At 34.5% G+C, this 72,089-nt stretch overlaps 1 protein-coding gene across 13 annotated transcripts; it reads left to right on the top strand.

The window, feature by feature from the left end:
- Nucleotides 1-14,959: 14,959 nt before the first annotated feature.
- Nucleotides 14,960-43,684, top strand: LOC105033092 (ATP-dependent Clp protease ATP-binding subunit CLPT1, chloroplastic). 13 transcript variants are annotated; one of them, XR_012135328.1, is made up of 8 exons: nt 14,960-15,395; nt 15,481-15,516; nt 15,594-15,703; nt 18,837-19,016; nt 19,192-19,321; nt 39,725-39,769; nt 39,984-40,072; nt 40,404-40,816. XR_012135328.1 is itself a non-coding variant. In XM_019846530.3 (6 exons), exons 1-6 carry the CDS (start codon nt 15,133-15,135, stop codon nt 42,239-42,241), a joined length of 726 nt encoding a protein of 241 aa, XP_019702089.3. In that variant the 5' UTR covers nt 14,967-15,132; the 3' UTR covers nt 42,242-42,632. The 13 variants fall into 13 exon arrangements, 2 of the variants coding, with proteins under 2 accessions (XP_073101701.1, XP_019702089.3); XR_012135326.1 differs by lacking the exons at nt 39,725-39,769; nt 39,984-40,072; nt 40,404-40,816 and adding exons at nt 42,025-42,153; nt 42,234-42,632; XR_012135331.1 differs by lacking the exon at nt 19,192-19,321.
- Nucleotides 43,685-72,089: the final 28,405 nt, after the last annotated feature.

Raw genomic sequence — 72,089 nt, 5'->3', positions numbered from 1 at the left:
CTAATACTTTTTTATTTTTTTAATTAAAATTTTACAAAAATTATTAGCGATAGTAATGCCATCGCTAATAGTTTTTATTTTTTTAAAAAAATATAATTAAATATTTTAAAATTATTTTATAATTATTTTTTGAAATCTATTATAAATAAAATAATAATTATTTAACATAATTATAAATAAAAAATTAATTATATTATATTAAAAATATAAATTTTATAATTTTATAAATCTACTTTACAGGTTTAAAAATTGCATACATATAAAAAAAATAAGTAGCATATGGATGTAGCATCTCCATAAGTGAGCATCTTAACAAATTGAAATCTAAAAATAGGTACAAAAGAAAATATACTAAAAAATTATGTATAGGCATGTAATCAAAATAATAAAATGGTACTGAGTGAATAAACTAATTAGGATAATTATAAAAACTATAACATAGTTTCAACATGTAAAAGAGAAACAAGCAAATCATTAGATGCTAGCATTAACAAAGATGGAGATTTTAATGACTTGCAAGCTTATGCATGTTATTGATGCAATAAATAAAAAATAAAAAATAATATATATATAAATGATACTGAACACATCATCACTAATTATTCCACATCATCCAATGTTAATACCTAAAATTAATGAAACATGAAGTTAACATGAACATACGAGGAGTAAAGTTTATCCTTTTTGAGATCATCAGGATCAGCATGGACAATAACAGCCCTTCCAATAATAAAATTTGATCCACTGAGAGGAATCTGCTAAAGAGAATAAACATGGAAGGTGCCGAGCAGCATTGCAAACATGGAGCAAGGAATGCATTGCGTGCCTGAGCCTTGAGTCACAGCTGATGTCCAAGGCATCTAGCCCTCGCACGCCCTATGCACTCAAGCTGATAGAAGATACCGACAACATTAATTATATGTTAATTTTAATAAAATTTGCATTACATGGAGTGATAGACCTGTCAGTTGATTGATGTACATATTTTAATGTATCCATATATTTATTTATTTTATGTGAAAAGAAAAATTATATACTTTGGTCAATTGATTGTCTATTATGGACAATTTTAGAAATACAAGTAATTCTATAAATCATTATAGTAATCAAATGATATGCTGAGGGTTTGAAAGAAATTTTGGATAGTATTTTCTTTTTGTTCTCTCTACATGAGAAAAATAAAAAAAATACTGTCAAAATTTTTTTCAGCCCATATTGCATATCGTTTAATTATTATAATGGACCTATAGAATTAATACATTTTCTGAATGGGATAGGACCTATCTTTAACTATTAGTTGATGATAGGATGCATTTACTATGTAAACCATTTTGAATGATAAAATAGTATTTAGCAATTACCTTATATTTATGTATATGTAGAAGTCTTAAATAGTCTGCCATGGATCGTAGTTGGATGGACCATCGAGTAGTCGATGGAGAGATTTCTGCTGAATATAGGGAAGGTGTAGAGTACTTCTGTAATTTTATTTTTGAAAATGCAGCACTCTTACATCAAGGACAGACTCATTGTCCTTGTAACAGATGTAGCAATAAAGAAATATTTGATAAGGATACAATTACTGTCCATTTATATAAGAGTGGATTTATGTCCAGCTATAAGTATTGGTACCTGCATAAGAGATGTGGGAGAGAGTTGCAAGGGTTAGAACCGAGTAGGATATCGACACAAATAGAATGGTGAACATGGTTATGGATGTGGCTGGTCTTGAATTTAACTGAAATGTAGAGAATGATCCAGAAAATGGCAGCAGTGATTTATACTGTACGTTGAAAGATGCTGATGAACCACTATGGCCGAGATATGAAACATATATTGTACTATCAACTGTGTCAGAGTTGTTGAACTTGAAGATCGAGTTTAATATGACGGTCAATTATTATGATAGGATGGTAGGAATAATAAAAAAAATACTATCGAAGGATGAGAAGCTTGTTGGGAGCTTCTACGCTTCGAAAAAATGGTGAAAGGATTGGACACGGGATATAAGAAGATAAATGCATGTCGTAATGGTTGCATGCTTTTCTATAAGGAGGACTAATAGAAGAGCTCATGCGGCGTATGCAGTGCATGCTGATTTAAGCCGAGACAAAAGGTAGAAATCAGAAGGACATACCATACAAGATTTTTTGATACCTTCTCCTCACTCCTAGACTTCAAAGCTCTACTTATCTAAGAGTACTATTGGACAAGTGAGATGGCATAAAGAAGGACCACGCAAGCACCCCGATATGATGTATCATCCGTCGGACAATGCGGCATAAAATTTGACACTTGCCATCCTTTATTTGCTCAAAAATCATGCAATGTCTGGTTGGGTCTATCTATGATGGATGTCGACCCATATGTCCTGTGAGTGTTCATCATAATTTCAACTTTTAATCAATTATTTCAATATACTTATCTTATGCATATTTAAACAATATGATGAGATGCTGAAAGGAGAAAATTGGAGCATAATTGATAAAGAAATATCAACATAATGCTCAAAAAACTTTGCATGTTGGTTTATTAATTAGTAAGCATCCATTATCATTTTATATATTTTAATTTTTTCTAATTTATTCTTTTTGTAATATACAGGTCATTCAAAGGAGCGACTCCATACTAACGAAGCTGAGACCATTAGGTTACGGGCCTGAAAAATATGTAACATGTTATAATGGCTGTAACGTAAATGATTTCAAATTTCACATCTAGCAATATGAAAATTATAAAAGCACAATGAACAGTGGTGTGTGTGTGTGGGAAGATAAGGCGGAGAGTGACTACTATGAAATTCTCGAAGAAGTGATTAAGATGAGCTACATTGGAGGTAATAGTGTCATTCAATTTAAGTACCAATGATTCAATACCGGCAATGGTATGAAGATTGATCCATGGCACAGGCTTATTGAAATCAAACATGGATGAAAAGCTTATGTCAACGATCCATTTGTACTACTGCACAACCTGCTCAAGTATATTATACATTTTTTCATCAAGAAAAAAAAGAAGGAAAGATTGGTGGACTGTATGTAAAATTAAGTCTCGAGCTATTTATTACGCACTCGAAGAAGAAGAAGAGTCCCAATTATCAGAATGCTTTCAAGAGGATGAGACAGTAAGAGTTCATCAATTCTTCGATGATGTAGAATTAGATGCTCCAAAATTTTTCTACGTGAAGATGGCCAACATGAGGAGTAGATCCAACTGAGATTATTTTAAAGGACAATCCTCTCTAAGAAGGAGAAGAAGAGGAAGAAAAAGAGGAAGAGATGGAAGAAGAGGAAGAATCAGAAGAAGATTCTGAAGGATCCTAAATATCTGAAGAGGCCGATGGGTAGTGCTAAGTATATAATTTTTGGATCATTTTAATTGCTTATCTTGCATCATTTTAAATCTTGTATTGCCATCCATAATTGTATAGTTAGTTTGGTGAATCTATTTATATTTATTTTTAGAGAGCATACATCATGTCTTCCAAAGGTCAAAGCCGTGCCAGTCAAGGATAGAGCTCTCGAGGAGAGAGCGATCACGCAGCCAGCTTGCATGGTTCTACACCTCTCACATCAAATAGTAAATTCTAACACTTTATATATTCTCATTTATATTATTTTATCATTTGTTAACTAATATAATATTCTTTGTATTAGATGTTTTGCGCTTAGGTTCAAAGAACAGGAGGTCACCAGTGACCCACATCGCATGCAGCAGTGATCGTCGGCTCTCAGACACAGCACATGGTCGAGGACCCATCCAGCTCGTAGTACCTCTGACTCGATCGGAGGATAGAGAGATCATCCATATCCAGAGCTGCTCGTAAGTACGACATGCTCAACTAATATATTTAGAATTTAGTAATTTTAGAGTTAACATTTATTCTTTGAAATCAATTTTGCAGTACATTCAGAGAGCCTTCTACATCTCGTGTCATTATCAGGATCATATGTCGATTGATGCCAGGACCAATGAATGAGTTCTCGAGTTGACCATCGAGAGCTCGTGATGCAGCCAAGAAGATGTTTCTGGTAAGTCAAAACTAGTTTAATTTTTAAATTTTTGATATGTTGGTATTTTAATTATATATTAATACATGCTTGCTTCTATCTTGTAGGAGTGCTACCGGTTCGAAACTCCTCAAAATGAGGAGGCTGGCCGTCAGACCATCGAGGAAATGGCCACATAGAAGCTCCGAGATGGCCTCTACAGCCTCAAATAGTCTACCATCCAATACTCCGATTCTCAGTCACCATCGGACTGGAGATCCTTCACAGATCACTGGATGCAGGTGGACATATGGTAGGCCCTCTATAATCAGTGGGCAATGAGGAGTTATCCAATAGACGACAGAGGGCCCGATAGAATCAAGCCATCCAGTAGGATCCAATCAGACACACTGGTCGCTCAATCGGTACACATGTTATAGCCGACAGACTGGTAGAAAATCTATACCAAAATTCTTCACTAAAATTATAAAAATTATTATATGCATGCTTTAATTAATTTAATTTTATTATTTACTTATTGTAGATACAGTGATGGGTCATCCACCAGACCAACTGTAGTTGTGGTAGACCATGCACCAGTCTAAGAGGATTGGTGATTATTTAGATTCTACGTCACGACAGATCATGATAAGAACTTCAAATTTTATTTACTAATTAAGTTATTACATGATCTAATTTTTATATTAAAATTAATATATTTTTGAACTATGCAGATGTATTACACGGCATATGTTGTTGAGAGGTACGACGATGACCCATCTTTTCAACCCCCTTAACCTTGAGGGATGACTTAGTGCCATCAAAGGGGTGAGTAGGAGCTGGGTCATAGAATTCGGCCACATCTTCGATGCTCTACCAGCTCGATCCCCTTCGGCATCCTCACAGGCCTCGACATCCCAGATCTGGAGTGATGTGTACATAAAGGAGGTTGTATAGAGACTTCTGAGCCAGTGACCTCAGAGTCTCCTGGATGCCATCCGCGATACGATCATAGAGCTTCTCCGAGATCATAGCTGCATGATCGACTGGGCTTGTCGTCCCAGCGATCACATCAGGTAATTATATTACTAAATTCTTTTACTTGTTTTAAGTTTTTTATTTAGAAACTTCATATATTTAGGTTTAAATCCGAAAAAGAGATTTAGAGGCTAAAATTCAATCTAACCATTTAATCGATGGGCCAGGGGTGTCTATAACTCCATTTTATCGAATGGAATGTGTAGATAATCTGTTCGAAAATCGAAGGAGTGTATCGAAAGATACACCTTCGTATCGAAACTTACTAATATTATTTTATTTTTTTCGTTACAGGATGCTGGGACATCTGGCTCTCATCCATCAGTTGCTGGAGAGAAGCAGGAGGAGGAGGCAGACAACAATGAGAATCAGATCTAATTTTTTTTGATATATTGTACTTTTTTTATACTATTTGTAAAAAAAATTATATAATTTATATTTTTAATATAATATAATTAGTTTTTAATTTTTGATTGCCATATTATCTTTGGACTTTAATTATAACAGGTATTAGGAACCATAATTTATTATGATTAATTAAAATAAATTTTAAAAATATTATTATTATTTTTTTAAAAAAATAAAATTTATTATTAACGATGACATTAGCGATGATAATGCCATCGTTAATATCTTTTTAAATTTTTTTATTTAATTTAAAAATTAAAAAAATTAGAGATGGTATTAGCAATGATATTTTTGATCGTTAATAATTATTAGCGATGGCATTAGCCATGAAAATGCCATCGCTAATAGTTTTTAAATTTTTTTTAAAAATTTAATTTAAAAATTAAAAACTAATTTGTAATAGAATTTTTTTGTCATTAAAACCATCGCTAATAGTCTTATTAGCGACGATTAGGTTATTAGCAACGGCTAGATTATTAGCGACGGTAACTAACCATCGCTAATAGTCTGGATTCTTATAATTTTTAATCGTACGATGATGATCATAAAATCCAAACCATGTATATATAAATCATTCATGTTAAGCAGATCTTACAAAAGTATAAATATAATTACTTAAAAACTTTAAGAATGAGTATCAAGAGACATAGTTGTGGATCGTTCATATATGCACAGTTTGAATTTTACGATCACTACCATACAAATAATCAAAGTAGTAGTAAAGATCATTTATCTAAAAAATCATCTTATAATCAGACGTCATTTGGCTTTTTGAATATTCATTTTTTATTTAACGATTCAAATTATTTCATGTTAAATTGATCATGATAATGATGTCCGATTGAAATAAAATTTTGATAATGTGCTGTAAATATCACCAAGATCATCATTGTAAGTTTTTGGATCCATCGGTGATCTCTATCTATGAGATCATTATGTGATCTTTCGTGACCGTCGAAATTAAATTTTATTAATTGATATAATTAGGACTATCGGATCGAGACGATCTTTTGTGACAATACTCTAACAATAATTATTTAGATAATGAATGATGAAGATAGACTTTAAATTTCAAAATTATACCATATTCATAGAAAAATAGAAAAAAAATATAGATTATTAGCGGTAGCAAATGCCGTCGCTAATACGCTTTCTGCCATTGCTAATAAGTTTAATAAATAAAAAAATTTATTAGAGATGATGATAACAGTCACTAATACTTTTTTTGCGATCGTTAATAAATTTAATAATTTTTTTTTTTTTACGATGGCTAAATCCATCGCTAATAATGCTGTCACTAATTATTATTAGCGATGGTAATAACAGTCGTAATAATCTTTTTACTATCATTAATAAATTTAATAAATAATTTAATAAATTTAATAAATTATTATCGATGGAGATATTGTCATCGGTAATATCGTCGTTAATATCTCCTATTAACGACGGCAAAGATGACATCACTAATAATCGTTGTTAATATTTTATTTTTTTTAATATTCGAGATCTTCGGATATCATTGTCCGTAATCATCGGATTAGATCCGATCATGATGTCAAAAGTTACGCGACGTAGGCCTCGCTTGATGGCCGAAGATATGAGTGGAGTCCGATCACAAGGTCAATGGTCAAATGACGTTGTCCTTGGAATGCAGCTTATGAGGACATCTTCAAGCAGAGTGTGGTGTGATCGTTCACTTCTTCTGGTTATCAGGGGGCCCGAGCCGGTGCTACAGCGATAAGAGTCCTCTCGTAAAAAAAGTAGGACATCCAAATGGCACAAAATATCGAGGTAATAGATAGGCCTCGATCTGCGGCCGAAAGTCAAGTCTGACCAGAATTTTTTGGAAATGTAACGTTGAGTAGCAATGTCCAAGAATGCGTATCACCCCATAATAGGAGTGATGGAACCTTTTCTAATTATTTTATTCATTAAATTTTCTCCCAGGTAACAAATAGAATTGCCATAAGATTCATAGATTAATGCTTGACCAATATCCTGCTTAGAATGGATCCAAACCCAAACACATGAAGAAACTTTTTGGGTCCAAGTTGGGTTTCATAAAAATTTGCCTAACCTAAGATTGAACATTTGTATAGATAAATATAGTTTTTTTTTTATTTTTTTATTTTTTTACCTGGGTCCCTATCCACACTGAACCTGGACCCAATACATAACAAATATATTATACAATATATAATATAAATTTACACTTAATATCTCCAATATCACTCCTAAGACGTTTTTTATTATGTAACAAGTCTGAGGCATTGGTAAATCATTTGAGAAGATAAAGAAAATTGAGCTTTAAAATAATGTTAGCATCTAAAGCAGTCTTGATCCATATCCAATCCAACTCAAATCTAAACCCAATTCAAGTTGGGCCAATCTACCTCACCTCTATTCTATTTAAACTTCAGTCAATCTTTTCTTTAATGGCTAGGTACGCCATGCAAACATAGATCCAAACCTCCAATTGGTTGGGTTTGGTTTAGGTGATCCCAAGATCTAATCTAGCTGATAGCACTCCAGTAAGAAAATATTTTCTCATCGAAGCCCTTGGTCTGGCACACATATGCACAATTGTATCTCCTAAAGTACATCCCTTTGAACCTCTTACCTGAGAATCGCAGGTCCTTGCCTCCACCACCCTCATCCCCATCTCTTTTAAGAAAAAATAAATCAAATAGAGTGAAAAAACAATATTGTTAAGCATTTTAACATCTTTAATAAACATACTTAAGGCTGAGGAAATCCCCAATATGTAGTTGTTAAAATGTGAGAAAGAAGATAAGAAGAAAGAGAAGAAGAGAAGGGAAGAGAAAAACTAGAGGCTAGAAGAACCAAGAGTAGGATAGAGAGCAAAAGAAAGTATCGTGAGATGCGGAGAAAGCATCGGGAGCTAGGCTTATGTAGAAGGATGAATGGCTCATGTGGAAGGATTAGATGGCTTCTCTGACCTTTCATTCGGAAAGAGTCAGCCTTCATCTCAAAAGGTCATTTCCAGTACTTTAGATCCTTATTTTATTTATTTATTTATTCAAATATTTTTTGTTTGAAGTTTCTAATGCTTTTATCAAAAATTAATGACAATATTTAGATTGATAAAAACTATTATTGATTGATATCATAATGTCATTTGCTTCAACAAAAAAAAAGTACCATCACAAATTTTATATTCAAATAATCATTATTTAATTAGTTATTACAATAGTACTATATTAATGGAAGATCGGTGTTATCTTTCTATTCACTTGCATTGAATAGAAAATATTATTTTTTGAGTATATTGTATACTAATTTGATGCAAAAATTGAATTTTTTTCAAGTAGTATCTAATCAAAAGAAAGCTATAAGAAAATCATGGTCATTATTTATGTTATAAAATACCTTTATAACAGCAAATAATGTATTACAATAGTGTCCTATTTTTCCTGGTTATTATACAATACATTGAGAGGCCACTGAAATTGCTAAAAGTATCAGCAATTTTTTTCTTTTTCAACTGTTCTTAAAATACAATATTATAATGTAATAAACTATAATAAATAGAAGGGCTCAATAACCAAATTTCAGTTACATATTAAGTAATAACTTTAATAATATATTAAATAGAAACTTTTGTCCTTAATAACAAATGTAGAACTCTACATTGGTGATACCAAGTTCACATGATAAATAAAAACTCTACACAAACTGAGCCATCATGTTGTAATTTTTTTCCCCCTTCATGCAATTGTTTCAAAAATATAATATCACAACATAACAAATTAGAATAAATAGAAAACCTCAATAGGCAATTTTTGTCGCATTTTAAACAATGAACTTTAAATGATCGACAGGAATAGTAATGCAGACATCATTATCTCTTGTATATTACGTAATGAACTTAATAATGGCCAACATATTAATATTAATATCGCATGATGATTGGAGAATTGTAGAAGCTACATCACTGAGCAAAAATTCCTATATTAATATTGGCGTCAGTGATATCAGCATCTGACAAATGAAGAACATGGCACAAATTCTGGTACCGTGCAAAAACTTCTATTATTAATACTAGTGTTATAAATAGGTTGAGTTTGGGTTAGGTGACACCTAGATCGAAGCTAACTGATAGCACTGTATGAAGAAAATAGTTTCTTCGTGATATTGTTTGATTTCTTTAGAATATCTTGTGTTTTTCATATATTACTTGACTTTCTCAACTAATCCAAGCAATGTTGGATGATGTAGCTAGCATACATAAAAGTCCAAGGTCTTCAAGCATGATCCAGAGAGAGCCGCTCTTCGAATCATCACTAGTACTGCCTCTTTTCCCCCTCTTTTGGATATTGGAGTCTTCAGCCACATCTTTCAATTGCAAATTAATTGCTCAGATAGTCATGCTGGATCCTAAAATTACAAACTAGCTCAACGAGCTTTATCGGAACATTCATTATTAGCACTGAACTTATCCAAGATCAACAACATATATATTTGACTTCAATAAGTCTTAAAATTGAGACAACATATTTTATTCTGAAGGTACATGAACTATAATAATCATTTCCATTCTACAAGCATGAAGGTTGAGATCATCTGCAACTCTTGGTGCAAAAGTGTCGATTCAGAAGCCTTCATTGGATCCTTTGGTCTGGCACATGTATGCACAATTGCTTTTCCTGAAGCACATGCCCTTATATTTATTATTTTTTAAAAATATAAGTCTGATTTTCATAAAAAAGTGAAATCTATAAAAAGTAGCTTTCATGAAAAAGGAAACTAGTTTGGTTTTACCTCCATTGTTGTTAGTATATTATCATTACTATTTTTACCACCACTGCCATGCCTATCATCACCACCACCATCGCTAAAACTATCACCATCATTATTTATAGAATTTTATGTTTTTAAACCAATCGATCATACCAAACATGTTTACGTTTAGGATGTTTAAAAAAAAATGAAGTTTTTTAGGTTTTTTAAACATATGAAACAAGCAAAAATGTTAAATGCGACCTAAGTTTTTATCTGGTATAATAAGGTACCTGGAGTGGAAATAAGTTTCCAATTCAATAATCAAAATCATATTTTGGATTTAAAGATCATAGTCATAATATTCAGTAACTTTTCGAAAAAATTTATAATAATTCATCACATGTAAGGCAACTTAGCTATTCTACAAATTATTTGTTGATCTATATATAAAAATTCTTATACTTCATAAATTTTATGAATAAATTGCATGATAAAGATTTATTCGAGCTTAACTTAAGATAAAGGTGAGGCCATGTGCTGGTGGAAGAGCAAGAGATAAAGAGGGAAAAATATAAGGAAAGAAACTAAAAAAAAGAAATTGAAAAATGTTTTGCTTTTGAGATAAATAGGGTTCGATGAAAGTGGAAAATAGAGTTGGAAACAGGTTGGGCCATCCCTACCCGAGCCTGATCCGAAATATTTTTTTGGGCTTTGGGTCAGGCTTAGGTCTAAAAATATTTTAAAACTTAAATCCTGAGCCCATCTCGAGCCTAAGCCTGGGCCTGATCTGAACCCAATTGGGTTGGTTCGAGCCTGAGAATCAGCCCGAACCCTCTCCCTCTCCTTCTCTTTCCTTCTTCTCTCTCGAAACTTCCATACGACTTCGCCACCTCCCATCTCACATGATCCTCCCGATCGTCGGCCCTCTCCTCTCCTCCTCTGTCTCCTTCGGCATGACGTAGCTATGTAGATTGGGACTGCTGTCAAAGCAGCGAGAAGGATGAGGAGGATGGCCATGAAGACAGGGACACGACAATACTGTGATCGCTAAGCGAGGAGGTCCTAGATTATTCCATTCCCAATGGCAAATTCGACCACCATCGGAGTACTATTGGAGCTAGCGAGGGAATCCAACGACTGTTGTGGCATGATGAGAAAGGAAAAGCAAAGCTACGGAAGGTGATCCGAGAGCATGAGGAGGAGGCCAAGATCATGAAGAGAAAGAGGAGCGGGAGAGCCTCTGGTTGGAGGCCGCTGTCACATGAAAGGTCATGGAGGAGGAGGCAGCCCAAAGGGAGAAGCTTCTCGAAGAGGGGCTCTTGATCAGACTGATCCACTGGACAAATCGTGGAGCACTTGCATGGTGGATGGCACACAATCGAGAATTGGTGAAATACAAGGGGTGGCGTGGCATGTTATTCAGCATGGGATTTGGCACGATTCAATTGCTTTTGGTGTATGCAATATTTGGATTTCGGACTTTTGATTGGGTTGGACTTCAAGCTGCGGTTTGGGCTGGGCTGGGCCAAAGATATATCCAAGCCTAGTCTAAAGAAAATAAATAGATCCTATAATTAGGTCCAAATCCGATCAAAGCTATTTCAGACCTAGCCCAAAGTCTGATCTGAAGTTGTGCCAATCTGAGCTCAGTTCCAGTCCTAATTATCTTTACTAACTTTGCCGCCACTGCTATGCCCATCACCACCACCATCATCGTTGAAACAATCACCATCATTATTTATAGAACTTTATGTTTTTAAATTAGTTGATCATACCAAACATGTTTACATTTAGAATTTTTGAAGAAAAATAGAGTTTTTTTCAAGTTTTTTAAACATATGAAATAACAAAAATGTTAAATGCAACCTAAGTTTTAACCTTATATAACAAGGTACCCATAGTGGAAGTAAGTATCCAATTCAATAATCAAAATCATATTTTGGACTGAAAGACCATAGTCACAATATTTAATAATTTTTCGAAAAGTTTATAATAATTCATCATATATAAGGCAATTTAGCTATTCTACAAATTATTTGTTGATCTATACATGACAATTCTTTAATTTCGTAAATTTTATGAATAAATTGCATGATAAAAATTTATTCAAGCTTAACTCAAGATAAAGGTGACAACATGTGCAAGTGGAAGAGCAAGAGACAGAAAGAGGGGAAAAAGATCAGGGAAGGAATTGAAAAACAGAAATTGAAATGCTCTAGTTTTGAGATAAATAAGGTTGGATGAAATTGGGAACTAGAAAAAAAAGAACAACAGCACATATGTGGCTCTCATATCTAAATTTTCTCAAATATGTATTCAATTTCAAGGAGAGTCAATATTCCCCTTCTAGAACTAGAGGTGGCAATTCGTATACGTGGAATCATATCAACACAATTTTGATATAAATATGATTATAGAAAATATGAACATGACACGATTAATAAACATATCAGAATTCTCCAATACATACATAAATTTATTTATTTAATGTATTACATGTTTAACATGATTATTAAACATATCATGTCGGATTAACACGTTTACGCGACATGTGTAATATGAATATCCTATATTATATAAAATACATATTTTTAATGAATAAACTTATTCTAATCTATTTAAATAATATATTCCACATATATATAAATAACAACCAAATAAATTACAACTCACATAAATATTATATAAATACATAATAATAATAAAGATAAAAAAATATAAATAATACAATATGCCAAAAAGTACCAACCATAATGAACATCAATAATCCAAATAAAGATGCCATTGTGTTTATTAAATGTGTTACCTGTTTAATATGATTATTAAATATATCGTATCGGGCTAATATGCTTAGGCGACATGTGTAACATGAATGACCTGTTTTACATAAAATACATATTTTTAATGAATAAACTTGTTCTAACCTATTTAAACAGTATATTCCACATATATATAAACAACAACCAAATAAATTACAACTCACACAAATATTATATAAATACACAATAATAATCAAGATTAAAAATATAAATAATACGATATGCCAATAAAGCACCAACCACAATGAATATCAACAATCCAAACAAAGATGCCAGTAACAAAGGACCAAACAAATCCACAATTATAACTATGAGTTTGTTTAAAGTTTGTTTAGTTCTGTTTTAGGATTTCTAATAAAAAGATAAAAATAACCATCGACTTTGTAAAAAATTATAAATTTATAGATTTTTTCATATATGGATTAAACGTGTCATAAATAAATTCATAGATTAACACATGATATGACACAAAATTCTTCGTATCATAAATGGATCGACATAATTTCGACACGAACCTGTATAAGTCCAACATTAACATGAAAATTTCGTGTCGTGTTCGCATGTCATTTTGAAAATTGCCACCCCTATCTAGAACAACTTGTTTGCTTTATTTTATTTTATTTTCAAAAATTATTTTCCACCTTCTAGGGTATCTCCTAAGTATATTGAGTAGAAATACTGATAAATTTTTCAACCTGATAGGCTATCTAAAGAATCATTTCTTGCCTAGTCTAAGGTTTAGATTTTAAGTTTCCTATATAATTCTAAAGTTTTATGAGGATTTGGGTGGGTATGTGTTTCGTTCCATATCAACTACACTGTGGATTGATCTTGAGTGCTTTCTTTTTGGATGAGATCTTGGTTGTGATATATGGAAATTGAGATCCATGTGGATCACGAGACATTGCAACACATATCTATTTGGATTGATCATAAGCTAATTATAGTATTTATGATTGGATTTATAATACTTATGATTAGACTTAAATGAATTTGGATACTTGGCTTGGTGGATATATTAGAACTTAAATAGGATGAGTATGTGAGAACTTTGGATATATATTTAATTCTCTATTAATTATATATTGGATAGATCTTGGGTATTATATAGGATCCAATAATCTAAATAACATTTTTCAACTAGCTTTTTAGATAAGATTTTGGTTTATTGCAAAAGATACATAAAGATAGAGAATGAACTTCATATATCCCTTTTATACTCGATTATGAAATAATATCAGATGTGATTCCAATTCTGTCTCCATTTTATAGACACTCCCTTTTAAGCAATGCAGTGGATAACTCATCAAAGGATTTGTGTAAATAATAGATTGATAAGTATGAAAGTTGCCACCCTAAAAAGAATTAATTATTTTAAATATTTATAACTTATTTATATGTAAGTATATATCCAAAATATTTATATCTTATTACTTAGTAATTTAACTTTTCAAAATTTTTATCTAATTATTTTGATTTCTTTTTTGAAATTCTAAAATTTTCAACCATACTAATAATCCTTAGATGCCAAACTTGCGTCTATTTTTTAAGGGTTTGAATTCCATGGTGACCTATTAGGTCAAGGGGCCATCCCCAAATATGAATCATGGGAATTCTTATGTTCATGGAAAAGTGATTTTAAGTGCTCGAAATCCTCAAACATGGTTAAGCTTTATTGATGCCTACAAAGTTTTATTATTATGTCGTACATTGTTATGGTTCAGAGTATTGTAAAAAATTTAATTTTCCAATATATTTTAAAAAAACTTAATATTTCTCAAGAGCTTGATCATTTTACGATTTTTTTCCCTCTTTATGTTTTTAAAGTAGCTGAATGAACGCCTCTAAACGTCTCTTATCATTTTTCTATTATTATTTTTTTCTGGTTCACAATTAGATTTTGATTTGGATTCGCCTCTGCCCCATTTTCACCGGCGGTTCCTCGTAAATTAGAAGGCCCGCGTTCCGGTCGCTCAGAACCCCAGCTCTTCGTCCATTCCCCTTATCCTTCTCGAAAGAGCACCCAAGCCGCGGCTCTTTTCCCTTTTTCATTTCTCCTCTCTCCCTCTTAAGTTATTTCATTCCCTTCCCCTCGAGCGAAGCTACCAACCGACAAAGAAAGAAGGGGCAAAAAGATGGCAGCTCGAACCCTCTCTGCCCTCCCGATTTCGACCTCCACCTTCCCCTCCCCCTCCAAGAACAACAACAGAAACCCCATCCTCCCCTCCCCCTCCTCTCTCTCGCTTCCTGCCAACCACCGCAAGCCCAACCCCCTCGCGAGCTCTCTCCTCGGAGATCCCGCCCCTCTCTCTTCCCTCCGCGCCCCTACCACGCCTCTCTTCCCCAGGCCCAGCCTTCCTCGCTCCGCCGCCGTCGTCTTCTCCATGCTCCCCACCACGTACCAATCGCCCCTTCCAAACCCTGTCTTCAAGAATCATTCTTGATTTCATTTTTGCTTTCTTAATCTTATCTCGTTCTTGCAGGAAAGTAGAGGGAGCTTCGACGGAGAAGATCCCCAAGTATGCTATTCAGATTCTTTTTCTTTGATGAGGATTGTGTTTGGGTAACGATGAGGATTTTGTGATAAATGGAGCAGGTGGTCGGCGAGCGCGATAAAATCCTTCAGCATGGCGGAACTGGAGGCGAGGAAGCTAAAGTACCCCAACACTGGGACGGAGGCTCTCCTCATGGGTATCTTGATCGAGGGTCGGTAATTAATTCTGAGATTCATGGTCCTTAGTCTTCTTTCTGTTGTGATTTAGTTGGTGTTTCTTCCTTCTTGCGATGAACTTGTTTGGACTAGTTAACTTGCTTCAATGTACGACGTACAATAGTCTTTTTGCTTCTCAGAAACTAGAACTATGCATATAGAAGCAATCTTTTCTTTAGAGATGGAGGTGATATCATAGAGGTAACTATCTATTATAGATCGACTTTGGTGCTAAGTTGCATTCCATTCGTTTCTGTCGATTTTTGGTTATATCATTAGGATATTCCTAGGTTTTCCCCTTCTCTCTATGCAGTACCTGCTTGGTCATCTCTGGGATGTTTTTCTACATGGCAAAACCAGCCAATCATTTATTTATTTATTTATTTATCTTAAGCTCATTTTTCTATCTGCATGATAACTAGAAGTTTTGATCCAGGGATTTAGGTCCCAGGGACAGCTCGGGACGTCCCGCGGGACACCGAGATGGGTACCATTTCATGTGTTGGGACAGGGCCGTCCCGCTAGTATCTTAGTGTTCTGATCGGAATGCCTTGGGACATCTTCTATCCCAAGTGTCGGAATGGGGTGTGACGGCGATGCATTCCGTTCCATGTGAAAATCGGGACAGCCCCATCCCATGGGATTTAAAACCTCATTTTAATTTCTTCATTACATGCTTTTTATTGATTTCAATTTCTTCACTGTGGCTGGGAGGGAGGATTCCTTAGTCCTCTTCCCACATGAAAGCTGCTTGCAGAGGTTGATAAGAATTATGAGCCTCTGATTTCCTCTTGCCAATTGGAAATGTAAAAAGCAGTCAATAAGGGACTAAAAAGATAAGTCTTAGTAATGCCATCTCAATTTGCACATCATGCTTCAAAAGGAGGAGATTTTGTATTCATAATGATTTTCCATTGTTGGTCTGAAATTTCCCTGGTGGGTCAATTGAAAGAGTGTATAGAGGATCTTGGTTGTCTTTACACTAGAGGAATGTAATTTTTCAGACAGAGAGAATGTCTTCTTTTTTCTTTTTGGTTTCTTTAGAACTCCATTTGCATTCCTTTGGTGCTATTCATTCATTTGACCGCCCTTCTCTTTCCCAATCCGTATTCATTGTCAATTTCTGTAAGCTTGAAACGACTCCTCTCCAACAAAGGTTTAGTCCTTTTCTTCTTGGTGCCTTCATTAGCTGTCCTTATCATGAGAGCCATAGGTGATTTCATTTTTCATTTTTTTGGCTTTCTTGCATTGGCTTTTAGGCCTTTTCTTATTGTAGTGACTTGTGGGTGAATGTGCATATAACAGCAGAGTGATCCTTCACGCTATCCGATCAAATAGCCAATTGTCCAAGCAACAAGGGTTAGAGGTCATACGAATAATATGACATCAGAAAACCTGTTGATAATCTTTTCTAAATAATGGAATTGCAGATTTTACAAATTCAGTGGACATGTCGTTGACCTCATACAGCATTGGAATGCTTTTCCAGTATTAGATGAAATTTCTGAACAAACTCCTTTGATGCAATGTTCGTTCAACTGCTGTTAGCATTGATAATTATGGATTGACCTCATTGTTGAATGTACCGGTGCATTGCTAGTTTTCCCTTTCTCTGTAAAAGCCATTGAGATCTGCTTAAAAAGAGCAGAAAATATGTCCTTAACTTCTTTAGTATCTTTAGGATGTTAGAGTCTTCATTTTCATACTTGTGCTCATGTTCTTCCTTGTGAAGAGTTATCGAGTAAGTGCAATAAAAATGAAGCTTTCCCATCCTTTGGACTTGGAAACGTGTAATGATATTCGTTTCACATTATGAAGTCTCATATTTGATGGTCCACTTTCATCAGATGTTGAATTTGTGACGGATTCCCTGATTACTGCCTTTGCTTATTGGCCGTAGGCGACATATTATGCAGCATATAAGATCCAATACATATAAATTCTACAACTTAAAAATCTTGCATTTCGTAGCCCTATTGATCAAGAATCCTTTTATACTAAACTCCACAGATTTGCTTCATCAGGATTCTCAGTGGTTGATGTTGCCAACAAATACATTTTTAACCTTAACTTCTCCCCAAGTGGAGTGAGTAGTTGGTGATGCTTCTTCCCAAGTGACAGCGAGTCAATGGTCAGACATTTACAGCTATTCTTGTGCATTATATTGCGAAAGAGGCATGGCTTTCACACTACTCAAGTCTCAAACTGAAATTTTATACCTATGTCAAATTAGACCGGTAAAGTTTAGTTTCATCATGGAAACATCTTTGAACTGTTCCTTTTTATGAATGTCCCTTGTTAGCTCATATATGTCACCTCTTCTATTGTTTCGTGGTGGTTGCATGATCAACTAATTACATTGCCTTTCATAAGGTATAAAATTATGTACTTGGAGCATGTCTGGGCCCTGATGCAAACTGAAATCTTGGCATTATCATGGATTTACTCCTTATCCACATCACACCTTTAAACATACTCCATATTGCTAGATGTATTTTCATAAAGTATAGATATGTTCAAATTCTTACATACTTCTAAAATAAACTCAAAAGTTCATAGGAGATAAACCTGACAAAAATATGGATTTATAGATGATAGTAGTACCTATCAAGTCATAAGTAGAACTATTTACACCCTTCATTAAATTTTCTATTTCTGGATTAAATTGAAGTAATTTCATCTGACAGACTGAATGGAGCATGACAGGTGTCCATGCCTATTTTTAATCAATTTAGACTAGTTTAAGAGCAGAGTCTATGATACCGTCGTTATCATAGGGCAACTTTAAAAATGGATTTATCTGGTCCAGCTGAAAGTTTGCAATCTGGTTTTAAAATCAGTGTTTTTAATAGCTTAATTTTTTCCCATGATTTTCTTGGTGCATAATGTTTCCAAACATAACCTGAAAACTTATGCAATTTTGTTGGTTGATTTTTTTTCCTTGACAAGTTCCCATCTCCAAAGAAGTTATTATGCTGCATTGATGTGGATTTAGGGCTTGCAATGTTAAATTTCCTTGTAGTTCAGGATGACTTAATTCATTTAGATCTGTGTTTTTGTTTTTAATATTGGGGTGAACGTATAACCAATGACCATTTATTGAGTCTTTCTCCTTTCTCTTGCTTGCAGGAACCAATGAAGCAGCAAAGTTTTTACGTGCAAATGGAATCACCCTTTTCAGAGTGCGTGAGGAAACTGCCAAGTTGCTTGGAAAATCTGATATGTACTTTTTCAGTCCGGAGCATCCACCATTGACTGAACCAGCCCAAAGAGCGCTTGACTGGGGTGTTGATGAGAAACTGAAATCAGGTCATTCTGAATCTGTATTGTTTTTATTGTTCTTTTCCTATCATAATTTCTGGATTAGTATATAGCATTGATGCCACTTTCTTTATTTTATTATACTATTTTCTCACATAAATAATGTACGAACCTACTTGGATGGTTGATTCGGTTATATCGTTTCTTCGTACGCATGAAATAGAGAACGGGAGGACATTTGATGTCCACTCATTGAAGGGAGAAAGAATCTGCTGCTAATACATCTGCTCCATATATAGTGGGAAAGCCTCTTAGTCTATGCCATTCCAAATTGAAGATCCAAACCCTTGAAGGTGATCTACCTTACCAAGTACCTAGAAACTAAAATTGATATATTTTGGTGGTCTCTAAACTATGCATTCAGTCAGTACAAAAATGAGTGGTAACAATTACAGGTAAAAATGAATGATAGGGTTGGAAATCCACTTTATGAATCATGATCTGCACATCTTAAATATGGATAGATTTAAATTCACTAGGCTTTGATGATTAGTTCATAGTAAAACATAGTATTATGTTATTAAAACCATCCATTTTGGCACCTAGTTGATGATTAGTATGACACCATCAATGCACATGAATCTTGGTTTCTGGGCCTTTTTTTAAAATGTATATCATGTTCAACAGTTCGGATCTTGAATTTAGATAGTCCATCGTTGATTATGAATTGTTAGCTCCTTTTTCAAGGATACATCAAGTGTGTAGTCCAAATCACATATGTATGTATGTTTCTATGCATGTGTTTGCTTGCTTGGATTTAAAAGTGTCATTGTCGTCAACATAAAAGTTGTATGAGGAACAGTTGAGTCAAACACGGAGCAGACAGATTTGTGCTAGTGCAGTTGAGAGATGTTTCTTTGCGCAATCTATTTTCCTGTGCAACAATGCTAATTTTCTTTTTCCCCACATTGAGATGGATTTCATCTTTCTTTATTTGAAAATATGCATATCTAAGTTTAAGTTATTACTTATTTTAAATCATTTTAGGAGCTTTTTTCCTGAATGTCTTAGTAATTTAAGATTATGATTAGTTTATTTAACTGATTTTTAAGTGAAGTCATAAAGAATTATCAGAGAGGCTGCTTTGCTTTTTTTTATGTTTTACTAGAGTAAGAATATGTTGGCTACCATATCATTTAATACAGTTAATAGTACTGTTACACGATTAATGATCACCTAAAAACAGTTAAGATGCAGTAAGTTCGTTGTTATGATATCTTGTCAAATATTATTTTCAATTGTAGACACTTAATAATGGAGGAAACATTTTATCTTCCAGAATCTTCTTTGTGTAGTGAGTTTGTGCTGTTTTCAGTTGGTAGTGGTGCTATCATTGGCCAATGCCTGGTGTATGAAATGAGATGGGAAGTAGACTTGGATCTGAGTTTTCATCCGTTTGCTTCTAGGCATTTAGCGCTGTTGCCTGAGTATCACTGTGTCATGCATGTGTTGAGTGACCTCTTGTGCTCCTTGTTTCTTTTATCTGCTTCTTTCTTCTGCATAGTGTCATTTTATTAGATTCATTCTCAAAAAAGTTTGAAAGACGAAAATATTTGTTACCATGTGAACTACATGGTTTCATATGCTTCATAGATGACAATTATAGCATAGCTTGTCAGTGAACTCTAAATTATATCTGGTTAATAGACATTTAGAATAATTCAATATTAAGTTACAGTAGATCCAGCTTGCTATTACGCTACTGGCCAAGGTTTGCAGTATTGGTTGGTATCGTTGCATACTGACCATATCATACCATACGGGTACCGAATTAGTACACAACACAAGCGGGTACCCAGTGTTGGTATGCTGACCAGCCACCATATCGGGTGTATCGACACAATAACAAGATGGCTTTGGTACGGGTTTCGGTTCTAAGATGGTGAACCTTGCGAATATTGGCAACTACTAATAGATGATGAGAAAATGGTTTGGGGATAATGGGGACTTATCAAGAGGTTAAACTTTTTGTTTTCATTGAGGGGGTGCTTGGTTTGGGGGAATAGAGGACTAGAATGGGAATCGGAATGGGTGACTCCCATTCCAGCCGCTTGGTTAGGGGGAGTCCATTTTGATTTCAATTTCGGGGTGGAATGGGAATGACCTAATCTACCTAAAACTCAATCCCCACTCTCCTCTATGAATTCAAATTTTCATTCTGATTTCGATTTCGATTTCGGTCATGAACAAAATGCTTCAGGGGATTTGGTCACTTCGATTTCCATTTCAATTCTGGTCATGAACCAAGCACCCTCTAAGTTCTTTTAGTGAGTGTTCTTGTGGCATGTGCTTCGTAACAAACATAAGATGACTGAACTATAAAACAAAGTGAATTTTGAGTTGTGAGATGAAGAGTAATCCTTTTGAATTTGGTGAGTGTAGCAAAAATATCAAAGAATGATACATCTGAATTATGAGGATATATTTGCCATAGATGTCTGAGATAGGTAAACGAATAATGCAGCCTATGTGAACACAAGTTGCACCATGTTGTAAGCAAATTCACACATATACTTCCACCGTCAGTTTTCTTATATGTGATAGCCATCCCAACAATGATAAGATTGCTCCATTGTGACTGGAGGTAACATATTCAAAACATGGAAATAGCCTAGCCATAGGCAGGTGTAAAACTACATACATCCAACCCTCCCTAGATCTTCCAATCGTAGGACCTCAACCGCTAGGCCGTGCTTTTTTTTTTTTTTTTTGTTTTTTTGACCATCCACAAAACCGAGTCATCAGTGGATGGAATTGTATGTGGGGACTTGACAATCCTAATGTTGACAAGTTGCTTAGGTGGGTTCAGTTTTACAATAGCAGCAGATTTCTATGTCAGTGTAGGAAGATCAGCAGTAGCATCCATCAAAAGCTGAGAATTAGCATGAAATGGTGGAGAAGAATGTGGAAATCCAAACTAGTTTTGCTTGTGTTGACATTATTTTCTAATTGATATACGAATTAATGACTTGTAAAATATCATTCTAGATAGGTGTTTAGGTGGCTCTTGGATGAAATAAATAAATTCAAATACTAAACTTAAGAAGAATATTTTAAAATTCAAATACCTTTTTTTTTAAGTCAAAAAAATTTAGAGGCTTTCCCATAAATAGCAGATTAAATTTTATTTTCTATATAGCTCACATCTTTCTTCTATATAGCTCATACAATAATTTTGATATTTAAAATCATGTCCGATTGAATCATCTACTTGTTTTTAATTGTTCGAAATGCTGAAAAGGATAAAAGAAGGGGGAGAGATAGGAGGCTGGGAAGAGAAAGGATGGAGGAAATGATAGTTTATTATCCAAACATAGGATAGGATTAGTTACACGAGATTTTTCTCCCATAAAGGGATTTCATGTATAGTCCCATAGGATCAAAACCTACATCTCATCATGATTTTATCCTAAGGTGATTCTATGTACCCAAGCAGATCCTCAGATTGTTAAAGCCTATAGTATCCAAATAGAGCCTTAATCTAATAAACTTCACCATTTGTTGGCAATGTGCAGCACTTACTCTTCAAGCACCATGACTGAAGGGGTGTGGGAGTTATGGAATTGGAAGATATAATTATCGAGGACAATGCTTTTTTCTTGGCATAACATAGAAATGCTTTTTTCTTGGCATAACAGTTATACTTGAGATGTTTGTTGTTGAATTGTTTTATGCCACTGATTTTGAGCACCATATGTAAAGGTTGGTCAAACCATCTCGAACTGTCTATCAAGAACTAGAATAGTTTGGGCAATCTAGATGGTTTGGCTCTTAATAAAACCCCGACTCCCCTCGGTCCTGATATCATGATCTCTCCCCCCCCCACCCTTGCTCCTTGCTCATCTAACCATGCGATGGTGATCGTAATGGGAGATCATGCGGCGGTGTTGACAAATAGGCATGATCGAATAGGTACAATCGATCTCTCTCTCCCTTCCCCCTCTCCCTATATATCTCTCCTTCTTCTCTCTGACCCTCGAAGGTTAGGGTTCTGTCTCCCCCCTCCCTTCCTCCCTCTCCCTCTTCCCCTCCCTTCTTCACTTCCTCTCCCTCCCCCCTTCCCTCTTCCCCTCTCTCCTTTCTCTCCTTCCTCTCCCCCCTCTCTCTTCCTATTTTGGTATGCCCCAAAAAGGAATTATGGACCCGTAACATATTGAACTAGTTGCCGGTTGCTACAGCGCCCAATACCGTTTTGGCAAATCTTGCTATATGTGAATGGAATATCATACTCATAGTACACTAAATCATTCGATGAGTTCAAGTATTGTGACAAAAAGTTTTTGTTGGAAGGAGAAAACTTCATAAAAGGTGGGGAGAGAAGGATGGGTGCCCATGAAGGTGATCTATGTTTTGTGGCTATTGGATGAGTTCTGCAAAGGGTGTGCACTATTTTCTCCCTACTTAATGAATTTGAATTGTTGTGAGTCAATCAAAATAAACTAGTCTTTTGAAGTTGTTCTTTTGGTTTCTATATAAAATGCATGAGATGTTCTAAAGAAATTTGTAGCAAGAGAATTATATACGTTGGAACTACCATCGACCACCTACTACCTATATATCTTGAATTGGGTTTTTCTTTTTCTTTTTTAAGAATTTCTTTTCAATCTTTGTTGGTATTTGTGGTATATATTTGAAGGAAGTTTTAGATGTAATAACCTAGACAATACATAGGAAAATAAATATATGTCTGTATACAAAATATGAAAAATGAACCAATTTGTTGTGGCACTAAGTGCTGTCAAGACATTGAGAAGAATTTGGTTGTAGTTTGACTAGTAGACACCTGGACTTTCCAAGACAATGAGATCTGTAAAGGTGCAATTTCAGATTTAATAGTTTCTTAGAAGTTTTAATGTTGGAATTGGACGGGGCTTGGTCAAACCCTTGCTCGAAGTTGATTGGAAATAATTTTTGGGCTTCAAGTCAGGTTAGGCCCAAAAATTTTCTTGGTACGGACCAAGCCCAACCCAAGCCTGAACTCGAGCCTAGCATTAATTCTAAACAAACTTGAACACATATAGGGCTCAACGGGGTCCTAAGATGACCCGTTGTCTTCACCATGGCCTTTGTCTCTGCATGCATGAAAAGCAAGAGGTTGAGAGATGGGGAGAAAGAGTAAAGGGTCGTGGAGGGAGGGAGAGGAGAGGGGAATGTGCATAAGGGGAGGATAATTTTGGGAGAGAGCGAGAGAGAGGAGGAAAACCTAGGAGTGCTACCATCTTCTCCTTTGTCTCACTCTTCCTCATGTGATCTATGACATGTGGCTATGAAGTGGATGGATTAGACCTGGGAACAGTGAGAGAAAGTTGTTTCGAGGGTTTAGATTATATTAGTAAAACATGTATTTATATGATAATATATATTTTAGTTTTTAGGCTTCGGTTAGGTCTTCAAGTCGGGCTTCAAGCTTGGCTGAGTTGGACTAAGGTTGTATTTGGTAGCTGGCAATCTATCCAGATTACTGGCAATTTAAAGTGGGTCCATCAGATTACTGTGTTTGGTATGCTTTTTGGATGGCAATCCAGATTGTCTTGGCAATTTACATTGCCTCCCAGGAGGTAATCTAGATAGTCTTGGGGAGGAGTGGCTATCCAGATTACCACTTCTTTGGCAACATTGCAAAAAAAAATTTGGACAAAATTATCTCTAAAAAAGAATCATACAACTTGTCTCTCCAACCGCAGTGGCACCACCGGCGGAGGCTAGCTCTGCTGCCGCCTCCCCCTCTCCCCATCCTAATGGGCTCCTATTCCTCCCATGACCGTGGAGATGCCGATGACGACGAAGAGGAGCGCGGGCTCCTCGCAAACTCCAAGACCTCCAAGGAGAAGGTCCTTGAGCAAGAGTCTGAGGTTCTCCTAGTTGTGCCGCTGCCTCTTCGCTCTCCCCCGCTCTCTGTCGCTTGTACCCCGCACCTCCTTGGCCCCTTCATCTGGATTTGGGACCCTCCCCCCATCCCAATGGGCTCCTCCCATTCCTCCCACGATCGTGGATATGGTGACGACGACGAAGATGATGAAGAGGAGCACGGACTTCTCGTGAACTCCAAGACCTCCAAGGAGGTCTTTGAGCAAGAGCCCGAGGTCCTCTCATGTTGCACCACTAGCTCTCCACTCTCCCTCCAGTTCTTCATCCCGGCATCCTATGCCTCCTTGGCCCCTCTAGGTCTGGTACCCTCCCCTCATGCCAATGGGCTTGTGCCATTCTCCCACGGCTGTGGAGGAGGTGACGATAGTGATGATGATGAAAAGGAGCCGGGCTCCTCACGATCTCTAAGACCTCCAAGGAGAAGGTCCTTGAGCAAGAGCTTGAGGTCCTTCCATACCACGTCGCTACCTCTTCGCTTTCCATCATCGGCACCCCATGCCTCCTTGGCCCCTTCGTCTGGATCTGGGACCCTTGCAACATCCTTCTTCCCCCGCTTCGGTTTGTGTCTGTGATTTCATCCGGAGGCCCTATGGACTGGGCCACAGAGGTGCTTCTTATTGCCCATGGCGAGTGCAAGGCTGGTTTGCGGCGGATTTGCTCGGCAGGTGATGGCTGGCGGCAGCACTGACCTCCAAAGGTGAGCACCAGGCCAGGGTTTTGGTCGTGTTCAAGTTGTGAGGTTTACTTTTGTGTACACGTTGCCGTTGGATCGAGTGAGGGCCACTATGGCCTTTATTTGTACCAAATACAATAATTTGACTTAGGGATATTTTGAAAATATGATTCACATTATCGGTAATCTGATTGTCATACCAAACATGTCAATTAAGATTTTCAGTAATTTTACTACAATATTATCTGCATGTACCAAATACAAGAATCAACATTACTGGCAATTTAATGATCGCAATCTATCTTGAAAGCAATCCACATTATCTTCCAAGATTGCCTGGCGATGCACCAAATGCAATCTAAAGGGTTGTTTGAAAATCATTGGGGCTCTGAGTTTTATGCTTGAGCTCAATCGGAACATCCTTGATTCTAGATTGACTGGAAGTTGGTTCGATCTAATAGGCTTGGGGCTAGCACAGGGCCATTTGTTGCCTTGGAGTTTTACCATATGTTTGGTTAGGGTCATAGGATGGAGGATGGATAGGGTTGGAAGGATGGATGGCCCCATCTATCATTTGGTTCAACAAGTCTTATGAAGGATGGATGAAAAAGAGGAATTGTCTATTCATCCTGGCCGACCACTTTGTATTTTCTCAACTTGGGAGGAGGTAAGGAAGGATGGATGGAGCATATGAGTGGTAGGTTTTTACATTGACAAATTACCCCTTATTAATTTTTTTGATAAAATCGTAATACTTCTTTGCTCTTTTTTATCAAATGGTAGTTTAGTAAAAATATCATACAAATATCATCTATCCTCTCTTTCGTTCCTTCTATACCAAATAGAGGAGGGAACCATTCCCACCCATCTTTTCATATTTCACCAAATACATAGGAGGCTGGATGGAAGATTCATCCATCCCCTCCCTCATCTATTCTTCCTCTTTCATCCACCCTTCGTAACAATCAGAGGGTTAGTATCATGTCATCAAATTGAAAAGGATCAAGTTTACGGAGAGTTTGTTTGAGAAATAGGAACTAATTTGGGAGAATTGGTTGGGATGTAGATTTAGGCACAATTTTCTGAATCTTTTGTTAGTTATATTCATGTTATGCTTAAGTCTGGTCACGTCGTCTTGGATGTTGGAAGAAAGTGTCTTGTGGATCTTCAAAAGTGCGTATGTAGCTGTAGTAACTTTTGTTTTCATAGTTACCTTAAATATTATTTCTTGGATGCATGGATTTTTTGGATTTCTTTTGATTTGCTTCTAAATATTTGGCTTGATTCTCCAAGTGTCCTGTCGTGGGCACTCCAAAAATGAACTCTCTTGTATTAACCAAAGCGTTAGTACTTGGCTTGATTCTCCAAGTGTCCTGTCGTGGTGCACTCTTATGTTTCAAATTTGTTAAGTGCCAAATGTTACTAACTTAAGGTGGAAAGATAATTGCAATAAAGCAAACTCCTCTCCTTGTGCATGTTAAGTAAGATGGAATGAATTTAATTTTCTATAGGAATGAGGCTAATAGCCAATTTAGCCTAGTAGTCCATGTAATATATTTATGATGTAATAACATGGTCTTATGTTGTGTATTTTGGAGGTTATTTCATTGACATTTGGACACTTAGACACCTCGTGCCATTAGTGTAGAAGATATTGGTTATACAGTTTTTATTAGATCTTGGAAAGGTTGAGCCTAAGAAGTTAGGGCATGTTTGGTTGTGGGGAGTTGGACTCTGGAATGGGAATATGAGAATGAGTGACTCCCATTCCAGTAGTTTGATTAGGAGGAGTTCCATCCTCCTTCCGATTCTAGGGGGCAATGGGAATGCCCTAGTCACCCAAAACTAATCCAAAATCTCTCTTGGTATTCAAATCCAATTCTGATTCCAATTCTGGTCACGAACGAAATATATTGGGAAATATGGTTATTCTTATTCTCATTCCAATCCATTTTGATTCCAATTCCGATTCCGGCTGCAAATGAAACACACCCTACATTCTATTGTTAGCTGTTTTATGCCTTGATTGGTTGGTGATGTGTAAAGTTTTCTTCATTTGATTAATTTTTTATTCGTTTGTAGGATTCAGCAAGATTTGTGGTCCCTTCTTCTAGCACATAGAGATACTAATTTCACATGAGTGCTAGCAGTGTATAGAAGTCTTGGACGTACAAGTGCAGGACATGATTAGAAGCCTTAGAAATCTTGGTGTATATAAAGCCCTTAATGGTATTTACAGTGCATCACATATGGTACTTGAAATATTTAACCGACAGAAGTGATTTGTCTCTTGCCAGCGAAATTTGCTTGAGTTTGTTAATGAATATGCCATTATCCTCGACATGAAATGTTGTGCAGGTGCAACGTGGCATGTTGGTTTTGGTCATGGACAAACCCAAGCTCAACCTGACCAAGTACCCAACCTTAAACTGATCTAGCCTGACAATAAACCTTGCTGCCTGAACCCCAAACCAACCTGACGCCAAAAACTTAACCAAAACACAATGTGTTCTGGTTGGTTCAAGCTGGCTTTAAGTTGAATTCCATTGAGTTCATATTTTACAAAATGCAGGTCAGTTTTGTGTTGCTCAGGTTGGGAGCCCCACAAATCTGTGTTGGGTCAGTTTGGGGCTCGATTACAGGAAATTGGATATAGCAAGATTACCCAAGCTTTCAACTTGGATCCAACCCAACTTAAAACCAACTTGGCATTCCAATCCAGACCCAACGAAGTTAGTTAAGGGTCAATTTTACCTTGAATAGGGTTTTGCTGAGTTTAGCTCAGCTCAGCTCAAGTTGAACCTCTAGAATATTGTCAATACCATCTCCATGAGGACAATATGATTCCTGCAGATTCTGGTGCTTTCATATTCTCAAGTTTTCAATTTAGGCTAGATTCCATTATGTAATTTAGTTTTCTTATATTTGGTGATTGATGTCCGATTTAATACAAGTTCAGCAGGAAAAGGGAAGTGGCCAATGCAAGAATTAAGAGGTGACCAAATCTGCGCAGGTTGTGGGACTTAATTCTAGAAAATAGTGTTAGTGAAATTAATTATAAATGGTATAGATGTAGGCTCTTTGTTGTCCAAGGATGGCTATCCAAGAGGGGGAGTGAATTGGGTATTTAAAAATTTAAACTTTAATTGTGCTGAGTTTACTTTAAAGTGCTTAATGAAGCTAATTAAAACACAAATCATGAATAAGAACAATATAGAGAAAGCCACACAATCACAAACACAGCTTTTATAGTGATTCGGTGCCAAACTCGGTATCTACGTCCACTTCCAAGTAAACCACTTGAGAATTCAACTATAATCACTAACTCGATTATAGTTCGATTTTTTCTTCGGGTTCACAATCCAACTGAGTTCGTTTTGACCTAGGCTCACCAACCACAATCATACAATGATTGCTTTTACAGACCAACAATCAACTCCGATTGGTTTTATCTTTGGCTCACCAATCAAACCAATACAACGTCCAACTCTAGGTTTGGACCAATCTAAGTTTTTCACCCCATGAAACTTGAAAACAAAAATTTACAATCACAATTAATACAAGAGTAAATGAGTTTAGAAACAAAAACTCAATGAACTCCAAGAGAAGAATTCTGAATATTGCTTGTTGGCTTGATTTTTTCTTCTTGAATGCTTGAAGAAAGTTGGTGAAGCTCTTCAATGCTTATAGTCTGACTTTCTTCAGTTAGAGGATAATTGAAAGGACAAAAGTATGTATTGGAATCACTTCTCTTCACAATATGGCTTCCACAATGAATAAACTGAACCTGACTTGAATGCTCTTCAATAAGTATTCAAAAGTTCTTTTTAATGTTTCAAAGTGTTTCATTTATATCCTTAAGCTTTCCCACCATTCTAAGCATCTGGAGAGGCGCATTTAATGTTTTAGCCATTGAAAATGAAGATCTAACCGTTTGGAGCAAGTTGGGGGCGAAAAGTGCAGATCTGAAAAACTAGCCGTTATAGTAACTTAGTTGACTAACTTTTTTCTGAGTCGACTAAGTCCTTCATTGGGTCGACTCAAAATTCTCTTAGTCGGTTAAGTATCAGGCGACTGAAAAATGATTTTTCTATCTTTTGCTGCTTCTCTGTGATTTGGTCGGCTCAGTCCCTGTTTGGGTCGGCTCAGTTAATCTCTGAGTCGCTAAGTGACCACTTGGTCGGCTCAGTAGTCATGATCCAAAAATTTTACGTTTCTGTTGTCTGTCCTCTGAAACTGAGTCGGCTAACTGAACCTTTGAGTCGGCTCAATTCTGACTTGGTTGGCTAATTAAACAATGTTTCAAATATCAGCCTCTCTGTCTTTTGCTATCCTTTGAGACTGAGTTGACTAACTTTCTGATTGAGTCGATCAAGATCCTGTCTTGATCGACTAATTTGATTAGGATCTTGATTGACTAACTTGATTTTGGATCGACTAAGTCTCTTGTTTTCAAAAACTTGGCTTTCTGTCACTAAGATTGAGTTGGCTCAAATATCCATTGGGTCGACTCAGCTTACGTGCCAAGCGTGTCATGAGTTCTTTGACAGTCTTTCTTTTCTAATTTCATTTTTAGGCTAAACTTACCTTCTTAACTTGATTTTAATCTTTATTAATATTTTTTTAAGGTGTGTCTAGTCTAGAGTTTTTTCATAAACTGCTTGACTGGTGATACTTTATTTAATTGATGGAAAACACTTGAAACTTGGTAAGCACTTAAAATTAAAAGCCACATATCTTCAAAAACAACATTAGTAACGTAACCAATTATACTCAAATGCTTTTGTTATCATCAAAATCAATTCAGGGGTCAACAATCTCTCCCTTTTTAATGATGACAAAACTCTTTGAGTATACCTTTCTTTCAATTTTCAAATACTTCTCTTTCAATCAATGCATATGCATCATAGTCATTCAAATTTTATCAAATTTCATTAACTCCCTCTGAATATAATAACTATGTTTCAAATTAATGTTGAATTTTGTACTTACTCCCCCTTAGTGTGTGCCATTTGTTCTTTAGGATTTCAAATTTCTTAAAACTTCAACATATACTCATTATTGTTCTCTTTCTTTTGTCATTATCAAAAAGATAAACATTACACATTGCATAAAAGGAGACATAGCACATTTAAAAAAAATTGTAGACTTTATTCGTATGTTTAAAAAAAAGTTTAAATGTAACATAAGGCTAAAAGAGGCATACATCATAGATCCAAAAGGAACTTAAACAACAAGCAGCAAAAAGGGTTTAAGCTCAAAAAAAGATGAAACTGCATGCAGCCTAGTCTAAGGTGGGGTTGAGGGGCTGAGGGATGGATCTATAGACACGGAAGAACGTTGCTTAGCAAGCATCTCTCGAACAACGTCCCTCACCCGAGCAACAACCTGCTGCACAATATCCTCAATATGATCTTTAGGTCGAACTGGCACAGGAGGCATTGGCTAAATAGATGAACCTGCAGAATATGGCATGGGCTCCAGCACACTTCGATCTTTTCCCTCATCAACCTTGGTCCATTGTCCTTTAATCTTTATGTATTCCATCTGTTTCAGTGACTTTTCATTGTAGGTCTCATAATGTTTTAGGCTCGTAAAAGATTCTCCTTCCACACAAACACCAAAATCTTGAATACCAAGGTAAGAAACATACCATAGGGAAGAGTCGGCTTGGCTCTTGACTGTGCCTCTTGCATGATCCTCAACATGATTGCTGGGAGATTGAACTTTTTCCTCTTCAAAATGTGGTACATAATTGCAATATCATTTCTTGTCACATAATCAAACCTACCAATCCGGGGGATAAGAATCTTGCAAGTCATATGGAGCAACCGGTGTTCAGTAGATAAATGCTTACCAAGAATCTCCTCAAAATCCACAGCATCATCTCTCCCAAAAACAGTTGCAATCCACTAGCACGATCATCCAATCTTTCAGCCCCTTCAGTGGGTGCCCTTAGCAGCTCTCCCAATTTTTCAGCAGATAAATTAAGCTTAACACCCTTCAGATTCAAAAGAATTTGCCTTAATTTTTGCACTCCCATAAAACTCTCTCACAAGGTTAGGGTACGTGGGCAGATTCAAAGAATATAAAAACTCCCAATCTTGGAATTTTAGACACTCACCGATCTCAAAACCTTCTCCAAAAATCCAAAATCAATTTTTCTTCCTGTTGTTACTGCTTTTGAAGAGAAGAGGATCACTTTTTCAGGAGATGGTGTGGGCTGAGCTGGGGGTGGAGTAAACTGCACTGGAGGCGGTGAAGATGGCGAAACATGAGTAGCTGGAGGAGGAATGGCTGAAGGAGAGAGGCTACTGGAGGAGGAGGCGGAGCGGACTGAGATGGCTCAGAGCGGTCTAGACAATGCTTGGTCTGGCATTCTTCTCCGTGAATTCGAGATGATGAAAAGCAGGATGCGTAGAAACTCGCTTCCTGGGTGCCATAGATCCAAATCCCTCGATTTGCAGTGGATTAGGGTTCCTAGGGTTCTGATGGTGGGTCGGCTAAGAAATAAATGAAAGATGAATAGCCATGGTCCCACGGGAAATCCTGTTTAAAAATAGGATTTCCGACAACTTAGTCGACTAAGATTAATTTTGAGTCGGCTAAGTATTGGGTTGACTAAGTTTTTCATGAAGAAAAATATTAGCTAGCTCAGTCCGGCACAAAACTGAACATTCAAAGTTTCATGATCAAGAATGACGTAATGAAATATGCCTTTTCTAATGGAATTTAAACATGAATAATTCAAGAAATTTCATCACATTGAAGCAATCATTTCAACACATAAGCACATTTAATAATTTAACAATACGGATCAAATAAATCTAATTACTTTTTTATAGCACAAAATCTTTCTTCATTTAAAGGCTTAGTAAAAATATCTACAATTTGATTTTCAGTTGGCACAAATTCAAGAGTTATGTCATTATTTTGCACATGATCCCTAATAAAATGATGTCTCACTTTTATATATTTTGTTTTTGAATGTAATACCAGATTTTTACTTAAATTTATGGCACTAGTATTGTCACATCGAATAGGAATATTGTTATAAGAAATGTCAGTCTTCTAGTTGTTTGATCCACAATAGTTAAGCACAACTCCCAGCAACAATATATTCGGCTTTCGTTGGAGACAAGACTACTAAGTTTTATTTCTTGTTAAACCATGAGATCAAATTTACTCTTAGAAATTGACATGTACCACTTGTATTCTTCCTATCTAAGCAACAACCAGCAAAATCAGAATCACTATATCCAATTAAGTCTAATGAAGATTGTTTTGAGCACCATAAATCAACATCTTGAGTATTTATTAAATACTTAAAGATTTTTTTAACTGCAACTACATAAGATTTTTTAGGATTAGATTGATAATGTGCACACATGCAAACACTAAACATTATATCCGGTTTACTTGCAGTTAAATAAAGTAAAGATCCAATCATACCTCGATGTAGTTTTGGATCTACTATTTTTTCTTTTGAATCTTGATCAAGCTTGCAACTTGTGCTCATAGGGGTGCCACTTCCTCTGACATTCTCCATCTCAAATTTTCTTAGCATTTTCTTGATGTACTTATTTTGATTGATGAAAATCTCCTTATTTGATTGCTTGATCTAGAGTCCGAAGAAAAAGTTCAGCTCTTCCATAATATTCATTTGAAACTCATTCTGCATAAGACTAGCAAACTCTCTACACAAGACTGCATTAGTAGCACCGAATACAATGTTATCAACATATAATTGCACAATCAATAAGTCATTTGATTTTTTTTTATAAATAATATTTTATCTATATTTTTTCTTTAAAATTATTTTAATAAGAACTTGCTTAACCTATCATACCAAGCCCTAGGTATTTGTTTTAATCCATATAAGGCTTTCTTAAGTTTGTATACATGATTAGGCAATTCTTGATTTTCAAAATCTGAAGGTTGTACATAAATTTTCTCCTCAATTAGTCTATTCAAGAATGCACTTTTTACATTCATTTGAAAAAGTTTGAAATTCATAAAGCAAGTAAATACTAAAAGTAATCTAATAGCTTCAAGTCTAGCCATGGGTATAAAGGATTCATCAAAATCAATTCTCTCTTCTTGATTGTATCCTTGTACAATCAATCTAATCTTGTTTTTAATTACATTGCTCTTCTCATCAAGTTTATTTCTAAAGATCCATTTAATTTTAATTACTAAAAAGTTTTTAGGTCTTTCAATTAATTTTTAAATTTTATTTCTTTTAAATTGATTTAATTCTTCTTGCATTGTCAATATCCAATTAAGATCTTTTCAGCTTCTATTATATTTTTAGATTCTAAATGTGACACATGCAATATGGTTCATAGCAGTCTTAAGTGATGCTTTAGTTTTAACACTATTAGATGGATCACCAATAATTAATTTCTTAGAATGATTGTGATCATACCTCCATTCCTTTGGTAAATTGGATATACCTTGTTCATCTTGTGGTGGTGGCACATCTTCTTCAACATCTTATTTTTCATTTTCTTTTTCTTGAGTGGGAGTGTCAAGTGTCATGCCCTTTAACTCCTTTTCAAGATTACCTGCATCCACATCAAACTATTCTTCTCTTGTTTTAAGAGAGTTAGTTTCATCAAAAATGACATGCACCGATTTCTCTACAATTAATGTTCTTTTGTTAAAAACTCTATATGTTCTACTATTGGATGAATAATCTAGAAAAATGCCTTCATCTGATTTTGTATTAAATTATCTAGTTTATCTTTACCATTTATTAAAATGAAACATCTACGTCCAAAATTTTAAAATATGAAACATTATGTTTCTTTCTTTTATAAAGTTCATATGGAGTTTTCTTCAAGATAGGTCTAATTAATGCTCTATTTAGTACATAGCATGCGGTGTTAATAGCTTCCATTCAAAAATATTTTGAGAGATTATTTTCACAAAGCATGGATTGTGCCATTTCAATTAATATTTTATTCTTTTTTTCTATCATCCTATTTTGTTGAGATGTTCTTGATGTTGAAAAATTATGATTAATTTTATTTTTAATTTTTTTTTAAATTTATGATTTTAAATTCGGTGCCATGATTATTTATATTCAAAATACTATAATCTTTGTCTTTTGTTATTTTGTTAAATAAATCAACAAAGACATCAAAAGCTTCATCTTTATGTGATAAAAATAAAATTCAAGTGAATCTTGAAAAATCATCAATTATAACAAAATCAAATCTTTTTCCTCCAAGATTAGTAGTTAAAATAGGTCCAAATAAATTCATGTGAAGTAGTTCTAGTGGCCTAGAAGTTGAAACAATATTCTTAGATTTGAAAGAAGATTTTGTTTGTTTACCAAGTTGACATGCTTCGTAAATCTTATTCTTTTCAAAATTATCTTAGGTAAATCTTTTATTAAGTCAAATTTAATTAATCTTGGCAATGAGTCCATGCTTGCATGATCTAGTTTATTATGCCAAATCCAACTAGATTTATTTACTTTAGCATTCATAGCAACAAGACATTCATGTTTTCATTTTTAAGTTCATCAAGGTCCACAATATAAACATTGTCATGTTTTTTTCTATAAATTTAATGCTATCATCAAATGAACTAGTTACAATGCAATGAGATGATATAAATGAAACACTAAAGCCTCTATCATATAATTGACTAATGCTAAGTAAATTATGTATTAAATCTTCAACTAATAAAATATTTTCTATACAGTGGAGGGTGTTATCAAGATATTACCGAGATCAATAATTTTGCTTTTACCGTTGTCTCCAAAAGTTACTACACCTTCATTCTTAGCTTTAAGAGAGATAAATTGAGATTTATCTCTCGTCATGTGCCTTGAGCATCCGCTATTAAGGTACCATCTTCTTTTAGCTCTCACGGATGCCAAGCATACTTACACATACAATCAAGTAAATTTAGGTACCCAAGCCAACTTGGGTCCTTTGGGGTTAGCATAAATGGTTCCTTTTGAAACCTAAATTTGTCTTATCTTTGGTTTGTTTGTGTTAAAACTTTTACTTGCATTTATTGTTTTGCATTCTGTAGCTTTATGTCCAATCTTGTTACATTTAAAACAAGTTATGTTCTTACTTTGATTTTGAGATTTTGTAAATACATTTTTTAAAAATTTTTGCTTCTACCAGTTTTATCAAAAATCTTCTTTTGTTTTTCAGTTAACATTTGCAAGTTTTGAGAGTTTAGTGTGAATTTATCTACTATAGGTTTTAATTTATTCACTTCTTCTTATAAAGATTCATTTCTATTAGTTGATTTATCTTGCTTATCTTGTAATTTCTTCATATCTTTTTTCATTTTAGCTTTATCTTTACTTAAGTTTTGATTTTCTTTCTGAAGTTCTTTATTTTTATGAAATAGCTTTTTAAAATCATAAATTAGATCATTGAATGCATCATACAATTCCTCAAAAGTAAAATCTAAAATTGAATCATCATTGGTTACCTCATTATCATCAGATGCCATAAGACAAAGATTTGACTTTTCTTCTCTTTGACATTCTTCCTTGAAGAAGAATCTTTATCATTGCTTCATGTAGCTTTATATGCTTTCTTCTTTGGCTTTTGGAGCTTTTCTTCAATAGTGGGCAATCCATCCGAAAATGCCTGGGCTTCTTGCACTCATAGTAAAGAGGTGGTTGTTTTTTATTTTTTTTCTTCTTTTTCTCTTTGCTACCTTCTCCCTTGTTATACCTTCACCTCAGTTCAAATTTTTTTCTCCTTCTCATGAACTTCTTGAACCTTCTTGCTATCATAGCCATCTCCTCATCATCTTTCGAATTTTCTTTGGAGTCATTCTTTTCTTCATGGAAGCCAGCAGCTTTAAGGGCAATCGACTTCTTTTTCTTCACCTCTTCTTCATTCCCTTGATTCATATTCAGCTCATGGGTCATAAGAGAACGGATGAGCTCCTCCAAAGCTAACTTATTTAAGTCCTCATCTCTTGAATGGCAGTCATCTTTGGCTCTCAATTCTTCGGCAAAGACCTAAGGATTTTTCGCACATCACTGTTAGAGTAGTCTCTTCCGAGACTCTTTAAACCATTCAAAATATCAATGAATCTTGTGAATATTTTTGTGATAATTTCATGTGGTTTCATTTTAAATAGCTCATACTTATGTACCAACATGCTTATCTTTGATTTCTTGATTCGATTAATATCCTCATGGGTGACTTCAAGTTTATCTCAAATTTCTTTGGCGGATAAGCATGTTGATATCCTATTGAATTCATTTGCATCCAAAGTATAATATAACACATTTATTGCTTTGGCATTGAGTTGAGCTTGCTTTTTGTCATGTTCATCTCAATCCTTTTTGGGCTTGGAGATGGACACGCCATCAACTGTGATTGTGGGTGTGCGGATCCATCATTATGACATTTCATATGTCATAATCTTGTGTTTGAATAAAAATTCTCATTCTTATTTTTCAATAGGTGTAGTTAGTCCCATTGAAAAGCGAGGGTCTATTGGTTGATTTTTCTCAACCAATGAAGTCCCAATTGGATTTGCCATAGTATCTTTAGCTCAAAATAATGAGTAACAAGTGAGCACCTGTTCTGATACCACTTGTTGTCCAAGGATGGCTACCCAAAAGGAGAGGTGAATTGGGTATTTAAAAATTTAAACTTTAATTATGCTAAGTTTACTTTAAAGTGCTTAATGAAACTAATTAAAACACAAGTAATGAATAAAAACAATATAGAGAAAGCCACACAATCACAAACACAGATTTTATAGTGGTTCAGTGACAAACTCGGCATCTACGTCCACTCTCCAAGTAAACCACTTGAGAATTCAACTATAATTACTAACTTGATTACAGTTCGATTATTTTTTCAGGTTCACAATCCAACCGAGTTGGTTTTGACCTAGGCTCACCAACCATAATTATACAATGATTGCTTTTACGAGCCAACAATCCATCCCGATTGGTTTTATCCTTGGCTCACCAATCAAACCAATACAACGTCCAACTCTAGGTTTGGACCAACTTAAGTTTCTCACCCTAAGAAATTTGAAAACAAAAATTTACAATCACAATTAATACAAGAGTAAATGAGTTTGGAAACAAAAACTCAATGAAGTCCAAGAGAAAAAATTCTGAATATTGCTTGTTGGCTTGATTTCTTCTCCTTGAATGCTTGAAGGAAGTTGGTGAAGCTCTTTAATGCTTGTAGCCTGACTTCCTTCGGTTAGAGGATGATTGGAAGGACAAAAGTACGTCTTGGAATCACTCCTCTTTACAATATGGCTTCCACAATGAATAAACTGAACTTGATTTGAATGCTTTTCAATAAGTGTTCAAAAGTTCTTTTTAATGTTCTAAGGTGTTTCATTTATATCCTCAAGCTTTCCCACTATTCTAAGGCATCTGGAGAGACAGCATTTAATGTCCTAGCCGTTGAAAATGAAGATCTAACCGTTGGAAGTAAGTTGGGGGACGAAAAAGTGCGATATGAAAAACTAGCTGTTATAGTAACTTAGTCAACTAACTTTTCTCTGAATCGATCAAGTCTTTCACTGGGTCGACTCAAAATCCTCTTAGTCAGCTAAGTATTAGATGACTGAAAAACTATCTTTCTATCTTTTGTTGCTTCTCTGCAACTTGGTTGGCTCAGTAGTCATGATCCAAAAATTTTACGTTTCTATCCAACTTGGTCGGCTAACTGAACCTTTGAGTCGGCTAACTCTTTGTTTGAGTCGGCTCTAATCTGACTTGGTTGGCTAACTGAACAATACTTCAAATATCAGCCTCTCTGTCTTTTGCTGTTCTTTGAGACCGAATCGATTAACTTTTTGACTGAGTCAATCAAGACTTTATTTTAGTTGACTAACCTGATTTTGGGTCGACTAAGTCTCTTGTTTTCAAAAACTTGGCTTTCTGTCATTGAGACGGAGTCTGTTCAAATATCCACTGGGTCGACTCAGTTTGCGTGCCAAGCATGCCATGAGGTCTTTGACAATCTTTCATCTTCAATTTTATTTCTAGGCTAGACTTGTCTTCTTAATTTGATTTTAATTCTCATGAACATTCTTTTTAAGGTGTGTCTGGTCTAGAGTTTCTTCATAAATTGTTTGAGTGGTGGTACTTTATTTAATTGATGAAAAACACTTGAAACTTGGTGAGCACTTGGAATTGAAAGCTATACATTCTCAAAAATAACATTAGTAACATAACCAATTATACTCAAATACTTTTGTTATCATCAAAATCAATCTAGGATCAACAGTCTTTACCATGAACTTAACATGAATTTCATACTCTAAACTTCAGATGATGAAATACATGACTTAAATCTGAATTGTGTGATCTATAAACCCTCTAACACCCCCCACCCGAAAAAAAATTCAGATTACCATACAGAGGAAGAAAGTAAAGAACCCTTGCAATCTTGTTCGAATCCCCTGTGGTCAGTCTTCTCTTTGTTGGAAATGAGAACCCAAGAGGAAGAGATTGATTTCCTTTCATCTCTAATACCAGATGAGCCGAAGGCTGAATATAACATAAGCTACTCTACTTGATAGTGCCAAAAAAATTTATATTAAATCATGTGTACAATTTAAAGACTTTTGTTCTTCTAACGAAGAATGGCAAAGTTGGAACCTTTATACCAAGAAAAAATAATTCGTGATGTTGGACTTGTCATAAAACAAATGCATGAAGGTAACAAATATAAACAAAAAATAAAATTCTTCTATTGATTTCATCATGGGTCTATTTTAAGAATCCCTAGGATCAAAAAGGAGCAACTCTCACTGCCATATCATAACCATCTAATCAGGTGAAGTGGCACAAGGAAAAATAAATTTGGAAATAAGAGAAAACACAATTAAATTACTATTTTGATCAGATGCATGTATGAATGTGGGTACATAGAATCTGTATTTGCATATGGGCGCAGTTATAATATAAAACCGAAATCAAGATGAAAACATCATGCATGGAAATGCTGAACAAGCTTCCAGAGACTCTTCCTGGTTCTTTTCTAGACAACCTAGTTCTAGTTACTGGTGTGGACCTAAAGATGCTTGCCAAACCATTTGCTATGAGCTATTTATTCTCTTCATCTATTCTATTCACCTCTTTTTCTTGAGCCCTTATCTGACTCATGCCCATATATGTTTGCACCAGATGCGAGTTTTGCTCAGTCAACACTCATTGATAGACTTGTTCGTTGTAAGTTTGTGACAATTTTATACTTTTTATGATTTTAGGTTGATGTTCATCTCCGTGTGCACCTGTCAACTAAAGATAAATATAAATATCATTATAAATTTATTAAATTTGTATATGCTCCATTTATTCCCCTATTAAAGGAGATAAATTTTACAAGGAAACCTATTTAAGATAGCCTATCATGACAAATTGGATGCCCCCTTTCATTGTGCAGGACCATAGATCTGTATGCTTTTCTCATGAATTATTTTGATCGTTTATTATGATGGCAACGGATGGCAACGGACGGAAGATACTTTTAAGGTGATAATATTATTTTTATCAGGAACCACTAAGATGCGGAAAAGTTTACGAACTTGCCTGTTGCGTTAGGTTGTATAGGATGTGTTAGGTTGTATAGGAATGCTCACATATTATTGGACCATAAATTCCTTTTGCGGTTGCTCTTGGTACTACCTGTTCACCTTAGAATAATTTTGAACTTGCTTCACCTATGATAGCACATAGGAGTGACTCTGCCTTAATCATGTGGACCCTTTTTTCTCTGTGTGCGCGCGCGTGCGCGTGTGCACATGCATGCATGCATGTGTGTCTTATGTTAAGCCCTAACATGTTTGCAGTTTTCATATAATAGAGGCATTTGTGAGGAATCGAACAAGAGGAGCAAACCTTTAACAAAAAAGGAAAAAAAGAGGAGTGAATCATAGTTCTAAAAGCAGCTATCAGCCATTCAGCAAGGACCGTTTTGAGAATTACATGTCTTGGAAGAATTTCCAGGTCATGTAATGGAGGGAGGATATGTGGATGTCTATGCAGTATTTATATGTATATATAGGTGTATATTCATATGCATGCGCATGTGTGTGTATATGTGAATTCCCTTGTATCTTCTATTTTCTTTGTCTGTATGATTTTTGGTTTGGTAGTTGCTCATGTAACATCTTTAGAATGATGCTCCAGTTGGTTGCTTTAGTGGGCCAGCCCAACTATACTGATGTAGCCCCTATGGACCCAAATCACATATGGCTCCCGCCGCCTTTTCTTATCTTCTATTCTCTTCTTTTCTTTCTTGTTCTTGGATGATTTTGACAAGCATGTTTATGAAACTGCCATTTGCAAAGGTGTTTTTTAATTAAATTACACCATTTTCTACTTGTATGACACTGCTGTGTATGTGTAACCTGAGAATCTGCAGCCTTGAGGCCCTTGACCATGATTTGTTGCATCCATGAAAATCAGTTCTTATGGGTGCTTCTACTAATGCATTATATGATCAGAAAGTGGATGGATTTTCTGTAACCTGATAGATTGTTCCACTTGATTCAAATTTGTAACTTATACGGTATAGATATTGGGGCAAGTAGTCCACTTCTTCTAAAAACATTTGAATGAAATATGTGATGTTGTAGGAAATGAATTCCCACCTAATCAGAGTATTTTATTTTAAGAAGTATGTAGTATTAAGAATGCAAGTGATGACTTAAGCAAAATTGTCAACCAACAAGGATGAAATCTTTAACATTAAGTAATAGTTGCTCTTGGTGTAATATAGTGGCTGCAAAGCTGCTTTATTTGAGGGGCTTCTGGAAGTGCCAAGAAGCAGTTGTATGAGTGTGTTTTCTGGAGTGCATCTGGCACATCAGGTCAAAATTTTTAGCGACTAGGAATGGAAGTAAAGTTTGGTCCATGTGTTAAAAAAATGAGTTAATCATGATCAGTAATATGGATTCTTAACATAGATGAGCCATTGGCATTGGGGAAGGTCTATTTACATACATACAAGCAGCTGTCTGATGCTGCCTGAGTCTATTCCTGTTTGGGCTGTAGAGCCTGGTGCACCTGCGAGCTGGTATGGCATGGCGGATGCACATTGTATCTCCAGGATATTTTATATGCACCTGATGTCTTGTGAAGTGTTGTCTCTATGCTAGTTCTTCTAGGTTGAGGCTTTAGATTTGAATTTGCTGATCGTTGTGTTATGTGTGAACTACTTATTTTGGTGGTGGATATTTGTTAATCCTTATTCTCTCCAAGAAATCGTGGATCATTATGAAAGAACTTGTTTTATCTTTTGGGTTCCAGTGCCATTTGTTTGAGATGTTTCTATGTATATATATATTTTTTCATGATTTGTTCATATCAAGGGGTTATATGACCACGGCATCACTTACCACCATTAATGAAGACTACTTTTCTTCACTTTCTTTATATCTTCTGTTATATCAGTTTTTCATATTCCTTATATGACAATGCAGGCGGCAAGGGAGAGATAACCACGACACATTTGCTTCTAGGCATATGGTCAGAGAAAGATTCTGCTGGTCACAAGATATTGGCTTCCCTCGGTTTTGATGATTATAAAGCTAATGAGCTGGTCAAAGTCTGTAAGTTTCAAACCATCTTCTTTCTAGAGAACTAGGTTGTGAAATTGTCTTGACGATGACATGATTCTTGTGATATGCAGGCCAATGAGGATGCAGTGCTGGCCTATAGATAGATGCCGAGGAAAATTCCATAATGGCATATATTTTTCGAATTGGATGATTAAACAAACTCCCTTTCAGCCCCATTCATTTTCTGGTAAATTTCATTTTCAAAATTAATGATCTAGTTACAAGGTACATCATGGATTCATCAACCACCTATATGGTGCAAGGTGTGTCGAGAAAGCTTCCCATACGAATTTTGTTTTTCAATCCTTACTAACAGGGCATCTGTGAAGCGTATGATTGATTCAGTGCATCTAGTTACCCATTATTGTGGGTATTGTCAGCCTTTCACATTTGGTCTTTTGCATTGTTGAAGACAAAAATCTGTGAATCAAAATCCAAAGCATCTGGTTTGGGCTTGCTTCTATTGTCAATACTTGCGTTGCCGTTGCTTTTTCTATGGTTTATTGTTAAGCTGTTGGTAGTCCTGCACGACAGAAATGGTCATGAACCTTAATTGTTGCATTGAAGCACCGAGATCGACAGCCTTAGGAGGATGAGTTCTGATTGTTTTGGATTGCAAACTAGCACCTTTTGTGGAGAAATGACATAATAGTATTACAATATAGCATCTTTTGTTTCAATCATCTGAAGAGATGACTTTAAATTGCCCTTTGTGAAGGCTGGAGAGTTGCGTTCAAGGGATGGGGAAGGAGGCTGTATGTGGAACTGGCATACCGAATGAGCCTTTTAGCGAGAAGATTGCTGGATTTGTGTTGGGCATTATTTTCTGATCAAGAACTTCGTCTCTGTATGTTGCAAGGGGCGGGGAAAAAAAAAATCATTGTTGCTTTTCTCCCCGAGGTACCATTTCTGGTCATCGGATGATGGGTGGTGGCGTGGAATGTTTGCTGGCTTAGTATGGGAAGCTCCCACCTCCTGCAGACATATTGAGCGTGCGTTTCATTTAGAAAACTTGCAAATCAATCTGACGTTCTGATGAGATACCAATGTCTTAGTCCAAGGATGCAGTTGGGGAGTCACAATCACTCAGATGAGGCTGGCATCTTAGTGTAATCAACGTTGAGGCCTGACCGTACTCGTGCTTGGAGGGGAGCATGAGCCTAAGTAATCAGAAGACTCAGCAATCTGTTAAAAACCAGACTTGACCAAAACCACACCCAACAATTGACTCTTCATGAGATGAAGGAAAAACAAATTTTCAGTATTGCAGCTTGAACGCACGATGAGACTCGGCCTCACGATTTCTACACCGTGAAATTGAATATCTTGGCTTTTCAAATCAAGGCAGAACATGGACATCTCCATAGTTTGGTAGCAAACATGTGACATGTCAAGTGTTTCTCTCTTATTTAATCCACAAGCGGTGGAACTAACATGCTCCGGCGGTTGTGTTCATTGTCTACTTTGGAACTTATTTTTTACTCATAGTGTTACTACATGCACAATTCATAATTAAAAGATTGATTTGGTTGGGTATGTTAGATTATAGGATTATCTAATAATTTTTAAAAATTATTTATCTAAAAAAAATGATTGAGGGTAAAATAAATTTTGCTATGTTTGGTTTGCGAAAAAATTATTCTAAAAAATAATTCTAAAAAAAAATTATTATATTTTGTTGGAGATAGCCTTATATAAAAATATTTTCAAATTTGCAATAGTCTCTTAGAATAAATAATTCAAATAATAATTTCTTTTAATTTATTTGTTGGCCAATGGCCTACTTATATGAATGCCGTTAATATCGGCTTTTTCAAATATTGAAATATAATTATATAAGTTAATCAATATTCAAAATTAATTATATATATATTAAAAAATATATTTCTTATTACAAATAAATTTTAGTATATTGATATATAAATAAATATATTATTATTAATAAATCCTATGTTAGATTGATTAATAATAATAATTTTTAATTATTTACTATTAATCAATATTTATAATAAATATATGAATATATTATAATATATTGATAAAAAATATTATATAATTAATGTATAATATTATATTAATATAATTAATAATAATTATATAATATAATTTTTATAATATCAATATAATATAATTGAGGATAGTTTCATAAAGGAATAATAATTTTAGATTATCTCCACTTGATAATTCAATATGAAAAAAAAAAAATACCACCATCTAATCAATTTATTTCTCTCTCTTAAGAAACCAAACAGGCCCTGAGAGTACGGGAGTTGGGAACTTCATGGCAGAAGTTTGAAGATTAACAAGGTTTGGTTGAAGATAATGTTGGACTAGGACCAATAAATTTGAGTTGCATGCAGCCAAGTCTACCCATGCCTCGGGTTTCCTGCAGACCATCTTCCAGGTTACTACGGAATTAGCGAAGCAACTTGAATGCGCACAGCTTTTCATGACTAAAGAATTAGGTTTCAGTTAGGGTCATTGTTGAGCCTTTAGTGGTGATTAGGTCCTTCATTAACTTCATGCCGTAGGAAAGGTTGGTTGGTTTGGTCCACCACCTCCCCCAAGCGCACCCCCCCGCCCCTCTCCTCCCCTTTTCTTTTCATTGGACTATTAATATAAGCATAAACAACAGTTCCCTTGCCCTAATTTAAGGTGACATCCTGTAATTAATTACCCATTCCCTTCACCTGAAAATCTGGAAAGAAAGTCATGTAAGTAATCTCAGGTTTGTCATTCCCACGCGCTGACCGCACGGATGGGAAGAAGAAAACAGCTTAAGGGGTCCCACCTTGAGTGCAACCTTTGGGTTTATACTGAATTTTAGAATGTGAACGGTTCACACTCTCAATCTCCTCCTAGTTTTGTCCAGAAGGTCTCTGGACTCTGATGCCTCAGGAGCTCCTGGTGCCGCAAGACAACGTTAAAAGCAGTTTGTTGGACCAAACCGGGCCAACGTACACCCTTTCTTTGTCTTTTTCTTTTTCATTTTTTTCTTTTAAATGGTGGGGAGCCAGAACGTTGAAAGCCGTTTGTTGAACCAAAACCGGTCTAACTTGCACTCTTTCTTTTTCTTTTTCTTTTTTACAACTGAACATGCTGAGTTGGCTCAGATCCAGGAAATATCTATCGTGACCTCGTTGGACTATACCAACATTTAAGATTTTTTTTATGTATATCCTTCTAAATATATAAATTTATATGAATATTTTTATAAAATTATTATTTTCATATATAACCCCATAAAATACATATTTTGCTTCTTTTTTTTTTTTTTCGAACCCATCAAATGCCATTAAGAATTGAGCGATTCAAAATTTAAAAAATGATCAAAATACTCTTAACATTAGACATGCAAAAAGAAAACTTTTTAAAGATACACATGAAAATAACATCTTTCCAAGGATATTCATGTAATTTTGCATAACTAGAAAGTTTTACATTCAAGATTTATTAAAAACTTGGCCGAGACTTGCCATATCTTTCATGACCTAGTTGAATCGGTAAGTCAAAAAAAAAAAAAAGGCTTCCCATTGTTAATTTTTTTGTGTAAGATTTTAATTTGATCAAGTTGGAATATTGAATGACCATTTAGGTAATTCTATTCTTCTATTTGATTTTGATATAATCATCATTATTGAGTCTATGACATCTATATATTCTTCATTATTTTTAAAAGATTAAAATATATTAAAGTTAAATTAATTATACATATTTAGATCAGTAAAATGGCTATTAATGATTTATATATGGTGAGTCATTCATTATAGAGGCGAGAATTTTACAAAGGGATCATGATTAGTTTCATAAGAATTGATGTCAATATGAAATCATGCGGTATCATAATATTGATCTTTTTTTGTCATCTTTCTTAACTAAGAGTCATTGAATTATCTTCACCGGAATTGACTTTTGCTATTTGAGCATATGCCCCAAAGTTTGTTAGATTAATCTTACAACTTATTTAATTTTACTTAAAGTTTGAATACATGGGCCAAATCTGCACCTACTCCCTATCAAACTCAACTTGCTTGAGTTCCAGAGAGTTTGACTGTGGAGAAGTTTTTGGATTGGTTCTATACGTTTGAAGAGATCCTTGAGTTCAAGAAGGTTCAAGACAATAAGAAAGTGCCACTAGTGGCAACACGATTGCGGGGCAGAGGGGCTACATGATAGTGCTAATTGAAAATCGTATGGGAGTATAGCGGCAAGCCAAAAATCACTAACTAAAAAAAGATGAAGAAGATGCATGGTGGGTTCCTTCTTTATAACTATATTCATACTCTATATTATATATTATAAAATCTAAGGCAAGGAGGTGAATTAGTTGATAATTATTTTAAAAAAATCTATAACTTGGTCACTCAGAATGATTTGGCTAAATCCCAAGAACAATTAGTTTCGAGATATATTGGGGTTTATGCCAAAGCATTCACGATGAATTGTTATCGAGGGATTATTGGTCAATATCGGAGGTGCATCAGTATACTCTAGTGATAGAAAAGAAGTTGCAAAAAAAATCGACAATTATTGATGTTGTAGTATGCTAAAGCATTGGGCTAAGTTTCCACAGGTGATAATTTTGCCATTCTTAAAGGTAATGTAGCATCAAATGCAATTCAGAATCGAATGCTGAAATCAATTCAAAATGCATAAGGTCGGACATGATGCTTTTAGTGTATAGAGAACTAGGTGATAGAGCCACATATTGCAAGAAGCCAAAAGGACAAGGAGAGAAGCAATTATTCATTGTTCAGGATGAGGAAGAGAAACCTACAAGTTAGGAAGCATTGCTTGTTTTTGATGACTATTAGGATGAACTAGAGGAGGAGATTGTCCATATAACCAAGCCTGGTTAAAGATAGGTAGGTGGTTGTAGTGTTGAAGAGGTATTTGGTATCATTCTCTATTGGCAACAAGTATTAAGATCGAGCTTGGTGTGATGTTGTGGCAATGGATGCCTGTCATCTTCTACTATGGTGTCCTTGGCAATGTGACAAATGTGTAATGCATGATGGAAGGAAGAACACTTACTCATTTATAATGAATGCAATTAAAATCGTTTAAATACTATCAAAGGAAGTGACACCTAGGCCACAATGGAAGGACAGTAGCAGTTTTTTTTCTCAAGCATAATTTACTTGGGCTGCTTCAAAGTTTAGTGTGATCATGGTTTTATTGGGAAAGAAAGCTATGAGAAATAGTGCCATTCCAAAGATGGCTCGACTAATTATTTCGAAGTTTGCCAATATCTTTTCCAAGGAGTTGCCATCTAGATTATCCTCACTTCGAGATATCCAACACAATATTGACTTAATTGCAGAGCTAGTCTTCCAAATAGAAGCCACTATCAGATGAGCCCTAGAGCATGCAGAGATGTCCAGGCAAGTTAGTGATCTTTTGGAAAGATGATATATTTGAGAGAGAACGAGTCTTTGTGCAATTTCGGCCCTTCCAACTCCTAAGAAAGAAGGAACTTGGCACATATGTATGGACAGCAAAGCTATAAACAGAATAATGAAGAAGAATTGCTTTCCAATTTTGAGGTTAGATGATATGTTAGACTAGCTATCTGGAACTAAGGTATTTTCCAAGCTAGATCTAAAGAGTGGGTATCATCACATAATGATAAGGCCAAGAGATGAGTGGAAAACACCCTTCAAAACATGTGAAGGCTTTTTGAGGTAACACAAGGAGGAAGTGAGTCGGTTCCCCCTTGCAATTAGTATTATATTAATGTGAATTACAACCTGTGGAGGTATTATGGTTAGTACATGACTTGTGAAGTTTAGATGGGCTAAGTGGAGAACAAAATGCATGGAGAAGTCCCATCGAGGGTGGGTGGAGGAACAAGAAAAATATACAAAGGGCTGATTTTCAACTTTTTGTCCCATCAGAAGTAATGTTTAGCGAGTTGGTTTTTGAAAAAATGAGAGAGGATTTCCAAAGGTTCCAGTTCTAAAGTTCACTGAGTGTCCAGCAACAGTAAAAAAGCAGAACTGTTTTCAGAACTTTTTTCAGAGTAAAGCAGCCCAATAGATCCCAACTCAAGATGTGTATTTTTTTCAGAGTTTTCAAAAAGGATCAAAGGCATATATATCACCTCAGAATTGAGCTCTGAAACTATAGTTCATGGGTTACTGTATTTGAGTTTTTGGTCCAGTTGGCATTAGGAAAACCACGGTTCTTGTTAATTCGCTGGGTGAGTGAGCTGCTGAACGGAATAGCCTATTATTTCTCTCTGACCATAGGCACCACAAAGTGATTGATATAATGATATCTAGCCTTCTAAATTTTTTTGAGATCCTCTATCGTTGTCTCCATTCATCTTAGAGAGTTTCTATATCTGATGGAAGATCTGTAATGTTGTATCTTCATAAGATATTTTTTCAAACTTCTGTCGAGTAGCTGCAATGCAACATAGTGTGATCCAAATCTTCGTAGTTGCAGTAATAGAATTAGCATCAGTTAGGATCGTGAAAACCTTTTTTTGCTAAGGTGTCGATTGTAAGGATCTCCTGATGATAACATAACCAATTGAATAACTTACATTTTTCTAGAATTGATACTTTTCAAATGATCAAACCGAACGAGGATATTTTCTCACCATGGATTAGAAACTTGTAGCAGGTTGACATAGAGAATTTGTAGTTAGGAAACTATCTCCAAAGTCTTCTATCAATATGGTTCAAATGATCTACTATCCTTAGCATCATGGAGAGATTTGGAAGGTCGGTTTGAGCAACTGGGTGGGATAAATTTATAAAGTTTTGAGACCAGTTCTTGTTTGACATAAAAGCAGCTACGGTGCAATCTTTGTCTTCCGCCAACCAGTATAACACTGAAAATGTGATCTTTAGGTTGGAATCAGTGATCCAACAATTATGCCAGAAAGATGTGTAAACTCTATTACCAATCTATACTGTAGAGAAAAGAATGACATACTTACCTATATCCAGAACGGATCTCCAGAAGTTTGAAATTTTCCTTCTCAAGTTTTGAGATGATGTCAAATTTATACCCCTTGGATAGTATGATTGCTTTATCATAAATTTTCATTGACTTTTGCAATCCGAGTATAATCTATCCCACCATTTCAACAGCAAACCTTGGTTGAAGACTCTCAGATTGATTATTCCTAGTCCTCCTAGTTAGGGCGACAAATTTGAGCCCATTTAGCTAAGATCTTGAAACTAGAGCATTTCTCACTGTCACCCCACAAGAATTTCAGACAAATTGAATCAATTTTCTTGATGATGGTGATTGATAATCTAGTTATAGACAACCAGTAGATGGAAATCGCTTGAAGAATCGAGTTTATGAGGGTTAAACGTCCGACAACGATAAGCACCTTTCTTTTCCAACCAGAAATTTTTGATCGATCTTATCCAGAAAAAAGTTTTAGTGATTAGCATGTAGAGACTTGCAGTGAAGTGGGATATCTGATCTCTTACAGCCCAATATTGTGGCGCATCCTTAGCATTCTTGTGAATTTAGCCCCATACCTAGTAATTGGGATTTGAGAAAATTGATTTTTAATCCCAAAATTAGTTCAAATATATATAATAGGAATTTAATAATGTGAAATTAAGATTTAGCTGTCTGACAGAATATTAGAGTATCATCTACATATTGGATAATGTTAGCAAAACTTGTTGACTGATTTGGCCCAATCAATTTCAGCAAATTCTCATTGTATGCCTAAATCATCATCCTGTTGAGAATGTCGGCAACTAAAATGAATAAAAGAGGAGATAAAGGATTACCTTACTTGAGACCTCTCTTGATCTTAAACCATTTACCTGGTTTTCTATTGATGAGAATAGTAGACATAGAGTCAGTCTGTGAGATTCATGAGTAAAATCTTGGGCCAAATCCTCTTTTTTGTAATAGAAGAAATAGAGTATCCCATGATACATTATCAAAGACTTTTTTGAAGTCCAATTTAATCAAGATTCCTTTGTCCTTTATTTTTTTAAGTGATTAAGAAGTTCAAAAGTAGTAGTAAAGCTCTCAGCAATATTCCTTCCTTGGATAAATATAGATTGTGAATTGCCTAGCAATTTGTCAATAACCCTACCCAATCTGATCGAAAGAAATTTAAAAATTATCTTGATGACTTCGTTCTCTAGACTGATTGATCTAAAATCCTTGATCGAAGGCGGATCAGCTTTCTTTGGAAGAAGGGTGATGTAAGTGTAGTTTAGTCTAGAGATATCTGCAATCCCCATGAATAAATTGCTGAAAAGCTTGGAGAAATCATCTTTCATTAATTCCCAATGTTTTTGGTAGAAGGAGATTGAGAAACCCTCTGGGCCCGATGCTTTGTCTTTAGCCAAGCTGAAAATGGCATTTCTTATTTCTTCATAGTGAAGACGGTTTTAAGGCATTGTAGATTTAATGGTCCTTCAAGGTATAGTTTATTCCAATCTAGCTCGAAGATCTAATGATCAAAATTACCCAAAAGAGAGGAGAAATAAGATAAGAAGGTTTGGTGAATTGAGTCTTCAGATGAGATAGTTTTCCCGTTAACAGAAATTTCATGAATCTCATTCTTCCATTTCCTGTTGCATGCTGTTATGTGAAAGTAAGATGTGTTTCTATCATCTTGTTTGATCCATTGATCACGAGAATGTTATTTCCAGTATTGTTCCTCTTGGGAGGAGATACCTTCGAGCACCTCTTTGAGATGAGTCTGGGTAGATCTTTCCTCATTCGATAATCCAAGTTCTTCTTCTCTTTTATCAAGTGCATCAATTCTCAGTGACAATTCTTTTTCTTTGGGAATATATTTCCAACATTGGATTACTCCATTATCTGAGGATTTTCTTTAGGTGTTTTAGTTTTTCGGCAAATATGGCGCATGCACTCAGAGATTTGGTGGAGCTAATATAAGAAGAAGTAATAACACTAGAAAGTTCAGCATATGAGTATCAATGATCTTCAAAATGGAATAATCTCCCTTTTTGAATTATTGGGTCGACCCAAGGGAATAGAGATATTTTCAGGGGCGCATGGTCAGAGGTAACTCTTGTCAATACCGTGCACACTGTAAGGGGAAAGGAATTTTGCCATTGAAGGTTGATGAATCATTTGTCTAGATTGGCCAAGCAAACATCCTATCTGATATTAGACCAAGTGAATCTCCTTTGAGTTAGCACTATTTCAATCAATTCTAAATCATTTAAAAGGCCGTTGAACTTCTTGGATGCTAGGACACTGCTTGGCTAGCCTAGTCTTTCCTCAGGTCGGCAGGTCATGTTGAAGTCTCCTAGGATGATCCACGGAGAGTCGATAATCTCGTTAAGAGCTTTGAGTTCAGAGAAGAAGTGTTCACGATATTTTGCATCTGAGGGTTCATAAATGTTGGTAATAATCCACTGTGAGTTATTACAGAGGTATGTGAAGTGGGTAGAAATCGAATAAGATTTACTGTGAAGGTTTGAGCCTAGAGAAGAGAGTTCTTCCAACATGTGACAGCTTCACCCTGTGAGCCCTCGGATGCGAGTTCATCCTAAGAGTTGAAATCCAAGCCACAAGCAGATTCAAGTAATCTTCTACTGAAGTTGCAAATTTTAGTTTTCTGAAAGCAGGTGATTGAGCATTCAGAAAATTGTACTGAGTCCCTAATGAGTCTTTGCTTGGATGGATGTCCCAATCCCCTCACATTCCAACTCTGAATATTCATGAAAGGAGTGCCCAAAATTACTGTTGCAAAGCTTGATGTAAAGGAATGCTGAAAACAATTCATTACTAGTAGAGATATAAGACAAAAGCCTGCTTAGAAGTAGGTTGCAAAAGTTGTAGGGCTCTTTATGAGTCTCAAAAGAATCTAAAAGATATATTTGAATAGTAACTATAGGTAGATTCATGATAAGGCTGGTAAAACTTATAAATTGTTAGATGAGTGCCCTAGAAGCCAATTGTTGGCTGATATATTTTATAATTCTAGGACTTAACTTTGTACTTGTAATACTTTTATTATTAATAAAAGATATTTTTATTTTCAATCATGTTTATGTGTCCATGATTTGTCCTAAAAATTAACAAAGATGATTTTGTATATTCTTAAGATGTTGAAAATTTGAGACATACATTAATTAGTGATTATTTTCTAAATACTCCCAATCAAAGGATCGTCACAGAGGACAGTGATCAATCTATTTAAAGATCGATGTATGAATCACCTCCTTTCTAGACAAATGAGTCTCGGATCTGCAGTGTAGGGACACTAGGGTGAGAGTGCAGGTGGTTGTTAGAGAATAACTTACACTGAGCATGATCAATACGAGAAATTACTTGAATGTCTACTCACTCATTAGTGGTTATCTCGATGCTGCAGTAGTATGAGTGGTTCTTTGATCTATGGTGTCATCGATTATTCGTAGTGAGGCTACTGAGTTTGACTGCACATTTCTTTGATCTCTAGCCATTCAGATCATTGTTGTATATATTGGCTATAGTAGATTCAGATTCACTATTACGAGTATGATGCACCTAGATGAAATCTATCGATCTTGGTAGAAAAAAAAATTCTATATGATTTACGAGACTGAGTTTAGAAAGTCTTTGACTAAAGCAAGTATGAATATTAAAAAAGAGTTTCTACAGGATTCACAAATGAACTTGAGTTGAGCTAATCTGGCATATGACTGATGATGGGATTTGACGAGTTCTCCATGATCTCCATCAAGTCGGGACTCACGATAGGACTGAATCACATGATAACTGCACCTAGGGGTTCATACTTTCATTTTACTGGGTTGCCACTACATACTACTAGGTATCACTGATGGATTGTGAGACTCATCAGGTGTCGTCTTGATGATTGATGATCCTTGAAGAATAGAGTTGGAATTGTTTCAATCCATTAAAAAAAATTTCGATGATATTGTGATGGAGATCATAATATATCTCACTGTTAGATAGAATGAAACCTATGGAGTTACACATTAAGAGATTTCATCTTGAATTAATTAATTAGGCTTATGAAGTTCTAATTGGATTAAAATTTATTAAAATTCTATTAGATTTAAAAGAACCATGCTAGCATATGGTTAAACCCAATTCTTCTCTAGACTTGAATTTCTTATTAGATAAGGATTGGATCAAGTCTATAGTCTTGAACCTTAACTAGATCAATTTTGATTTGAATTAAGAGGGATACCTATTTGAGGGCCCAAAAGAATCGGATCAAACCAATTAGTTGGCAAGCAAATCTACTTATTTTTTCTCTTGTTATTTCTTTCTATGGCATTAAATAATTGGAAAAAAGGAGAGGAGGCGCATGCCTCCCTTTTTAGAAAGTCCAATGGGTGCAAACCTCTTAGAATGGGTGTAAGAAGAGAGAGGGGCCCACCCTCTCTTTTGCCTTAGCGTGGAAGGAGAGAGAGAGGAGCTATGCACCTTCTTTGTGTGCAAAAACTCCTAAAGGGGTGCCCAGAGTTGGCACCCCAACTACTTACCTATTTTGATATGGGTGCCCCCTCTATTTGCCTTATGGGATGTGGGATGTCCCATCTACTTGTTAAAAGAGGTGAGGACCTTTCTAATTGGGTCTGATTTTCTTGAGAAAAAATCAGATTAAAAAATTAGAATCCTTATGAGATAAGGACTAGTCTTTTTAGATTGATTGGAGATTGATTTGGAATCAAGAAAAGATCTATTTAAGAGATGGTCTCCTAGGGTTTAAGAAATAATTGATTTGAGAATTCAGATCTCCATCCTCTCTCCATCTCCACACCATCTTCCCTTCCTCCTCTCTTTTCAACGCCCAAGGATTGGGCATCCTATCTTCCCACATGTCCGAATTGAGGATGATCTCTTCTACAGCAAGGAATAGGGAGAAAGGTTGTAATTCAAGCGTTGAGATCGTGATCAAATATCAAGAGTTGATCAAAGATCTAAAATGCTGAGATTCATGTTGCAGAAGATGGTTTTATAAAGAGAAGAAATGTTCAAGATTGATCCCAATAGATATCTGTTGGAAAATATAGATGATTTTATGCATGTATTTCAAAATTTTTTTAAATAAAATATGGTGGAAGATAACTAGATTAATCATATTAATCTAACATGCATATGATCTAATCATCAAATCAATCTACTCTAGGATCTATGACATGATATGTTGCAGATAAAATTTGAAATAATCACATGATAAAATCTGCATACATGGATGTAAGCAGTAGATCAAATTTATACCTATCTGAGTTCAGAACTCGATACCTGATCTTGAGTTGATGATTGTCACTGCTGAGAGATATGGTGAAAAAGATCTTCGCTAGTTGCTTATAGCTACACATGTGTCCGATCTATATGAAAAGTCCACTCGAAGCTCCGATCTGATCGGTCTTGTCGAGAATGCTAGTTCGTGTGAAGATCTCCTTTTTGACTGATCTAAATCCTTTCTTCAAATCTCTAGAATCTTTTCAGAGATTGAAGATGAACTTCTAGAGGAGATGAAGAGGTGAAAGAAAGATGGAGAAGAAAATAATTTTTTTCTTATTTTTTTCTCTTCCCAAACCCATAGGAAGAAACTCTAGAAACTAGGTTTTTGCACACACCCAAAGAGAAAGGACTCTCTTTCTCTTTTTACGCTATGAACCTATGCCCAAGGACTTTTCACCATGAAAGCCCTTTTCTCTGACTTCTTACACACACACAAGAGAAGAATAAGTCCCTTTTTATTAGCATGTAATAAGGTGGGTGAAGAGTCCTAGAGATCTTGGACTCTTCTAAAAGATGTCACACCTTATCACAATCCTATGCCAATACATGCCCCAAAAAATATGGGATGCTCCTTCCCATATTTTTTTATGATAAATCAGTTCTCCAAATAATTTCTCATAATAAAAATCTTCTCAAAATATTACACACATAAGGAGAAAAAAATAAGTTGGGGGCAAGGTTTTGTAGATAATGTCAAACATTATCTATATGGTATCTAATTCAAATCTCATTTGAACATACCAAATAAAATCAAATCCTACCCAAACTTAGATGTGAGAAAATGAAGGGAAAGAGCTTTTGGCATGAAGAAATCTCATGCAAAAACCTTCTTGGTGTGATGAAAAGTGGGTGTTGAAAATTGGTGGTGCAAGGGAGAAGAGTTCAATGCAATATGGACTCTTAATTTTCTTATTTGAATCCAAATCAAATCACATCTGATTTAGTCTAAATAAAATAGATAAAATCCAATCTAATTAGATTTATAAATATTTAATCAAATTTTAATTACATTAAAAATTGATTGAACCAAAATTCTGATCAAATCAGAAATAATTCTCCCATAGCGATTAGGTCATCTCATAACTTAATCGGATCAAACCTAATTGAATCTAATTTAATTAGATTTTATTTAATCTTCTTTGCTCAATCAAATTGAGCTAATCAATAATCTAATTATTAATTAATTTTTTATTAATTTATTAATACTTGATGAATAAATTTATTATAATTTTTGCATAAGGTTAACCATCAATCGAATTGATGATTAAGCCCTTGAATAATTCTCAATCGTTGATCAGCCATATGATCAGTCAGAAACTTCTTTTGAGTATAACCCCATAGATTCGAACCTAAGTCGGTAGTATAGAAATAGATTTTTGAACTAATTGATATAACCATCTAGCAATGGGACCCAACGACCGGATAGGTTGAATGATGGCGAAGCAACATTCAAAAACCTACTTGCGTATGGTTATTGTATAATTCATCTCTTTGACCCTAATGCTCAAGGAGACTCAGGATTTAACTGTCAATCCTAGATAAGTCATCTATATTATATTTCAATCTTTTAAATCCATCACATGAATTATTCGAGCTCAGATTTTGCTAAATTGAAATATATTGATACATTAACTCCTACAAATTCAGAGGGGTCAATCCCATCTTGACTCATGCATCGACTTGATAAATACTTGATTACATCCAAAAACTTTTTATTATTGAATTATAAATTCAGATAGTCTGGTACCAAAGTACAGTGAGTTGCTTACAAGTCATCGTGGTGATCTTAGGTCGGAGGGACACTTATATCCATATCCTTCATGAGTTTCTTTTGATAGTAGAGTGCTCCGCAGTTGGTCACATTCAGTGACAATATACTTCTACATCTTACTTGCATACCATATCAGTGTCTTCACACCATTTAGTTATGAGGACAACTAATGCATATAGTATAAAAAGATCTACACTTGATATCGCTATCATCCTAATAATAGCATATCATTTGGTCATGAACCAGCTTAAGGACTATGCGATAAATCTTTCTTTATCGATCAAAGTAATTCTAAGGACTTCATCGCAATATAGGAGTTCATTAGAAGATGTAACCTTATGATGAAAAAAATCAAATAACTTTTATTATTGATCAATTTATTTATATTTATAATTTATGCAATCATCAAATGATTGGCTTTAGGATATATTTTTCAACAATGAATATCTGTAGAGGTCAGACATGTGTGTGGCTTAAAAATTTTCAGATCTAGGATCATCGACTGCTGTGTATATCAACGCATGCAAAATATTAAAATTTGATCTTAATTATTTTATTTTATTTTTATATTATATATATATCTTAGATCTAAGGTTCAAATAGATATAGATTAGATCTCTTGCATGTGAGATTAAAGGGTTTAACCTAGATCATTTCTACTGCTACTTCAAAAAGATTTTAAAATCTATGCATGCAATCCTACCTATTTTCTAACAGTGGTATCAGAGCCATTGATTTTTAAAACATGTATAATCTTATTTTTATGTTAGATCTGAAAGTTTGAATGATTTAATATTGATCTTGTGCTGGTATAAGGTTATCCTGATATAGAGTTTATCTGAAAAAGTTATCCTAGCACAAGATTAATCAATTTTGAGATCTATTTTTAAAATTTTTAAATTAATATTTTAGATCTAAAAATAAATATATATGATATATTTATATTCATATTAGATCTAAAATTAGAATGATTAAAAGTTCACATCGGACTGGTATAAGGTTGTCCTGATATAGAGTTTACCCCCTATATTGAAAAGATTGTCCTAGTTAGATGTAAATTAATTTTTAAAAAATATTTTTAAAATATTTTAATTATTATTTTAGATCTGATTTTAAATATATTTGATATGTATAATTTTTATTTTAAATTTTAAATTTAATATATATGTGATATATATTTATAGTTTAGATCTAAAACTTCATATATGTGATATATTATATTAGGTTTAGATCTGAAATTATTTTAAGATCATAAGTCATTAATGCATATAATAAAATATAATCTAAAATATTTTTGAAATTTAAAAATTATGTTATTACATATGGGCATGGGTTGAACAAATTAGATCTAGTGATCAAACTATAATTGAGGTCAATTGATTAGATCAGGCTAGAACCCATTGTCAATTTTGAGTAGTTGATTGAACCTAATTAATTATTGGTTAGGGTTAGGTCGAAGAGACTCAAAGTCGAGTTTAATTATAGTTGATTGCATTGATTCACATTTTGATGTGAATTGATTAACTCAAGATTTAATTTGGCTCGGTGGTAAGGGCCCGGATCAATAGGTTAATTTGATTGATTCTAATCGATCAATTTAGTGTCTAAGACAAGTATCTAGATGGTGGTTATTTAATTAGTTCTGTTGTCTGACCTGATCAATTCGTTGGTGTCTAAGAAAAGCAATAGGAAGAACCCCACTCATCTTAACTTATCTGGCCATTTTGGGAGATTAAGTTTTGAATTAGATTACTTGTTGATTCGAGTTCACCCATGCCGACTAGGTAGGTTAGATATGTGAATATGCTGACATGAACTTAGTCAGTCAGATATCAAATCTGATGACTTAAAAGAGATCTAAATCTAAATCTTCTCATTAAATTTTAAGTCTAGTGGTCTTCCACTGTTGTAAAGATACGGGTGCCTTCCTGATATTGATCATTCTCGACTGGTTATAGTGATCGACTGTATCAAAAAGGTACAATCACTCTATTGACATTAGATACCCTAGGATAGAGATGGAGTTGGGCCCAATAATAGTTAGGTGAGAGATCCAATGACGGCTTTGCATCCACTGATGAATGGTGGGTATGACTTAACTAAAAAATATGCCAATAACTGTTAGGTGAGGCCACAGGACTTAGAGATCGAACCCACTGCATCTTAGTGAAGCAATGGAAAAAGTGTTATCCACTCATTTGTTTGTGCTCACCAATAACTACTAGGTGAGGTGTGTATAGATCAGTCAGACCATAATATCCACTAGAAATTGATCGCATATAGGTTTCTGTTTCTCCTCCCGAGTGTGAGAAATTTGAGAAAATAGTGAGAGCCTTGTTTGATTTTAAAAATCTCTAGAACAAATATTTAATAAGTATAAATATCTAATAAGAAACTATTCTCTCTGCAGATAATCATATTGAGTTCAAACCTTTTAGCCCATATCCTTGACACAAATAGGTTGACCGAGATAAACTACAAAGATTGACTCTAAAATTTGAGAATTATTCTCAATTTTGAAAAGCTAACTCATGTCTTAGATTAGAATGTGCCTGTGTTACCAACTCATCCATCCTCTAATCAACGAGCCGCACTTGAAAAGTGGATGGATGAGGACAATAAGGCAAAATGCTATATTTTAGCATCCATGTCCAATGATCTTCAGTGCTAGTATGAAGACATGAGGACTATTAAGAAGATGCTGACTCATCTGTAAGAGTTGTATTATGAGCAGAGTCATACAGCTCATTTTAAGATCTCCTGGAGACTATTCGAGTAAAATACAAGATGGGCAGTCCGTCAATGATCATTGTTTGACAATGATCAAAGACATCAAAGAGTTTCAGAAGCTCAGAATGAATATGGATAAGAAATTATAGGTGAATTTGATCCTTCAGTCTCTTCCTAATTCATATGAACAATTCATTATGAACCACCATATGAATAAAATTGATAGCACTTTGTCTGAATTGCTGAACATGTTGGTGACAGCTGAGGGTGTAAGGTTGCGTAGGGGTTTCATGCATGTATTTCAAAAATTTTTAGTAAAAAAATATTAGATTAAATTATTTAATCTATAAATATATATATATAAGATATGATCTTAAAACTCTTACAAATGAATCTATGCCATGAATTTATATGCATAAAAATCTGAATCTAAAATGACAAGCATGTGAACCAAAAAATAATATTTAGTAATAGATCTAATCTATCACTTTTAGAATTTCGAACACAATACTTGAGTGTGGATAGTCGAACTCCACAATCAAAAATATAGATCTGAAAGTTTCTCTGATTGCTCATAGCCGCACAAGCGTCCGACCTCTACGGATGGTCCACACGAAGCCCTCGAACCGATCAGTCCTTCACGAGAGTGCTAGCTCACGCAGTCAGCTTCTGATGGCAGATCTGATTTGATCTCTTCCTTCAATCACCTCAAATTTTTTTGATGTGAAGATGGATTAGAGAAAGATGCTGAATGGTGGAGAAAAATCTGATGAAGACTCTCTTCTTTTTGATTTTTTTTCTCACTCAAAAATTTTTGAACAGTTTTAGGTCTCTCACCCGAGAGAAGATCGGTCTCCTCCTTTGTTCATGCCAAGGAAGATAGAAGCCCACCCAAACCTCACACCACAAAGAAGATTTTTGGCCCCTCTTTGCCTCTGGTATCTCATGGTGAAAAGTTCTCTCTTGTTGGCATACAAAATTATGGCCTTTTTATGGTTGTCGCACAAACCATATTAGATAGGATAAGAGTTGGAATTTGTTGCAATTCAAACTATTTTGAATTTCAATTTGATTCCAATTTTTTTTCACCCTTATTTAACTTAAAGAGAGATTTATCAAAAAAATTTGAGTATAGAAAATAATTAGGAACACTTTCTTTTCTCACACACAATGGGCACCTTCAAAAGAAGCCAACATGTAGAAGGATAGGGTTAGGGTTTTAGGTTGAAATCAAACCATTTTGAATTCAATTCAAAACCAACCAAATCCTATCCTTAATGGATGAAAAAGAAGGATTAGATTTTTATTTTCTCATGCACAAACTGATTTTGTACGATGAGAAAAGGTGTGAGACTTTTTGGGTGGTGCAAGGGAGAGAGTCCCATTCATCTAGACTCTAGGTTTAACCAATTGGATTTCTTTCAAATCTAATTCAATGAGACCCAAATAAAATATGATGAACCTAATCTAATTAGACTTCTATAATCTTAATTAAATCTAATCAAATTAATAAATTACTTGAGCCATAGATTTGATCAAATCAGGATCATTTTTTTCTTATCGATTAGGTCATCTCATAACCTAATCAGACTTGACCTGATTGAATGCAATTCAATCAGACTTGATCCAGACTTTAATGCTCAATTAAATTAAGCTAATTAGTGATCTAATCACTAATTAATCCTGCATTAATGATAGAGTCCAAGTCCAGTGGGACTCTTCGTCAGAGTCTCTGTCCAGTGGAACTCTTCAGCAGAGTCCCCATCCCGTGGGACTCTTCACATTAGCCATATGATCGGAGAGAAACTTCTAATATGTGTGACCCCATAGGTTGAAACCTAATCCAATAGTACAAGAATAAATTTCTGTATCAATCAGAGTAACCATCTAGCAATGGTACCCGACGTCTGGATAGGCCGAATGCATACAAAGTAATACTAAAGAACCTATTTGGATATAGTACCATATAATTCATCCCTTTGACCCTTGATGCTAGGATGATTTAGAGTTTAAACTGTCCACTCTCAACAGTATATCTATTATATGTCTAACATAATAAATTCTGTGACTCCTCATAAGGATTGCCCTGATCATGATCTTACTAAATTAAAACATAAAACATTCTCTCCAATCCTTTGGAATGGTCAATTTCATCTGGATTCACGTACCGACTTCACAAGTATTTGACTATGTCCAGAAATCTTTCGATCCTAAATTAGAAATTTAGGTAGTTCGGCATCAAAGCATAGTGAGTTACTTTCAAGTCACCATAGTGATCTCAGGTCGGAGGGATACGTATACCCAGATCCCTTCAGAGTGACACTTGACAGCAGAGTATTCTGGAGTTGGTCACGTTTCGTGAAATATACTCCTACATCTCATCTGCATGTTATACCAGTGTCTCTATGCTCCTTGGTTAAGAGGATAACCAACCTATATGGCACACAACGACCTACACTTGATATATCTATCGTTCTAGTAATAGTATATCATTTGATCGCGAACTCATTTAAGGACTAAACGATAAATCCTCCTTTATCGATTTAAAATAGTCCTAAGGACTTTCATCATAATACAAAAGTTTGATATAGAAGATGTACAAGTTTATGATGAAAAATAATCAAATAAATATTTTATTAATTAATTTATATACAATTACATCAATAAGCTCAACCATCAACAGATTGACGATTGACTTTGGGACATAATTTTCAACAACTCCCACTTAGACTAAAGCCAATCAGTACAGTATCGTATACCCATCTTTGATTTATAGTCTTCGAACTTTTTGACATAGAGGGCTTTAATAAATGGGTCAGCCAGATTCTTCTTTTCATCGATCTTCTGAAGCTCGACGTCACCTCGATCTATGATCTCTCGGACCAGATGGTAGCGATACAGAATGTGCTTGATCCGTTGATGTGACTTTGATTCTTTCGCTTGAGCAATGATGCCAGTGCTGTCACAGTGCAACAAGATGGGGCCATCAAGGGAGGGTGCCACTCTGAGCTCGTTGATTAATTTTTATAACCATACAGCTTCCTTCACAGCATCGGATGCCACCATATGTTCTGCCTTACAAGTAGAGTCAGCCACAGTGTGTTGCTTGGAACTTTTTCAGCAGATTGCTCTACCATTCAAGATATAAATATATCCCGATATGCTCTTGCTGTCATCATGATCTGATTGAAAATTGAAGTTGGTAAACTCTATAAGTTTTAAGTTGGATTCTCCATAGATAAGCCACTGATCCTTAGTATTTCTCAAATACTTAAGGATGGTCTTTACGACCTTCCAGTGGTTCTCACTTGGATCGGACTGATATTTGCTCACTATCCCTAGTGAGTATGCCACGTCCGATCGCGTATATGTCATGGTGTACATAATAGATCCCACTACCGAAGCATATGGAATTCTACTCATACGCTCTCTTCTTGAGGAGTTGTTAGACAATTACTCTTCGAAATTTTTTTTTGATCTATTAGAAGATAGCCTTTTATAAAATTCTCCATGCTAAACCTTTTCAGTACAGTATCAATGTATGTCGACTAGGATAATCTAAGCAACTTTTTAGATCTATCTCTATAGATCTTCATCCCAAGGATGAAAAATGCTTCTCCCAAGTCTTTCATGGAGAACTGTGATGACAACCAAACTTTTATTATTTGTAATGCAGGGATGTCATTCTCGATTAAGAAAATATCATCTACATACAAAAGAAGAAATACTATCACCGTGTTATTAACCCACTTATATATGCAGGGTTCCTCTCCATTCTTAATGAAGCCATACATTCTGATCACTTTATCGAAATGCATGTTTCAACTCCAAGATGCCTGCTTAAGTCCATAAATGGACCTCTGAAGCTTGCACACCTTAGACTCATCTGTAGATATGAATCCTTCAGGTTGTATCATATACATCTCTTCTTTCAGCTCTCGACCTAGGAAGGCTATTTTCACATTCATTTGTCAGATTTCATAGTCTAGATGTACTGCTATCGCAAGCATGATCTGAATGAACTTGAACATTGCCACAGAAGAAAATATCTCATCATAGTCAATACCATAATACTGACAGTAACCCTTGGCAACCAGACGAATTTTATAAGTCTCCACCTTTTCGTTTGCACCCCTCTTCCTTTTGAAGATCCACTCATACCCTATGGGTTTTACCCTTTCAAGTGGGTCAACCAATGTCCATACATTATTGACTTTCATGGACTCCATTTTGAATTTTATGACTTTCAGCCACTTATCAGAGTCAGACCTCTACATCGCATCCATATAGATGATCGAATCTTCATTGTTCTCACCGTCCTGAACTAAGAAATTATAGTATCTATCCGATTGATGCAGTACTCTACCGGATCTCTTTAAAGATGTTTTTACAACAAATTTTGGATCTGATCTAATCAAGTCCAACTCTATGGGTTTACTAGATTGTATTAGATCTTTTATCTATCAAACTTTATTAAGTTCAATATTTGAGGCATTAGTTCCTTCCCCAAGGAACTCCTTTTTTAGAAAGATTATCCTATTGCTGACGAACACCTTCTGTTCATTAGCAAAGTAAACGTAATATCCCTTGGTCTCTTTTGGATACCCTACAAATAGACACTTGTCAGACCTAGGTTCAAGCTTGTCAGTTTTTAAATATTTGACATAAACCAGACATCCCCAAATCCTAAGGTGAGAGAGTGCTGGCTTACTCCCTATCCACATCTCATGTGATGTTTTACTTATAGACTTACCTAGAACTCTATTTAAAATATAACAAGCCGACTGGAGTGTATATCCTCAAAAGAAAATCAACAGAATTGTAAAGCCCATCATGGACCAAACTATATCTAACAGGATTCTATTCTTCCTTTTCGATACACCGTTATGCTGTGGTATTCTAGGAGGGGTCCATTGTGAGAGAATTTTATTCTCTTCTAAGTATGTCAGAAATTCACTAGAGAGGTATTCTCTTCTTCGATCGGATCAAAGAATTGTAATACTCTTCTTAGTTTATTTTTTTACTTCATTATGGAATTGTTTGAACATTTCAAACGATTCTGACTTATGTGTCATTAAGTAAACGTGTCCATATCTCGATAGATCATCTATAAATATAATAAAATAATAATATCTATCTTTGGTACTAATGTTCATCGATCCACATACATCAGTATGTATCAGACTTAAAACTTTACTAGCTTGCTCATCTTTTTTCGTAAAAGGTGACTTGATCATTTTTTCAAGAAGACAGGACTTAGGTTGGAAGTGATTCACAATTACTGACTTCGAGGATTCCCTCTTGTGTCAATCTGTTTATTCTGTTCTTGTTAACATGACCTAACCTACAGTACCAAAGGTAGATATCAGAGATATCACTAATTCTAGGGTGTTTGCTGGATGTGTACATTATACTAACAGGTTGTGATAATATGTAAATATCATTGTTCAGCTGTTCATTCATCATATTAATACTATTCATAATGATATTAAAATTATTTTTTTTATTAAAATTTTATAACCGTACATGGTCAAGAGGCTTACAGAAATAATATTCAATAAAAAAGAAGGACAAAAGTGACATTCACTAAGAACAATTATATTCGACTTGAATACAAGCTTAATAATTTCTAACACTAGAATTGAAACTAATCTTCCATCTCCAACATTGAGAAATCTTTCACCTTCTTCAAATCTTCTACTGACCTGTAGACCCTGTAACAAATTGCAAATATTAAAAGAACTTTCAGTATCTAATACCTAGGTAGTAGAATCATAAATTGAGAAATTACAAGGTGTTATCATATAATTATCTTATCCAGCAATAACTTACTTCTTTCTCGACTGTTCGGATCGAAGGAGGCAATTTACTGAGGATAATTTCTCTTCCAGTGCCCCTGCTTCTTCTAGTAGAAGCATTCTGCCTGACTTTGATCGGACTTAGATTTTTTGGTCTGACTAGGCTTGGGTGCCCCAGCACTTTGCTCCCTTTTCTTATTCTTTTTGTTCTTCTTTCCTTTCTTAAAGGGTCGACATCCAAAAGAAGATCCTCTCACTACATTCACCAACTTCTTGTAGAGCTGGTGATCCTTTTCAAAGTTCTGTAGCAATCCTAGCAAACCGTGGTAGTTGACCACAGGCTTTGTCATTCAAAAATAAGTTAGAAAAGAGAGGTAGGACATAGGCAGAGAGTTCAAAATGGCATCTTTCTCCAGCTGCTTATGCAGGAGAAAGTCGAGCTTGCTTAAGTGCTTAATTATCTCGATCATGTATAGTACATGATCGATGATTGATGCTCCTTCCCTCATTCGAGCATTGAAGATGGCACAACTAGTCTTGTACCTCTCAATATCATTGGGTGTGCCAAAAAACTCATTCAACATTTACAATATATCCTGTGGCTGAGCATTCTCGAAATGATGGCTAAACTCATTATTCATTGCCGCTAGTATAATACAACGAACCATAGTTCGATCATTGAACCACTTCTGATAAGTGTCTATGACCGTACTATGCACGTTTGAAGCTGGCTCCTCAAGTACTAAATCTGTCAATATATACAAGATCCGTTCGTGCTCTAGGACTATTTTGAACTTTCGATACCAGCTATCAAAATTTGGTTCCATCAATTTATCACTATTTAATAGTGATCAGAGCGACAAGGTGGCAGCCATAACTGTAAAAGAAAAATCAAAATCTAATTAGTATATGAATTGATTAAGCCTAAAGACATAGATTTTAGTCTAAAGATTTTTTCACTATTTTATTCAAACTGATAGCTTCTACCTCCAATTCGAAGAATTACACTAATTTTTTAGTGAGTATTAGAATCCATATAGACTGCACATGGGCCTGAGTGTGGCTCGGCCAATCTCTGTGCACCCATGGATATGTTCTTAACTAATTATTTCATCAAATAATTTCTAGCATTTAATTTTACCCCAGACACCTCTTCAGCAGGCATGTGGTGCCTCCATTGAAAGTTCTGATTAGGTCCAACCATTAACATGCCAGAATTTAGTGCATCTGACAAATGAGTGACCAGACCCAAGTGTGGCTCAGTCTACTTGACCATCATTAGAAAGATACAACTAAATCAACATATTATGAATGATAATTCTGACAGTCAGATGAGTACCAGACATGTGGCACCTCCAATGATCATCTAAACTATTGGACTCATTATCATCCAACTTAATGGGAGGCTATGATCCAGTTATCATCATAACTATTTCATTTTAGGGACCTAACAATTTTAGAAAATTTAATTAGTTGAATTGAGAGACGAGAAGAGACTAGATCAGTTAATCTTAATCCTCTCACTGACTTCACCAAGTTAGATTAAAGAAGATCAGGCATAAGCTGATCCAGCCAATCAGTCTTGAATCCTCCCACCGATTTTATCAAATCATAAAGAGGACTCAAGACTAGTTGAACTAAAGATACCTAAATCAGTCATACTGATTTTTTAGTTAGCATGGATCAACCCCAATCATTAAGTGATCTAATTAAAATATGATTCACCATGTTGGCCGGATAAGTGAGATTGGTGGAAGAGATATGCCATTAACTCAACATAGATTCAATCTATATGAATAACTCTCAATTAATGACCACCGATCAAAGCTATCATACTTACCTTAGATATCAACTGGTTAGTCATTTTCAATTTGATCAACTTATAGACTTGGATTCGATAATGGAGCCCCGATCAAAGTCTATATTAGTCTAATCAAAGACATGGACTTAACCAACTACAACTATTAAAATTGATCAAGAGAAAAAATTGATCCAATCAAAATTAACTTTTAATTAGATTTGATCAATTACTAACGTGGTCCATTATCAATGATTTCTAACCCAAATTTAATCCAGTTAAATGGACTTGACTCGAGCTAACCCACTAATCTATGAATTATGAAATTAATGTCTTAGATCTTTGATTCTCAAATCTAGATCACTTAATTTTTAATTAAGTTTTAGGTTGATATAGATTCAAATTTGGTGTTTGAAAATAATTTTTAATTTTATAAAATATTTTTACAATCAATCATCTAATAATCAAAATATTAATTTTAGATCTATATATATATTATTTTAGATCTAAAATAAAATTTTAAAATTTTTTTCATGATTCATCATCATGGTAAAGACCGTGCAGCACCCCTACACACTATAGGAGATCCCATCGAATGGGTAAATAGAGTTGCGAAATCCTGATTTCTCTTATGATCAGACGGCTATGAGGATCTATCCAATTAGATTATTATATTACTCAGAAGCTAAATTAATTATTTAAATCTAATCTAAATAATTAAAATTAGATTATATGTAAAAATAAATTCATGTCATAAGAAAACCTGGCTTTGATACCATTATAAAATTGCACAGGGATTTCATGCATGCATTTTAAAAATTTTTAGCAAAAAAATATTAGATTAAACTATTTAATCTATAAATATATATAAGATCTGATCTTATAACTCTTATAAATAGATCTATGATATAAATTTATATGCATAAAAATCTGAATCTAAAATGACAAGCATGTGAACCAAAAATAGTATTTAGTAATAGATCTAATTTACACTTTTAGGGATCCGAACCCAATACCTGAGCATGGATAGTTGAACTCCATGATCGAGAACATAGATCTGAAAGTCTTCTCTGATCGCTCACAGCTGCACAAATGTCCGACCTCTACAGATGGTCCGCCCTCGGACTGATCAGCCCTCCACAAGAGTGCTAGCTTGTGCAGTCGACTTCTGATGGCAGATCTGATTTTTTTCTTTCTTTGATCACCTTGAACCTTTTTGATGTCAAAGATGGATTAGAGGAGGATGCTGGATGGTAGGAAAAAATTTGATAAAAACTCTCTTCTCTTTGATTTTTTTCTTATCCAAAAACTCTAGAACTGTTCTAGGTCTCTTACCCGAGAGGAGATCGGTCTCCTCCTTTGTTCATGCCAAAGAAGATAGAAGCCACCCAAACCTCACACTTTAAAGAAGGTTTTTGGCTCCTCTTTTTCTCTGGTATCTCATGATGAAAAGTTCTCTTTTGTTGGCACACAAAATTATGGCCTTTTTATGGTTGTCGCACAAACCAGATTAGATAGGATAAGAGCTGGAGTTTGTTGCAATTCAAATCATTTTGAATTTTAATTTGACTCTAACTTTTTCTCACCCTTATCTGACTTAAAGAGGGACTTTCTAAAGAAATTTAAACATAGAAAACAATCAGAAATACTTCCTTTTCTCACATACAATGGGAACCTTCAAAAGAAGCCAATGTGTGGAAGGATAGGGATAGGGTTTTAGGTTGAAATTCAAACTATTATGAATTCAATTCAAAACCAACCAAATCCTATCCTTAATAGGCAATAAAAGAAGGGTTAGCTTTTGATTTTCTCATATATAAACTAATTTTGTATAGTGAGAAAAGGTATGAGACCTTTTGGGTGGTGCAAGAGAGGGAGTCCCATTCATCTAGGACTCTAGGGTTTAACCAATTAAATTTCTTTCAAACCCAATCTAATTAGATCCAAATAAAATATGATGAATCTAATCTAATTAGGCTCCTATAACTATTAAATCTGATCAAATTAATAAATTAATTGAGCCATAGATCCGATCAAATCAGGATCATTTCTTTCTTATCGATTAGGTCATCTCATAACCTAATCAGACCTGACCTGATTGAATCCAATTCAATCAGACTTGATCCAGATTTTAATGCTCAATCAAATTGAGCTAATTAGTAATTTAATCACTAATTAATCTTTCATTAATAATAGAGTCTAAGTCCAGTGAGACTCTTCAGCAGAGTCTCCATCCAGTAGGACTCTTCAGCAGAGTCTCCATCCAGTGAAACTCTTCACATTAGCCATGTGATCGGAGAGAAACTTTTAATGTGTGTGACCCCATAAGTTTGAACCTAATCTGATAGCACAGAAATAAATTTTGATACCAATCAGAGTAACCATCTAGCAATGGTATCCGATGTTCAGATAAGTCGAATGTATGTAAAGCAACACTCAAGAATCTATTTGGATATAGTTACTGTATAATTCAGCCCTTTGATCCTTGATGCTAGGATGACTTAGAGTTTAAACTGTCAACTCTCAATAGTACATCTATTATGTGTCTCAACCTAATAAATTCTGTGACTCCTCACAAAGATTGTCCTGGTCAAGGTCTTACTAAATTGAAATGCAAAGCATTCTCTCCAATCATTTGGAGTAGTCAATTTCATCTTGATTCATGCATCGACTTCACAAGTACTTGATTGTGCTAAAAAATCTTTCGATCTTGAATTAAAAATTTAAATAGTCCGACATCAAAGTACAGTGAGTTGCTTGCAAGTCACCATAGTGATCTCAGGTGGAGGGACACTTATACCTGTATCCCTTCATAGTGACTTTTGACAACAAAGTGCTCCAGAGTTGGTCTCGTTCAGTAAAATATACTCCTATATCTCACCTGCATGCCATACCAGCATCTTTACGCTCCTTGGTTAAGAGGACAACCAACCTATATGGTACACAATGATCTATACTTGATATGTCTATCATCCTAGTAATAGCATATCATTTGATCGCGAACTCATTTAAGGATTAAATAATAATTTTTTTTTATCGATTTAAAATAGTCCTAAGGACTTTCATCATAACACAGAAATTTGATATAAAAAATATACAAGCTTAGGATAAAAAATTATCAAATAAATATTTTATTAATTAATTTATATATAATTACATCAATAAGCTCAACCATCAATAGACTGACGATTGGCTTTGAGACATAATTTCCAACAGAGGGCACTTTGAAAAGTTCAAGGGGTATGGTTTTGACTGTGGAGCGGACTTCTCTTAAGAAAAAGTTTTCTTTCAAAAAAAAAGAAGAAGCCTATGAAGAAGCAAAAGAATGAGGCCAAGCCTAAGAAGTAGGTTCCAAAGAAGGCTGACGATAAGAAAAAGTATTTTCATTACAATGTTGAAGGCCATTAGAGAAGAAATTATCTAGCCTACCTGACGACTATGAAGAATAGAAAGAAAGATGAGCTTTTTGAAGGTACATCTGATTTGCTCATAATAGAATCTAATCTAATGATTTTCTCTTCTTTTAGTTGGATTCTAGATTCTAATTTAAGTGTTCACTTGTACACTTCTATATTGAGTCTTGAAGAAGTTAAGGGGCAGAGGGAAGACGAGATCACTCTCTGGGTCGGCAATGGAGTAAGAGTTACTGCTGTGACTGTCGGGACCTATCCTCTGTGACTATCGTTAGGATATAGATTATTATTAAAAGACGTTATTATGTACCTGTAGTTAGTAGAAATTTAATTTTCATATTTGTGCAGGATAACTATAATTTTTATTTCAATAAAGATATGTGTGTAATTTATTTCGGAAATAAAGTTGTTGCTCATGCTTTTTTGATTGATGGTCTTTATCATTTACATAAGGATGCGAGTGTTAACATTAATGAGCAAACTGTGAATGCCATAGGGTCTTAAAGACTTAGAGATAGGATTAGCCAAAAATATCTATGGCACCACTATAAAAAAATGACCTTTTTACAATGATTTTTTTTATGATAGAAATTTTTTCATCACCAATAAGCCTATTTGCGACATATCAAAATTTTCATCGATAAAAAAAATTATTTATGATGCTTTAATAATTTCATCACTAATAAAAAATGTTAACAATAAAAAATATAATTTTATCATAAATAAAAGTTATTTTTGATGATTTTTTCATCATAAATAATAAAATATTATTGAAATTTTAAATATCTAAATATTAGTGATAAAAATATTTTCATCATAAATAATTTAAATTTTTAGGATGAAAAATATTTTTTTGTCATCAATAACTGTTATTTATGACTAAAAATTTTTATCACTAATATTTGAAGAAAAAATAAAAAAATTAAAATATCAAATATTATAGATTATTTATGACATTAGTTTTTAGTCATAAATAATTTAATTATTTGTGATAAAAATTTTAGTTATGTCACAAATAAAACTTATTAATGATGAAAATTTCATCGTTAATATTTAAAAAAGTTAAAAAATTTAAAAATTTAAAAATTAAAGATTATTTATGATGAAAAAAATACATCATATATAACCAAAATATTTGTGATGAAAAACAAAAGTTTCATTGCAAATAATAGATTATTTATGATAAAAAAATTTCATCATAAATAATAAGAAAAAACTAAAAATTTAAAAATTACAGAATATTTGTGATGAAAAAGTTATATCATAAATAATATATAATTTATGATGAAATATTTATTTTTTATCAAAAAATTATTGATTATTTATGTTGAATATTTTTCATCACTAATATATGAAAAATAAAAAAATTTAATTTTTAAAAATGACACTATTAGCGATATAAAAAAATTTTCATCATAAATCATCAAGCGTATTTATGATGGAAGCGATTTTTTCATCACTAACAAACATTTTTTAAAAATTTAAAAATAAAAGATAATTTGTGATAAATTTTTTTTATCTTAAATAATCCACTATTTGCAATGCTAAGTCGAATATTTGTTGCAAAATCATTGCTTATTTATGATGAATACTTTTTGTCATCAATATTTGAAAAATAAAAAATTTAAAATTTTAAAATCTAGATTATTAGCAATGGAAAATATGAAGTCCATCGCTCATGCCTTTTTTATGATCAAAAATTTTATCATTAATATTTAAAAAAATTTAAAAAAATTAAAAATTTTAAAAAACTTTTTTATTGAAGGATGTTTAGATATATTATAGTAATTTTTTTATATTTACAAAAATAAATATTAGATAGTTTTTAAAAAATAATATGTGTATAAGAAAAGTATGTAGAATATTAAGATGAATATATTGTAATATAAAAAAAATAAAATTAAAATGAAATTGTTCATAAAAAAATAAAGATAACATCAATTAAGATAAAGTTTAGAGAACGATGATTTTAGATACTTCAGATATATAGAATACAGACTAAAGTATATATGCATCTGTATAAATGAGTAATTTATATATAAAAATAAAGAGGTATACCAAACAACATATAGATGAAGAGGTAAGAAAAGAATTGATATTTAATGTCTCTAAACCAAGTAAAATGATGAAAAAGGATTTATATACTCGATCCTAATGAGTTTGGGATCATAGCTTAATTGAGTTGA

Source organism: Elaeis guineensis, chromosome 11, assembly GCF_000442705.2.
Source record: "Elaeis guineensis isolate ETL-2024a chromosome 11, EG11, whole genome shotgun sequence".
Lineage (NCBI taxonomy): Eukaryota > Viridiplantae > Streptophyta > Magnoliopsida > Arecales > Arecaceae > Elaeis > Elaeis guineensis.
Note: the sequence above shows the minus strand (reverse complement) of the source record. Positions and strands in the feature narration are given on the sequence as shown.

What these genes read in the sequence shown, in the direction of transcription:
- LOC105033092 (XM_019846530.3), top strand. Translation starts at nt 15,133, where the DNA reads ATGGCAGCTCGAACCCTCTCTGCCCTCCCGATTTCGACCTCCACCTTC. An exon ending in TCGACGGAGAAGATCCCCAA is followed by an intron (nt 15,517 to 15,593) that starts GTATGCTATTCA and finishes TAAATGGAGCAG; the next exon opens with GTGGTCGGCGAGCGCGATAA. An exon ending in CATGGGTATCTTGATCGAGG is followed by an intron (nt 15,704 to 18,836) that starts GTCGGTAATTAA and finishes TCTTGCTTGCAG; the next exon opens with GAACCAATGAAGCAGCAAAG.